Below are 72089 nucleotides of genomic sequence, written 5' to 3'. Positions count from 1 at the left end.
TCTTCAATTTGGCTAAATTTCAATGACAGTTGATTTAATATACAAAAATGTAAGATATACAAAAATGTCATCTTGACGAAGGCTGACACTATAAATCCTGTTTTATTTGTCTCATTTTAATGAAAGACTAATTCAGAAAAAAATTTTGCAAATATCAAAAGTTCCATAAGGGGGCAACATGGGGCTGTCACATATGTGAGATATCCTTTCAAAAAACCATAATTCCTATCTTTAACCTCCAAAATTTCCAGACACCTAGTAGTTCACTCCAAAAATAATATTCCAGGAATTGATTTTCAGTATTACTGCCAGGAATTTCAAGTTCTGTGAGACCTTGCCATGACAATCATAGCTAAATAGCAAAAGAATTGAGGAATGTGAGAACTGAAGTTGGACCTTGGGCAAATCCCTTGGCCTCTTTGTTTTGTTTGTTTTTTTGTTTGGTTTGGGGTTTTTTTGTTTGTTTGTCTATTTGTTTGTTTGAGACAGAGTCTCACTCTGTTGCCCAGGCTAGAGTGCTGTGGCATCAGCCTAGCTCACAGCAACTTTAGACTCCTGGGCTCAAGCAATTCTTCTGCCTCAGCCTCCCAAGTAGCTGGGACTATACAGGCATGTGCCAACATGCCCGGCTAGTTTTTTTCCATACATATTTTTAGTTTCCAGCTAATTTCTTTCTATTTTTAATAGAGATGGGGTCTCTCACTCTTGCTCAGGCTGGTCTCGAACTCTTGAGCTCAAAGGATCCACCTACCTCGGCCTCCCAGTGTGCTAGGATTACAAGCGTGAGCCACTGCGACCAGCCCCCCTCGGCCTCTTTCGGTCGCCACATTCACATCTGTAAAACTGGGCTAATCCCACCCACGATACTTGCTATGGAAGGTGGTTGTCAATTCCCAGTGTAATGCTATGTCTGCACAGGTAAGATTTTAAGATTTGATTAAACACACAGTTAATTCAAATAAATTGTTGTGTCCCTGCTTGGATCCACATACTCAAGAAAGCATACGCCTAGAAACAGAGCAGGAGGAGACCGACAGCCTGCAGACTGCATCCTTAAGATTCACATGTACCTGGTACAAGGAAATCAAGACCTCAGGTGCAGCTCAACACAGCTTCCTCCTGGCAGGGATTAGGGGCCACATACAGACATTGCTCAAAACCAGTGCGGTGTGGGTGGGCAAGTTCTTTCAGGGATGAAGAATTGTCCTGTTTTCTCAAGAAACTGGTAACCTGTATACACACCTAGTGCCAATAACTACAGGTACATGCTAGATTAAAATTATGTATTTAAAAATGTCTCATGATGTAATCAACTTTTTCAAAGATGATTTTATGGGCTTTTATAAAACTTATGCTGTGCCAAGTAAGTTACCTAATGATTTATCTATTCTGCACTTTAAAGGTGAAAACTTTAGGTGGTGCAAAATCATGGCACTCCCTGACAAGCAATACCTGTTGATGTAAATTATTCAACCACAAGTACCTTGCTTTGTACATCATATCCAATAACAACTAACTTTGAATACAGAGTGTGTGATTTTATGCAAGTATATTGCTTTACAGTTTAGGATTCTATGTACATTTTCTCCTCACTTGTTTTCTCCAGAACTAACTCTGAAAGCATTTTGAAATTCCACCATTCAAGGTTCTCTGCCCTCTGTGAAGGCTGTCTCTTTTACCAGTCCCCAAATAAAAAATACTGAAAACCAAATGAATAAAACAACTTGGAGAGTCCCATCAAATCTTCTAGTGACCTGTTATAAGCCATCAGCAGGGTCATTAAAGAGGATACAGCAATGGAAACAAGGTATTTAGCCTAAACCATAAAATGAACTTTCTCTTTTTTATTTCAGGATATTGGTTACATGTTATGACTTTACCACACAAAAACCATGATTTGAGGCATGCCCTTTCCCAAAGGGGGACTCAGGGCGATAAAAATCTGTTTAGCATTTTACACAGATGTTTTACATTCTGGAGACAAGGGTGAGAAACCATCCTTCCATTCTAGAAAATTCATCAGGGGAGGAAAAAATATGTAACCCTTAGTCAGAGTCACAACAGGGCCAACCCTTGAGAAAAAAAAAACATAGCACGTTCAACCTGGGTTCGTCTATCTACTGAGTCAATATTTGCACATTCAAAACTTGCAGGTATCAAATGTACATATTTGCTTTGAAAAGAATTTTTTGAGCTGGGAAATATTCTGTTCTTACTTAGTAACAATCACTTAACACCTCCTGACCTTTATTCTACCGTAAATGAAAATTTTTGAGAGAATTTGAATTCTTACAAATTTAAGGGTTCTTACTCTTGTGCTGAGAAACCCATAGCTTGAAACACGAGAATTCTTGTGCTTTGGGATCCCACACTTCTCCACAAAGCTTCACTTTTGATTCAATTCTGAGAGCTGATCGTCTGGCAAAGTGCAAAATAAAAAGTTCTTAGGAAGCAAAGGTTCCATTTGTAGTCAAAGACAATGCCATGGCAATGGGTATTGTGATAGAAAACAGCTGTGTTTTAGGCACCAGAAATAAAGACATAGATTACGTATGAATAAATATGAATGATATTTGGGGAAGAATCAACAGCATGTTTGAAAATCCAAGCTGTCCTGGACCCAGGTTGTGGCTCTGGAGTTAATGGCCCCTTCCATAAGCATTTTGGTGTGTGGCTGTAGGAAGCAGTAGCATTATCCACAGGCTTCTTCTCTTAGGCTCCAGCTAAACACACACACACACAGGAAAACAATGGCCAAATTTCCTCAGACACTGTGAAATATTAACTTAATGCAAAATTATAAGTCTAGGCTGCATATAGATGAGGCCTTACCCTCATGCAATCCCTGCCAAGCCAATCTTTGCTCTGAGTCTAAATACCTGAGACTAGGTAACAAATAAAGAACAGAAATTTGTTGTGTCACAGTTCTGGAGGCTGGGGAGTCCCAGATCAAGGCACCAGTAGACTTGGTGTCTGATGAGGGCTCGTTCCTCATAAATGGTGCTGTCCAGATGTCCTCAGATGGTGGAAAAAATGGAAGGGCAAAAAGGGGATGAACACCATGTCCTCACGTGACAGAAGAGCAGGCTTCAGCCTTTCATAGACACTAACCTTTTGGAGGGTGAAGCCCTCATGATTAATCACTTTCCAAAAGGCCCCGCCTCTTAATATCACCACAACAAGGAGTAAGCTTCAACACATGAATTTTGGGGCACATTCAGACCATAGCAACATCCTTGTTCCCAGCCCAATAAAGCTTGTCATCAGCTTGGTTTGTGCCTCCCAGTTCTCAACCTAGTGACCTGTGTGCTAGTTTTCACTGGGTTCCATTCACCTGAGCCATCTCCTTGATATTAGTCTGGACCCTGGTCAATGTTTCTTTCTGCAAATCTGCTATTTCACCAACCCAGCAAACATCAGGATTGTCCATGGTGAAACTTCCTGGTGAATTCCAGGAAGTTTAAAGGGATAGAATGTGCCATCAGCACCAGCTCTCCCAATCCAGCCCATCACTTTCAGTCCCTGCTCCTTTTTCACACCCCCTTACCCAGGCCACAGCATCAGGGACAGCCTTCTACCCCCAAGTCCTGCATGCCACATCCCTCCTCCGCAGGATCTCATGGAGGAGCTGAAATTGGCATCGCTGGTGGGCATCTCCACAGGGAGATTTGCTGTGTTGGGGAAAAAATTCAAGGATGTACAAGATACATTGCCCACCCTCCAGCTGATCACCATCAAGTGGGGAAAGTATCCTTACAATTTAACACATTTTTCTCATACCATTTCCTCAGGTATGAGGAAATGTTGTAAAACAACTAGATTTTCAAGAATGTCAGTGGCTTTGTAGATAAGCCCAGAATGGTAGGTTAGGTGAGAATAAGAAGATTTTCAACGCCAGGGTTTTAATTCACTCAGAGATGAAAGAGGTTCATCTTAGGTAAAAGAAGTTCATCAAAGGTGAAAGAAGTTTACGTGGATTCAACAGGTCACAGAACATCAACAAAGTTTTTTATGCAAGGGGTAGCACAAATGATGAGTGATTTAATAATACTGTTGCTATAGACAGCCCACCAGAATATTTGGAGAGGGAAGTATCTAAAAGCAGAAAGATAGCTGTGTCAAAGAACAAAATTTCAACAAATGGAGTTTAAAGATTTAATTGGTTTTTATTAGCAATTCATGACTTGGGTAGCATCCCATCTATGAAATAGGCACTCCAATGAACTGAGCAGAGGAAGTGGGTTTCACAGGCAGAAAAGATGAAGAAAGCAGAAATAAGGAAGAAAAATGGCATTGGTCATTTCAAAGTTACTTTCCTTTATATGGTTAAAGCAAAAGGGACATCCCTATCGTGTCAACCGGGCCCCTCTGGATTGATTGCTGTGTATCTCCTGTTTTTTAGAAAACTGGCCTGTTTCTAAGTTTGATTGTGTGTTACTTAGCACAGTGACTTCATTCTGGTTTGGTCTGATCTCTTGAGGCCTAGTACAGGAGCTCAGTCTAAAACAATGACAGCCTATAAATTCTATTTAACAGCTGGAAGGCTAGTATAATTCTCCAGAAAGGAAACCACCAGGGCTTGAACGAGAAGACCGGAGGGAATTCAGAAATATGAAATACCTAGCACATGAAGAAGCCATAGGACTAGGACACACAATGGATAAATGCAAAAAAAGTGAAGCTTCAAATCTTGGTTTCAGGTTCAGCAGTGGTACTATGAGCAGAAATTCTCTTTGCTTTAATGTAAATCTGTTCCAAAAGAACTGAGAACAAATGGTTCTCTCAAACTGCAATAATGTGGCCTAAAATGTGAATCCTACTTTGCCCAGTTGTTTATTAAACAAATATTTACTTAGTACTTCCAATGTGCTAGGCATTAGGAAGTCAGAAATAATTAGATGAGGTCCAGATCCTCTAGAAGTTCACCAACTAGTTCCATGACTTACAGGTAATTATTTTGGTTTCCTCTTCTCTAAAATATAAAACTGTCACTCCATTTTTGTTGATGATTTTCCCCATAATCAATTATTAAGCAATTGTCTTAGTCTGTGTTCTGTTGCTTATAACAGAATATCTGAAACTGGGTACTTTATAAAGAAAAAGAATTTGTTTCTCACAGTTATGGAAGCTGAGAAGTCCAAGGTCAAGGGGCTGCATCTGATGGGGAACTTCTTGCTGGTGGAGATTGTGCAGAGTCTTGAGGCAGTGCAGGGTGTCACATGGAGAGGGGGCTGAGTGTGCTAGCTCAGGTCTCTCTTCCTCTTCTTATAAAGCCACCAGTCCCACTCCCATGATAACTCATTAATCCACTAACATATTAATCCATTAATCTCTGAGTGGATTAATCTGTTCTCAGGGGCAGAGCCCTCATGACCCAATCACCTCTTAAAAGCCCTACCTCTCAATACTGCCACATTGAGGATTAAGTTTTAACATGAGCTTTAGAGGGGACAAACAATTCAAACCATAGCAGCAACTATGGTTTATGCCATTATACAAACATATGCTCTTTTTGAGCTATCACTAGCCACTGCTAAGGAGGGACTAATTTGTTATGCTCTCCTTTCCAGCTGTATTGTCAAGGAGAACACAGAGCTTAAAGAACATCATTTCAAATGGTAGGATTTCAGACATCACAGAGGACCAGAGGCAATGGTCCTTCATAGATCTGCTAAGACTATAATTCTCGGATAGAATTGTGCACACCACCAGGAGTATGAGGCAGTATGCTACACTGTACTCAGAGTCACAGATAATGGGGCATATAATTCTGGAGCATCCATTTTACTTGAAGAATTGGGGCAATTTATTAATTTGAAACTGTACCGATACATTATGCAGTAGAATATAAATAAATATAAATATTGCACGAATTTTTCGTGTTAAACAGGGGACTAAAAATAATTTAGTGCAGGGGAGTCTAGGGGCATGTGAAAGAGATTTGGGGAGAGAGGAGAAAGTAAATATATCTCACCCCATGCTAGGGAACACTGATGGCCCATCCAGCCAACCTAGTGCCTCATTTGCCTTAGGATGAAAAGAACAAGGCAGGACCACTCCATTAGATCCCAAACTCAGACTTCCTGGGCATCAATGCATTTCTATAATTCCTTTTCATTTTCCTTACATTTACTTTCAGTGGAATTTATATGAGCTCTATAATTCTGAGCCCATTGGCACACTGAAATCAAAGAAAGAGCCATGACTAGAATGAGTGCACAGTAGCTGACACTGGTGTGTCTGAGGCTAAAACAATTGTGAAGATGGACATCATCATATGCAGAACATAATCAACCCCCCATCGCTATCCATGAATCACTGATGCGTCTCAACCAAAGTGTCAGCAGCTTTTGGGCTTCCTCCACCTCTCAAGGCCTTTAAAGAACTCAGTAGCCCAAAATCTTTGCCCTTCTGGGATGACAATGTAAATCTGGACACAAAGTGAGCCATCTCCATAGTAACTACAGATAAATCTAGACATAAGAGTGGCTTTAGATCTTTTAAACTGAAATGAGAAAACCTGGCTCAAACTGTATGACTTTTTGATGATAAAGATGATGGATTCAATATAGTACACATAAAATTATTCAAATCAATAGTCATTTCACTTTTCTCTAATCTGAGATTTAGATTTGGAGCTTACATAATCTTCCTGAAAGCTCACTGTGTTGTCAAAGATTATTTCAGACAAAAACTTAAGAATGATTACAATGGCCCACAGGGTAGGGGCCAAGACATTTTTCAAGTACTGTTGATGTTTTCTTATCATTATACAGTGAGCCTCTACTTTCCCCATTCTCACTCCAATTTCTCAAATTCCACATTTATAAACGACTTGTTTAACCTTGAATGGAAAAAAATCTTTCTGATCTAAAGATATTTTATTCTCAAGATATTTTAGCATAGAAGCTGATTATAATAAAAACTTATACATCCACATGAAATCTTCTCCCAGGTGGGTGGTGATGACCCTGAGTGTGATACTTGAAGAGAATAGCTTTGTTATTCTTCAAAGAACTTAGAATATGAACAAAAAGTTCCATATTTTGGTTCCTTCCTTTATTGGTAAAGAAAGCAAGATCATAATGAATTTTAAAAATTAATCATATAAATCAATAGGAGCCAAGAAAAGAATCTAGAATTTTTATTTTCAAGATAAATGAGAAATAAAGAAAACATCCAGGGGAGGGGATGGGTGTATACATACATAATGAGTGCAATGCACACCGTCTAGGGGATGGACGCACTTGAAGCTCTGATTGGCCTGGGTGGGGGAGGGCAATATACGTAATCTAAACTTTCGTACCTCCATAATATGCTGAAATAAAATAAAAAAAGAAAACATCCATAAATCATACTAATTGTTAAGGTAACATACCTTATCCTTTCTCTCCCCTCCATTTTGACACCTTTTAAATGTTGAAACCTGCAAATAAAATAAAATATTATAATTACAGTCTTGAGACAGACTGGAAGAAATAATCTGGTGAACCACTGCTATTATAAATTACAGAAAAGGGGCACTTTTCATTAAACAATTCACCTTCTGACTAAATTTCTTATGCTACTTATTTCCTTCATTTGTGTTATTCTTCAACTTACTATGATTTAGTCCTTACCTCCTACAACTTTAGTAGCTCTGGAACTCCAATTTCAGAATGTGTGTTAAGGACAGACATTTCAGCCTCACCACCGGAAAGCGGCTCCATACCTAAGCGCTAAGTTAGACCCTGTACAAAACAAAGGATTTCTTAATTGTCAGTATCAATGTGAGCTTGCTTCCCATAATTTCTTTGCAATAAGAAATAATCTTATTCAGTACATATCATGCATCTAGATCACCAAAGAATTGTCAGGTTTGGCCACAATAGCAGGAAAGCATCAAAGCTAGGAACACACAGGAAAAGACATTTTCACATGAGATTGGGCAGGAAATGAAGAACTATCAGGAGATTGCTTCTAACAAATTACATTTTTGTGGGCCGGCTTTCATCCAGAAGAGATGAGTTAGGCAGTGCAAGATGTGATGATAAGGAAAGATTGAGAAATGGAGGGAACCCGAGATTTCCACATCTCATTCCGCTGCCTTGGCAACTGCTATCTTCGAAGACTTGAGGGAGTTGGCCCAGCTGCCTTACTTGAGTGATTGACTGGTACATTCTCTTTTATTCTCATGCTCCACTTCCATTCCCTTTCCCTGCTCACTGGGCAGTCATTCGAATGTATTTGATGTGTATCTATTGGTTTGTATATGTTCTTACAGATGGATATTTTTGTTTTGTGTGCATATATTTTTTATTTTAATTTACATAAACTAAATAGTATTTAGTTTTCTATTTCATTCTGTTTTGTATTTTTTTCACTACGCACTAAGATTTTAAGATTCATCCATGTTGCTATCTGTACACGCATCTGTGGCTTCTAATATTCCATGTGTGAATTTGCTGCCAATATTCCACTGTTCAGGGCGGGCACTGCTGGCTGTTGCTCTCTCCCTCTCTCCTTCCAGTCATCCCAGAGCGGCGCCTACGCTAGGAATGCGTTCAGATGGCGGATTGAGGCCTACTCTGTACTGAGCAGACTGGTTTCCCCACATAACTATGCTCACTTCCACCCCTCTATTCGGAGGCCTAATCTGGACAGGTGTTTAAACTGCCCGGAAATCGCAAGTTGGAAAAGCAAGATGCAGGGGAAAGGCAACCTGCCCCCCCAGCTCCTTGGGGAGCTTGACCTAGTTAGTCCCAACACAGGTTCCGGAGGATCCAGTCTCAGCCAGGAGTCGCAGGAGTCCCAGGCCCAGTCCCTGACATCACCCTGCCCCATCCCAGCAGAAAGTGGCAGCCACGAGGCGCATTACTTCTTCCCCAGGAGAGCTCGACCCCTTCAGCTGCAGGAGGAAAGGGACTGTGGGTGGGAATGTCTGTCTGTCTATCTGTCTGTGTACATCCTTCATAACTTTAAAATACTGAGATGTGTATTGTATAGTTCTGCTTTCATACCGCTGAATCTGCTCAAACACCAACAATCAATTTCCGAGAAACAGCAAGTCAAAGAAACACGTTAAAGCAAAAGCTCAGTTTCCACATCTTTGCAATTGTGAATTGTGCTGCTATAAACATTCTAGTGCAGATGTCCTTTTTATAGAATGTCTTTTTTCCTTTGGGTAGATGCCCAGTAATGGGATTGCTGGATCAAATGGTAGTTATTTTAGCTCTTTGACAAATGCCTATCAATCCACGAGTCGATTAATAAAATGTGGTATATGTATACCACAGAGTTCTACTCAGCCACAAAAAACACTGGTTATCTAGCACCTCTTGTATTATCCTGGATAGAGCTGGAGCCCATTCTACTAAGTGAAGTATCCCAAGAATGAAAAAACAAGCACCACATGTACTCACCATCAAATTGGTATTAACGGATCAACACTTACGTGCACATATAGTAGTAATATTCATTGGGTGTCAGGCAGGTGGGAGGGGGAGGAGGGGATGGGTATATTCACACCTAATGGGTGTGGTGTGCACCGTCAGGGGGATGGACATGTTTGAAGCTCTGACTCAGGTGGGGCAAAGGGAATATATATAACCTAAACATTTGTACCCCTGTAATATGCTGACAAAAATAAATAAATAAATAAAATTAAAAAACAAGTTTTAACAAAGAAAAAAAAGCAAAAGCTCAGTGATATAATGAGCAAAATCAGAAACTCTACAGGACAAATAACAAATAAATTGCAAGAGAGAGGAAAAAAGGAGGCTATAGAAACTATAGATTAAAAAAGACTTCAGAAATGAGTCCACCAGCTACACTGTGCAGCCCTTGCTTGGATCAGAGTAAGCTGATTATAAAAATCATTCATGAGATAGTTGAGGTGATTTGAATACTGACTGAGGAATTATTGTTAAATTTCTAACGTGGTAATGGCATTAAAGTTATATTTTTAAAAATAATCTTTAGCTTTTAGAAATATACACTGAAATATTAATGGATGACATGATACAGTCTCTGGGATTTGCTTCAGTATAATCTACTGGCAGGAGAGGAGGTGGGGATAGAGATGAAACAAGGTTGTCCAGGAATTGACAACCCATGGGACATGGGATATGAGGGCTCATGATACTATTCTCCCTGGTCTTACATATATTTAAAATTTTCCACAATTAAAAATTTAAAAGTAAATATTAACTGGCCACTCAGTATCTGCCAGGAGTGGTCAAGATATACTGTTTCTGTCCTCGTGGAATTTAGAGTTTTTAATAGACAATAGTTTGACACAAATGCCCAAGTACTTTCCATTGTCCTTGTTTTCAGGGAGGAGTCCTGGGGTCTGAGAGCACTCCCAGGGCAGCTCATCTGCTGTGAGTCAATGGAGGAGGCCCCGCAGCAAGGCCAGCCAAGCACAAGGGCGAATGCGGCTCCTGCTCCTGGTTTTCTAGTTGTGAAACGTTGGGCGGGTTCACTGAACAGCTCTGGGCTTCAGCTTCCTCTTCTGAAAACTGACGGTAAGATAGCATCTATCTCATGAATTTGTAGTGAGGATTAAACGAGGCAATATATGTAAAGTGCTTAGCCCAGACATAGTAATTGCTCAATGAAAGTTAACTACCGTAGTCATATTAGAGTGAGGAGAAACGTCAAGTTTCTAGTAGGACTTCTCTGAGGAAATGACATTTAAACTAAGACATTAAAAAAAAAAAAAGAGTAATTAGCTAAGAAAAGGTAGGAGGAAGGGGGACAGAGGGCATGTTATAAGAAGGCATAACCTTTCCGAGGAGGGGGGAAAAGACCTTTGTGAGAGTTGTGAGCGGGCAGAGGGCAAAGGGGCACAGGAGGAGAGGGAGGGGCTGTTCACGTCAACTCCAGGCCTTCCAAGGCCACAGCAAAGATTTGAGATGCCACCGTATTTCCTCAGTTCTAAGACACTGGCCCTCCCCCTTCCATTTTCACATCACATCTTTGCAATCAAAGGTGTGTCACAGCAGCATTTTCTTTCCTAGCGGTCCATAAAATAATGAGTGCCTTTCAAAAGGTGGAATGCTCAATTCTGTAAAATGTGGTATTCTAAGAACAATGGAAAGACAATGACTAATAGTTACAAGGGGGCATAGGTGAAAATGTATGTTCCCAAAAGGTTGTCTTGGTTTTATTGTAATGACAGACTGGAGGGGCTATGTCTGGTGAGGATCTCACTCGGAAGCAATATCAGAAGGACACTGGGTCGCTCACAGAATCATTAGAAGGGTTGGAGAAGCAGCCTCAAGGCTGAACTTCTAGGAAAAAGACCCAAAACTAAGCCACAGAACTGGTGATGAGGAAACTGCCCCCATGCCAGAGCCACCGCATCAAAGCCACTTCTGTGCCAGGAGCCTTACCTTGCAATAACTGCCATCCTTGAGAACAGGGAGCCTCGGTCACAGCCCTGGCCAGCACAGTGGATTCTACATGGATCCACCACTTGCCCAGTTCTGAATCTAGCTGTCACGTGAGCGAGTGTAAAGGAACCTGAAGAAAGTCTTCTGCATTCTGCCTTGGGGATGTGGGACACATAGGCTACTAGGACCCCAAATGTAGCCAGGAAGTTCAGTGGGTGCTGTGCAGCAGGAAACATGGTGGACAACCAGCAGGCAACAGGTGAGGAGGAGGAAGACTAGGCAGAAGGCTTCTGCAGGGACTGCTTGAGATGTGACTGAGCTCCCAGCTGCCAAGAGCAGCTGAGGGCTTGACCTTTCACAACCAAAGCAGTGGGATGGGAAGCGTTCAGGCCCTGAGGCATAGAAGGAGAAATTGGCTGAGCAAATGCCCATCTCATCAGTTCAGAGAAGAAAGGGAATATGTACGTTTTAACCACATCATTTTAAAATACAAAGATCCTACAAATGTTATGAAACCATAAAGACAAAAATTGCTTAAAAATCAAGTCAGAATCAAAATGGAAAATACATGGTAGCCCCTCGCATATATGATATTGGGTGAAAAGACATACCAGTAGTCACTGACTTTGCTAACCTTATAATCAGACAAATGGCATTGTCTTAGCCTTTCTCCCTTTTCCTTCCCACCCTCCTTCCTTCCTTCTAGCCATGTTTATACACTAGACTAGAGGAAAAATAGGAGTAGTCCATGCAAATAAATGCAATGTCTATAAATATTTGAGCAACTTAATTTTTTGAGCCAAAAGTTTTTCACATGTTAAATAGGGATGTTACTTACATCAAAAGATTTGTATATTAGGACAGTATATGAAGAAAAGCAACTCTGAATCCAAGATGATCTTTAATTTAAACCTCATCTTACCAGCTGGGTGACCTCGAGCAAATCATTAAACCTTGCCGAACCTCACTGGCAGTTTTTTCAATTGTCAAACTGTAATAAAACCACTTTGTTTGGTTGCAAAGATCAGCACAACTATTTGAAAAGTACCAGGAACATGGTGGTTTCTCAGTACACAGAAGTTACAGTTGATTATGGACACCATTATTCTTATTATTTCTATAAAGATTTAAATTCTTTGAACCAAAACAGAAGACATAATTCTTGATCTTAAAATTTTCACATTTTACCATTTTATTAAAGATCTTGCTGCACTAATTTTTATGACAAATTCCTTCTTTTAATCAACCATAGCAGTCATAGAAACAGCAAGCAGTTTAAAGTTCAACTTTAAATATTGGTCTGTCCATAGAATTGCCTTTGACTATTAAATTTTACTTCATTCTTACACTTGCTTCTGAATGAATATTTTCTGTGTGAGTATATATTTATCCAGAAGATTAAACCTATATCAGTTGGCAAACACAAAATCCCTCAGCTCTTGAAAGTTTAATAACATGAATGTAAGGAAGGGGTATTTTTCATCAGCACCACATATCCTGCCTTCTCTCCCAGACAGATGCAAGAAGTGTCCCTGCTCCCGTGGGACCCTCCCTCCCCCATTCAAGTTCTGCTCCCCTCCTCGCTTTGCCTCCTAAAAGACAGCACTCCATCAATTCTCCCCTCTCTTTCCTGCATCTTCAATTTCTCCCTCATTACTAGATTATTTCCTTGAGTATAAAATAGACCTTAATATTGTCTATTTAAAAAACAAAACATAACTCTCCCTTGACCCTATGTTCCCCTTCAGCTCCTGTCCCATTCCAGCGACACTCTAAAGGATTGACTCATCCTCACCTTCCATTCTCTCTCCAACCCACCCTAACCCTCTCTCATCCCCACGGATCAAATCCTATCAACTCCTATCAAGGACCTCAGCCACACCACACCTGGTGGCCAGTGCTTTGTCCTCATCCAGCCTGACCTCTCTCTCCATTTTGACCCAGTTGCCCACACTTACCTTCCCAAATCTCTTTTTTTCTCTTTCCACCTGTGATCCCTCACTTCTCATTGTCCATTTCCAACTCACTTTTTTCTTTTGTGCCCAGTTGCTAACGATAGAAGCCCAGGACTAAAATCTTCAGCCCTCTCCTCTTGTCCAGCGCCCCACCCCCAGCCTACCACAGGGCTCATCTAGATCGTGATTTTAAATGTTATCTAACTCTGATGACAGAGTTATTTTTATCTCCAGCCCAGATTTCTCCCCTGAACTCTGGCCTCACAAATACAATTATTGAACCAACACCCACATCTGGGTGTCAACGTTAACATGTCGAAAAACGACCTCTAAATTTTCCCTTAATAATCTCCACCTCTTGTTGATCTAAGTAGTTTTGCAAAAGTCCCTTTAAAAATGTTTAGGCTCTGTGGCTCATTCGATAAACAGTATATTACAGACACCAAGCTGAATGCTGAAGAGGTATGAGATGGAACCTCCACCATAAAGAAGGTCAATATAGTATAAAGCCAAAGCTTTGATATCTGCTATTTACCAGTTGTCTAAACTTGGCAACTTCTTGCCTTCAGTTTCCTTATCTGTAACACAGGGATAATAATAAAAATAGTTATCATACTTTCCTCATATATTTTTATGAGAATCAAATAATATATATCATATATGTATTATATCATCATGTATATTTTAGATATCATATATGTATTTTTATATATTGTATATTATGTATCATATATGTATTTTATATATATCATATATATTACATATATATATCAGTGATGATTCCAGTACCTGGTACATAAAACAAAATCAGTAAACGTTAACTTTCAAGCAAGTGTCTAAAACTGTATGCTCTATTGTCACCTGAAATTCAAAGTGTCTTTCCTTGTGCCTGGAAGGGGAGACAGACATATAGTATAAATAAATACAGAAATTATGCAATACACTTATGAGTTATATATAAAATAAGTTCTGAAAAACAATGTTCTCCAAGAAACAGTGCAAATCAAGCAATTGCCACATAAATGTCAACAGCATAAAACATTCTTTTCTTTATCCTATGCTTACTCCTTTTAACTTATTTCATCTTTGCCTATTGTCATTTCTTTCCTCTCAAGTATTCTTCGTTATGGGGGCACCCCACACTCAGAGGCACATTCATTCTTCCTTTCTCCTCCACACAAAGGGTCTGTTACATTAAAAAGCTGGGCCAGCGGAGTGACAGTGTTGAAATGGCAATTATGAACAACCATAAACGAAACACAGCATTTAGTTTCCTGCAAAAATGCTTCTTGAGCACTCTGATTTCCAGACTATTGGGATTTTTTTCTCTAAGTGCAAGCATTGAGGCTTTAGAAGTATGTTCTTTTCTTGGGAAATATTAAAGGCAAGTGATATGAAGCAAGGATGTTTTGCAAAGCAGCAAATTCTCCTTGAATCACTTGATATTGGCTTTTCTCTATCTTGGTTGGAAAAGCTCAGTGGTGTTATGAACTCTTCGAAATTTCCTTTAGAAGCTCTTACTAACCAAGCTAATTGTCCTGCCCCAGGTTCTTGTAAGACTCTTCCCAATTTTTGCTATGACCAGGGTTTAATATATTGTACTGTTAAGTCATTTACATATCAGTCTTCTCTCATAGATTATAAGGTTTTCTTGGACAGCATAGTTGTCAAATTACATAGTATACACATAAATACTACTCTTTTTAAAAACACAATTTTTGCAACTATATAAATTATTAGAAAACTGATCTCATCAAATTTCACATCAAACCCTGAGGTATGTGACAAAGAGTACTATTCAGGGGTCATAGATGGAGAGACTGAGACCCAAAGGCACTACCAAATTTATGACAGGGCAGGAATGGGGTGGTAGAAGCGTCATGGTAACATGTTTTCTCCTTTTGCTTTTCCTACAGACCTTATTTAACCATACAGCCTAATCAGCATCCTGAACAAGAGGTATCCTCCTGAATATGTTTGCATTTGCCTTGAGAAGGAAAAAAGTATCCTCAATGGACATATTTGTCTGTATTCATTTTCCCAATTGTCTTAAAGCAAACAAATCCCTCTGTGCCCCCTTGCTTTATTTTTATGAGAACTTTACTAAAAAAAATTAACTTTTTGTTTTTATTCCGATTCTATAAATAATGATTTATTATCTTCAAAAATAAAAGGGAAGATTAGTTCTTCCATACAATGGCAATCCCACTGCAAGGTCAACATCATATTGTAATGCTCCTCTAAGCCCAACTTTGACAGAGCACAGAAAGGACAGCTGCTGTGTCAGGAACTTCCTCACCAAGACCTGGGAGGGAAGCATTGTACTACCTGTCGTACAGATGGAGAAACAGACTCAGAGAGCCTGAGTTGCCCAAGCTCACACAGCTAATATGTGGCAGAGCTGGGATTTAACAGAGGCTTGTCCTATTCCATGTCCATCCTACTTCCCCTTTGCCACTATGAAAGAAAAAGCTGCTCTCCTAGAACATCTTCAGATATTCTGTAATCTAACCCAATGTCATCCAGACCCTCTGCTTGTTCAACCTTTGGATCAGCCTTAGAAATCCATCCACTCCACCTGAGAAACTATGGCTTAGCCAAGGGTTACCCCAGGGGGGGCTGAATTCCTGAATTTTGATGTTCTAGTTCTTTCCCCATCACAGACAAGCCAGGGTCAGATCAAATTCTGATGTTAGGGGAGAACTCCTGGTCAGGGCCAAAAGCAAACTGGCCTTAGAAAATGGGAAGTAAGGGAAGCAGAGGATGTGGACCCAGGAGACCAGGTCCTCCCCTCAAGTTCCTCGTTAGCAGCGGTGGGGCCTTGAGTTACGTCACTTCTCTGAGCTCCAGCTTCCCTTTCTGGAAAATGGAGACAGTAGAATCTTCTGACTATCCAACAGCATTACAACAATGATCAAGAGAAGTAATGGAAACAGCCAAGTGCCTCTCAATGGGAAAATGGATAAATAAACTGTGGTATATCCATACAATGGAATATTACTCAGCAACCACAAATTACTGGTACACACAACAACACAGATGAATCGACAATATTGTGCTAAGGAAAAAAGGACAGACATAAAAGACTGCAGGATTCCATTTATAAGAAGCTCTATGGCAAGAAAAGCTAGCCAATGGCAATAAAAATCAGGAGAGTGGTTGCATGGGACGAGAAAGGGAATTGTCTCAGAAGGGACACGAGGAAACTTTCTGGGGTGGTGGAAATATCCTATATCTTGACAGATGCATATGCATTTGTCAAGACTGAGGGAATACATGATTAAGACCCACACATCTCACCGTGTATAAATTGTACCTCAATAAAAAGATAATAAAAGTTTAAAACTTTTGTCAGTAAAGAGCTCTGTGCAAATGTAAATGCCACAGTTGCTCACTGGAATACTGTTAGTCCTCTTTACATTACTGCTTGGTCAGACAACCTCACATGAGTGACTTGTGGTGACTCAAAAAAATGCACTTAATTGAAATTGCTTTCTTTTATTATCCACAGTTCATGATTGGATCTGCCTATAGGGATTTCTGAGAAAAGCAAAAAGCATACAAATAAAGTGATACTAAGTTTAGAAATAATGACTCACATTCTAATAGCAAAGTGGCATATGGGCCATTCCACAGCATAGACACACTTCCTCCAAATTAGACTCCTTATATTTCCATAAAAAAGGGAAGTTTCTATTTAAAATTTAGTTAAAGAAAAGCAAGTAGCAATAAAAAGGATAATAGCCATTAAGCATACCAGCCTCATCCAAATGTTCCTGTTTCCACTCACAACAGCCCTGCAAAGCAGTTACCATTACCTCTATTTCAAAGATAAGGAAATGGAGGCTCAGGAGCAGCTAACTTACTTACCATAGACGCATACCAAGAATTCAAACCTGTGTATGTCTGACTCCACAGCTTTCTTTATTCTACCTTGACAGATTTTATACACACACACACACACACACACACACACACACACATATATATATTATAGAATAAATATATGTTTTCCAGTCTCACTGCTTTACTTGGTTATCTTCACAGTTACAGTAATAGTAATGACACAATAGTCATTAATAGTAATATCTAACATTCACTGAGCCCTTATCAAGGGTCAGGCACTTAACATGCATTAACTCACTGAATACTTAAAACAAGCTAAAAGATAGTCATCATCAGTAGCCTGATTTTACAAATGAAGAAACTGAGCAAGAGAAGTAAAGGAACTTTTCTAAGGTCACACACGTAGTGTAGCAGAGCCAGGATTTGGGCCTAGGCAGCCTGAATTCAAAGACCACAAGACCATTACAACCATTGCATTGTCTTTTCTTAATGCCAGCAGATGGGTGGCTTACCTCTGAGAAGCCCAAAATGCAAAGCATTATACAATAGGACTAAAAGTTTAATTTCAGAAAAGAGCAAAAACATTTCCAAATTTCCTAGAAAAGGTCCACAACCAGAGGCTAGTCCTAGATTGTAAAACAACATATGTCTACTCTTACTTCTATCTCATAAGAACAGTCAGGACTATCCATATACCAATAGCAGACAACAGAAATTTACAAACCTTTATTAACAAATACCCTAAAAAGGTCAAAAAGTCAGGACATGACTCCATGATGATCTACCATCTCTTAAAAATTTCATTCATCCAGTCCAGTGGTTCACTCCAATGCCTCCAAAAGATGTGTCAGATTCCCAGAGCAATGGCTAACTGTGCAATAAGGGGCGTATAGGAGGCACACAGAGGAAGGACACAAGACTGTGAGTTTCAGAAAAGAACAAACCCAGGTGTTTCTGAAACTTCCCATCCTCTCCTCCCTAGAGAATTGCTGATGTAAGGCACATATTCCTATCACAGGGGTCTCTAACTTTAGCATGCATCAAAGTCACCTGAGCAGGAGGATTTCTATCAAGTTCCCAGGTAAGGCTAGTGGCGCTGGCCTGGGGCCCACATGTTGGGAACTACTGCTCTGTAATATTAATCCCCACCAAACCTCTGCTTAAATCTCCAACCACGAGGGACACTGAAGTGAAATTAACACTGCCCACTCAAAAAAATAGGAAATTACTATTTCATTTATTGACAATGAGGAAATGCTTCCAAATGTCAAATTAAAAAACACTTTTTAATAGTAAATAGTAAAAATATTTACTTCTGAAATAAAAACAAAAGTAACTAATTTCATTAAAAAATAAAAAGGTAGGCTCTACTAACTACCAGAAAGCCCAGTTCAAAACTGTGTACAATGTTTATGCCTCATCAGAAGAAAACCCCTGCAGACCCAAAAGCTAATGTGCAGGTTCTACACAAACGTTGACAGCCTTAGTGTCAGTTGAGCTCATTTAGCTTAACAAGTCTCTAGCTCCAGTTCACAGTCAGAGCAGAGATCAATAAAAGCTCCATGATGTTTTTCCATTAGTCTCCCGACTTTCTTTGCACAAAATGATAAAGGATGAGCCAGGGTCAATAGTGTGGTAGACAGAACCCACACCCGCCTGCTCATTAGCGCTCACTGCAGTTACCAAGTCAAGTGGCACTTTTTAGGAGGTTTCTGTGTTTTTCTGGGGTTGTTTTAGAGAGATTTTTCTCCCTTGGTTTTTTACCAACTCACAAAATCCGAGATATGAAAGAGGCCTTTGAAATCTCTTGGTTTAACTTCCCACCAGCCTATATTGCAAGTTATACAAAGTTTATGGTTGGATCTGACTGTCAAGATTTTTCCTGCAACATCCTTAGGAAATGTAAATATGACAGTCTTCAAAACACAGATGAAGACAAAGATCTTCAAGACTTCTCTCTGTCAAAGGAACTTTACTTGGCTCTCTGAACTATTGCCCACATGACATGACTGTTGTTTCAAATTCTTCACAACTGTGGGATCTATTAATAAAATAGCCTTGGAAGAGAATCAAGACTGCTTAACTAATTAATTTACCACCACAAAAATAAAAGCTTCATGAAGGGAGGAAAGCAGCCTGTGTTTGTCACCACTGTATGCCAGAGCCAGCACAGCTAGACTAAATGCTCAGTAAATGCCCCTGCATAAATTAACCACTGAATGAGACCACCATATGCATTTGTAGCTGTAATAGCATTTTTGTAACTTTCCAGAACTGCCCTAAATGATGTGTTCTATTGCTGAGCATCCCATGAGACTGCAAAGACACAAGTTTTGGCTTCAGACCATAAGGAACTGTGTTTTGTACCTAAAATACTTGCTAGTGATACCAAAGGAACACTTCAAAATAGTCAGAGGAAACAAAGTATGTTAAGCCATAGATGTGAATATGAAACATTATTAGTGTTGTGAAATTCTGTGAATTTTTAATTTTAGTTGGATCTTAGCAAAGCTCTCTCTATATATGAACATGAAATCCACTCAGAAAGAAAATTGGAGCCTCAGTTAACCCATTTAATACTAGATTGTAATGTTGCCACTTAAAAAAAAAAAAAACCTTTCATAATCAACTTCACTATTAAGGAAGAAAGAAAACTAATAACGCCTGAGCCCGTGCTTCACACAAGGCAATAGGGAAGACTCTTTTACACACATCATCTTATTTATCATGTTCAACAGGTGCCATATCCAGGTAATTTAGGTATTCAGACATCTATTAAAACCACCAGTATGCCAATCCAGCAATTTTTGTGTCAAATTTGAATTAAATGATCCAACAGCTATAAAGTTAAAGAGTAAATTACTAACAACTAGTACGAGCCTTTATACACGCGTTAAACAACTAGAATTGAAGAAAATAAACACTGACTTTAGTAGTTAAGAGTAGGAAAGATATTTCCCAGTCTAGTCAGGAATACTGTTGGATGTAACTGGAAAGGAGAGACATTTCAAAGGACATTGAGTATTTCCTCCAGGACAAAAAAAATCAACCATAAGGACTGCAAGTGACTTTTTAGAAGGTAACAAGGAGGGTACAGATGGTTATCCCATCCCTCACAGGATGTCAGAAGGTCTAATATGCCCCCAAAGTATAGAAGGGCTCAAATAAAAGTGTAATGTTTACCAGAAGGGTTTCAAAGCAGAGTGTCACCTGAGCACATTTTCCACTAAATCCTCCCACCTCTCATTCTCTATCCTGTCTCTCTCGCTGGCTGGGCCATTTTTTATTTCTCCTTTCATTCTGGAGGAGAAATGTTTGTTTTTGTCTCTCTCAGTCTTTTCAGTGTTCCTCATCCTCATTTCTCCTTACTTTCCCTCCCTCCTTCTCTCCTCTACATAACATAGAATTGAAGTCCCCAATTTTATAGTCCTTGATTGGGAAATTTTATAGTTCTCCCTTAAGAATGCCTTGGCTTTTTTTATGTGCTTCAGTCTTATTTAAAAACGGTGAAGTTTTATAATTAATAAAATAGTCTTGAGCTGGACTAGGTTCAATTAATATTGTTTTAGGTCTCCATGAAAAATTGTTGTAAGAAGGACTCATGAAAAGCATGATTTTCACAGACCTAGTGAAGGAATACATAATGCAAGAGGGTAGGAATGCTTGGCTAGATTAGAAAGCCAATCATTGATTTTTTTTTTTTTTTTAAAGGCATTACAAAAGAAAAATCCCAGTGTAGAAAATTTAGGGCAAATAAAATGTACTATCATTAAGATATGAAGTGACTCATTCCCAGGACTATTATTACATTGTTCCAGTATAAAGAATGAAAACCTGAAGCAGAAAAAAACATTTTAAAAGAAAAAAAAACCAGTTGTCTTAATATAGGACGTTTGTCAAAGGTAAAGAGAAATTCCATCCCAAGCTCTCATTTTGTTTCAGCTATTGATTTACCACTTAATTACTCCTTCCTTTGTTGTTATTGATTTCAAAATCAGAAGGAAGGCTTACCATTTCTTCATTTGTTTATCCCTCAAATGCCTGCAGGGAGTAGGGGCCCATGGGGCGAGAGAAAGGATAGCGTTTTCTTGCCTCTGCATCTTCTAAACTTAGAGACAGCCTCAGAGCCAAATGCCTCAAAGGGAAGGGCATAAATGTGGATTTATTGCTGACTGAAACTACTTGCCCTGCTTAAAAACATCCAAGAACAGAAGTTGTGTTCCAAGATTCCTCACAGGTTCAGGGCCACTATCAGGTCCTACCATGGGTCCAAATTCACAGTTTTATTATTTGGTCCTCAGAATCGGGTCCTTTAATGCTAAATCCAGTGCGGCTGGCTCTGGTTCTGTTCTCCTGAAACTTGAAATATTCTTAGTCCTCAGAAGACTGAAGTTTGGTTTTTCACTCTTCCTGCCTCCAAAGAAAGACCTCCCAAAGAGACTTCTGAGTATGCCCGCCACGAAATTGTGTTGCATCCAATAGCTAATGTAGAAAAAATAACTTTTGCCCTTGAAAACTGAAAGCTATAATTTGGAATTGATCAGATATTATTCACCAACAGTTTGAAGAAAATGCCTAGGCAACCTATTCCTCAAAATTATATCTCAACTTTCCTAAGCAACAACAATAATCTGATTTCTTTCTTTTTAAGAAGCGATGAGCCTACTTGAAACTAAGATGAAAAATTAAACCCTTCCGATTTTTATCTAATTTTCTCCTGAATTAAATTTGGAGACCTACTATGGAAATGCAGCTTCATGACAAAAGCATCCCTTCCTGCCATTAGCCACCTCTAAGAAACTTCTAAATAGAAACACAGATCCACTCTATCTCCTCCAAATAAACTGAGTTATCAGTGTTAATGGGAGGCAGGGATAAAGTGAAATAAAACTCAAGTAATTCAAATATTTTACTGTAAGTATTCGTGTTACCTCCTAGCTAATTTTACCAGAGTTGCTGGCAAATTAAAAACAAAAACAAAACAAATGAAAAATTTGTGTAAGATTACCTCTCACTTACTAGCTAGGTGACTTCCTAACTAAGCAACTTGCTCATTCCAACCTCAAATTCAGAATTCAAGTTTGTGTATCAGCAAAATTGCAAATTTCTTGGGCCTCTAGAATGCTTTGAATATAGTGGAACCACGAATGTTACATCCACGTGTGCCAAAGATCTATTTCAAGGCCTTCGTCATTTAGTGTTGAAATCATTGGTTTGACTCTCAAATGATTGACGAGATAATAAATACGTGGTTAACAGCAATGCAACTCACAACTTCATTGGTAGGTTCTTTTGTTTCATTCCCATTTTATTTTTATTTATTTTTATTTTTATTTTTCTGAGACAGAGTCTCACTTTGTTGCCTGGGCTAAGTGAGTGCCGTGGCGTCAGCCTAGCTCACAGCAACCTCAAACTCCTGGGCTTAAGCGATCCTCCTGCCTCAGCCTCCCGAGTAGCTGGGACTACAGGCATATGTGACCATGCCCGGCTAATTTTTTCTATATATATTTTTAGTTGTCCAGATAATTTTTATTTCTATTTTTAGTAGAGACGGGGGTCTCACTCAGGCTGGTCTCGAACTCCTGACCTCAAGCCATCCACCCGCCTCGGCCTCCCAGAGGGCTAGGATTACAGGTGTGAGCCACCGTGCCTGGCCTGTTTCACTCCCATTTTAGAAGTCATCTGGCCCTCTACAGTTTTCCTATAGACAAGAATTTGCAACCAGGATTAACTTGGCTTCCTTGGGGAATACTTCCTAGAGTTTGGGTTATTTCTTTTTTAACCATTTATAATTAAAAATTTCTGTTCCTTGGGTCCAGGCAGCCATCATCATTCACCCAGTTCAGACCTGAAAGGAATCAGTCAACCACAGGGTTTCCTCTTAGCCATAATTTCTGATACCCTTGATACAAGAATCTGTCTTGTTATACTTTCTGTTTTTGTCAAGAAATTCTGGGTAGGCTTCCTTTCCCCTTGTTAATGAGAATTGTGTAATCAATTACGTCTAGTCAATATAGCATTCTCCTCTTCTCAAGGTCTATGTGGCAGCCTCACCTTGACAATGCCTTTCTGGTTAGCAAGTTTTCTCAGTAAATGTCAGACACCCATACCCTACTCTCCTTTCAACTGTGGTAATTTAACACCTATTTTATCATTTCAGGAGTGTCTCTATTAAATACTTCAGATGCTTAACTGGATGCTCAATTCTAAATCCTGAAGCAAAGACAACATTTTAGGAGAGGTTAACTATTAATAGTTAAAAGGTCCCTACCACTGAAACACAAGTGAAAAAGAGAGTCTAGAAAAGTTTGCTACATCTTTAGCTTCTTCTCGAGGAGTCAAATCTTAACCTTCATTAAGTGTAGAGTTTTTTGTTTTTTTTTTTTTGTTTAGAAACCAGGTCTCACTCTGTTGTTCTGTTGCCCAGGCTGGAGTACAGTGGGGTGATCATAGCTTACTATAACTTCGAACTCCTAAGCTCAAGGGATCCTCCCACCTTGGCCTCCCAAAGTGCTGGGATTACAGGCATGAGCCGCCACGCCTGGTAAGTGGAGATTCTTGTATCTTCACATCAATGTCATTGAAATGTGGCATGGAGATAATTCTAAGCCTCCTTTCCAAACACTTAGCTAATTTAGAAGTTCAAGAAAGAAATAGATCTCCTGAGTGAAACCCTTTTTTAGCCCTAAAGGAGACAGATGACATAACAATATACATTTTCTGTGTAATCCAATGAAAATCACTTAGTGCCATCCCCTTTTTTCATCTGATTTTTTTCCATGTCCTTCTGGCTTAAAAGCTTTTAGAATGAATACATCAGTAGGGTAAAATGTTGAATTGTGCTCTAATTTTATATTTGACATTGACTGAGAATCATTGGCTTTGTTAGTTAAGCTTCTTGGCCTTAATATATTATCCATCAGTTAACTTTCTTATGAAATGGTGTCAATATATGTTCTGTTTTCTTAATAGGATACTATAATAAAGAGGAAATGATACTGTGAACTTTCTATAGATAGGAAAGCTATTTTTTCAATTCACTTCAACAGAGATTGCCAACCACAATTCAAGACACTAACCCAGACACTAAGTCAGGTAAGAGGGATGCAGAGTTGACCAAGGCGTAGTTCCTGGATGTTGCTAAGCTTCATTCACATTTAGAGTTTTGAAAAAGCATTTAGTCAAAGAAGTGCAAGACTTGTACACTGAAAACTACAAAATGCTGCTCAAAAAAATAGTAAAGAAGATCTAAATAAATGGAAAGACCTCCCATGTTCATGGATCAGAACACCTAATATTAAGATGACATATTCCCCAAATTAATCTACAGATTCAAACTGTATTAAAGATAGCAATACCTATCAAAATTCCAGCTGCCTTTTTCATAGAAATTGACAAGCTGGTTCAAAAATTTATATGAAAATGTAAGGAATCAAGAATAGCCAAAACAAAGCCAGGCATGGTGACACATGACCACAGTTCCAGCTACTTGGGAGGCTGAGGCAGGAGGATCACTTGAGCCCAGGAGTTTGAATCCAGCCAAGGCAGCGTAGTGAGACCTCTCATCTCTAAATAAATAAATAAATAAGAATAGTCAAAACATTCTTAGAAGAACAAAATTGGAGGACCAATACTTCCCAATTTCAAAACTTATTACAATAAAGCTACAGCAATCAAAATAGTGTGGTCCTGGCAGATATAAATCAATGGAATAGAATTGAATGTCAAGAAATATTCCCTGACATTTAAGGGCAATTGATTTGGGTAAGGGTATTAAGACGATTCAATGGGGAAAGAAGTCTTTTCAACAAATGGTGCTGGGACAATTTGATATCCACGCGCAAAAGAATGAATCTGGATTCCTACCTCACACATTGCACAGAAAAATAACTCAACATAGATCATACACCTAAATGCAAGAGCTAAAACTCTAAAATTCCTAGAAGGAAACATAGAGATAAACCTTTATGACTTTGGGTTAGGCAATGGTTCCTTACATACAACAATGCCAAATTCACAAGAGACCAAAGGAAAAATTAGACTTCATCAAAATTCACAACTTCTATGTTTCAAAGGACACCATCCAGAAGGTGAAAAGATAGCCCACAAGATGGGAGAAAATCTTTGCAAATCATATATCTGACAAAGGACTTGTATCCAGATACATAAAGAACTCTTACACTCAACATAAAAAGGCAAATAACTCAATTTAAAAATGGGCAAATAATTTGAATAGACAGTTCTCCAAATGTGTACAAATGACCAATAAACATATGAAAAATGCTCAATATTGTTATTCATTAGGGAAATGCAAATTAAAACCGCAATGAGATACCACTTCACACACACTAGAATCATTATAATCACAAAGACAACAATAATAAGTGTTAGTCAGAATGTGAAAAAATTAGAACCCTCATACATTACTGGTGGAAATGTAAAATGGTGCAATCATCTTGGAAAATAGTTTGGCAGTACCTCAAAAGGGTAAACACAGAGTTAGTTATCTTATGATACAGCCATTCCACTACCATTAGTTACAGACCTAAGAGAAATGGAAAAATATGTCCATACAAAAACTTATACACAAATGTTCATAGCAGCATTATTCATAATAGCCCAAAAGCGGAGACAACACAAATGCCTACCAACTGGTAAAACGAATAAACAAGATGACAAGATGTAGTATAGCCACACAGTAGAATACTACTCAGCAATAAAAAGGCATGAAGTACTGATACGCACTACAACATGAAGGAACTTTGAAAATGTTACGCTAAGTAAACAAAACAGTCACCAAAAGCCACATGTTATATGATTCCATTTATATGAAATGTCCAGAATAGACAAATCTAGAGAGACAGAAAGTACATTAATGGTTGCCTAAGGTTGGCAGTGGGGTGGAGAATGCTAATGAGTATGGGGTTTCTTTTTGGGGTCATGAAAATGTTCTGGAATTAGGTAGTGATGATGGTTACACAACTCTGTGAATGTACTAAAAACCTTAAAAATGAGCGAATTGTATATTCATCATTTTAAATTGGATGAGAGCTACACCTGACTGGCTGGGACCTTATACACCATTAAAGATGCAGTGAAATTATGAAATAAGTAGCTTGTTCTAATTTCTACCACTGAGCTCTGAGTGGTCCATACTATTACTCTCCTTCTAAGGAACAAATAGTATGTGAATCATGTGTCAACAATGCTGTTTTAGAAAAACATTATAAGTAGAAGATTATGACAGCCATTGACAAAATAAAAAATTGGAGATTAGTATAAACGTGGGGTTGCTAGTTGTAAGATTCTGTTTTATTTCACACAGGTGATGACATGTTGTGACCTGCCTGGTTTTTAAAAATCTAGTCTTGCTGGAGAAAACTTCTTAGGTGGTTATTATGTGGCTTGTGAGATGCTTCACAAAATTCTGCAATGCCTCCCAGCAAGCTATCATATAAATTTAAAGTACTAGTCATTAAATCAGATATTGAAGCCTGGGACAGAACTGCCCAAGAAAGATCATGGTTTTATTTCCAGTTGCCACTGTGTTTCCGTGAGCTTCTTTTACTGTTGTTTAACCTTGACATCTGAATTGTCTTGTTGCCTTATTTTCTTATTTCTTATTTTTAGTCTATGTTTGCTCTTTTCATCCCTAACAGCAACCCTGACCTGAAAGTTTAATTTGACAGGAATTAAAATAATACCTTTACAGCGAATGCCAAATTCTCCATAGAAAAAATGTCATGACACTGGAGAAGCTATGGATTTTCACAGCACATAAAAGTCAGAGATGGATGTTTTGCTGAAATGAGTGATCGCTCAAACTCATTCCATGGGAACAGAAATGGTAAGGCTGGACTCCTCCCATTCTCATTACACAGCGGTTCATTATACCTGATGAGCCTTACTCCACCTGATTAAAGATAAGAAAACTAGCAGGGAAGACGGTTGCTAAATCAAAAGCCTGCTAAGAAGCAATAAATTTGTCAGCAAAGAACAGACAAATAATAAGTTTGTTCTGGGCAGAGATCTGTTTACACATCAAAACCTGAAGTAAAGTGATCGGATCATTAAAATTTTGGCCACTTTAGCCTCAATCTTTATTTCAGATATTGAAAGTTTTGTCACTATCATCTCTCCTTCTCTCTCTCTCTCTCTCTCTCTCACACACACACACACACACACACTGGGAATTTTTTCTCTCTTTAAGCTAATTTATATTTTTAAAACCTGAAGTTTTTTACTTTTTTTTTTTATCAACTACTGTTTTAGTAAAAAGTCTTTGATGGAAAAACGCAGTGTTAAAGATGTTTTCTGTTGGTCTGGAACATGAGGATAAACAGTTTCCCTTAAAAAATACTTTATTGAAAACACAATTTAGTAAATCATAGTTACTTAGCACAAAAAGGGAGGTAGGGGGCTGGGTGTGGTGGCCCATGCCTGTAAACCCAGCACTTTGGGAGGCCAAGGCAGGAGGATCACCTGAGGCCAGGAGTTCAAGACCAGCCAGGGCAATATAGCAAGATCCTTTTCCTACAAAAAAATTTTTTAAAAAAATTAGCCACACATGCTGGTGCACACCTGTATTCCTAGCTACTTGGGAAGCTCAGGCAGGAGGATCGCTTGAGCCCAGGAGTTTGAGGCTGCAGTGAGCTATGATCATGCCACAGCACTTCAGCCTGGGTGACAGAATGAGATCCCGTCTTTAAAAAACAACAACAACAACAACAAAAGGAAGTAGGGGTAGAGAGGAAGAAAGTGAGAGGAAATGACACTAATCATATTCCTGAAAAGCTAGTTTAAAACTGTATATTTCATAAAAATAAAACATTTAAATGTAAAATAGATGTATTAAGCATTTTCTAAGGGTCAGATACTGCCCTAACTGCTTTACATGCATTATTATCTCCAACTCTCAAAACAATAGTAGTGAACACTTATGGGACATTTACTCAATGCCAGGTACTCCTCTATATGCCTCATGCACGTTAACTTAAACAAGCCAATGTGTTTTTTATCCTTTGTGGCAGATGAGGAAATTGAGTCTGTAGAGAGTTTAATAAGTTTTCTTCGTTCACATAGTTAAGTGGTCAAGTTGGGATTTCAGTCTGGGTAGTCTGACCCCAACATCTGTTTTCTTAACCAGCGTTGCACAGCCACCCTCTCTGAGATAGGTATCAGGAGAAATGATATATGAGCAGTCACAGAGAAATCACTTAAAGTGAGTCAACAGAGTGTGGGGTTAAAAAAAAAGGCTTTAATATCCAACTCTTAAAGTTATGTCACCTTAGAAGAGTTATGACCTCTCTGATTATTAGTTTCCTGTCTTTAAAAATGAGAGAAAAGCTCCTAACTTACAAACTTGTGAGAAAAAGAGATGATTCCTGAAAATCTTGGTCGTAGTAGTTCAATAACTGAGTCATCATCATCACTATTGTCTACATCATTATTATTCTTTTGAGCTTGACAGACAGTTCAAAGGCCCAAGCCACTATTGCTTTCCTGCTTTGTTTTTCTTAACAGTACTGATTAATGAAGAAAATAAAATTCTATATTGATAGAGGGAAACTAAAGCAAAAAAATTGATAGTAATGTGGGATGTCAGATGCATCTTTGTAACATCTTTATAACAACATAGCAGTGAGGGGAAAAATGTTTTCCATTTTATAGAGAAACAGAATTACCCACTTATTCTGAGAAAACAAGTATAAATATATGATTACTAAGGGGATTTATATTGGCCAAAAGGAAACTGAGATTGGTTCCTTTACTGACAAATGTAGTCCCAGTAATAAACTCAAGACCCTTGGTTTAACCATGATATGGTCCAGTTATGTAGCTACCTGGAAGAACATCTAACCCCAGGTAGCCCGCTCATTTATTGACACATCACTGAGCATAAAAGTGCAACATCATGTCCATCAACAGAATGGATAAGAAGAATGTGGTACAGACATACAATGGAGTATTATCCAGCCTTAAGAAAGAAGGAAATTCTGACACCAGCTACAATGTGGATGAATGTTGAGGACATTTGCTAAGTGGAAAAGGCCAGCCACAAAGAGACAAACACTATATAATCACACTTAAAAGAAATAGTTAGTCAAAATCATAAAGACAGAAAGTAGAATGGTGGTTGCCAGGGGCTGTGGGGAGGGAGGAATGGGGAGTTTAATGGATTCATAATTTCAGTTTTAAAAGATGAAGAGAATTTTGAAGGTAAATGGTGGTGATAGTTGTACCACATTATGAATGTATTTAATGCCACTGAACTGCACATCTTAAAAATGGTTAAGATGAAAAATATTATGTTGCATGTATTTTACCACAATAAAAAAATGACATCACATAAAAAAGTGCAACATGAGAATGTGAAAAATTTGAAATAAGTATCTCCCTTAAAGATAAAACAGTTCAATAACAATTTATTACAGCATAATTTATAATAGAGAAAAAAGTAAATACATCTCTAACATCTACAACTACATGGGAATGATTAAGTCAATTATGGTAACACTTTGATAGGATATTATGTAACCATTAAATGATACTGAAGCAAAATGTGAGATATAAAATTTTATGTAGAATATGTTCTAAATTATATAAAAATAGTATATTTGATCATTAATAGTGACTCTCTCTGGATAGTAAAGTTATAAGTGATTTTTATTTTCTTTTTTATATATTTGTATTGTTCTCAAATCTGTTATATTACTTTAATAATTAGAAATAATCAGAAATAAATACTTAGTTAATTCCTCTTAAATCCCATTGACAATGAATTGATGGTGTTATCTGTACCAATAAAGAAAAAATACAATTTAGAAGGAAAACATGGTTTTAACAGTTTTATTGCCAAGATGGGTGTTTTACTAGGCCACCGTTCAGTGTGTCAAACCTGAATATGAAATTCCAAATTATTAAATAGTGAGAAAAATTTCTATGGCATATTTCCAAGTTTGAACAGTTCAATGACAGATCCTTTCAAGTTGCCTTTCGGGCAGATCACCACATTTTTAACACCTCAGTCTGTCTTGGTTGACTCGGTACTAATTCCAGTTACTATCACCAATAGAACCTTTTTGCAGTGACTGGGAATGATGGATATTATTAGGCAAGCACTGAGGCACAGTGCCATCCAAACTATGGACTATCCAATGAGGTAAACACACAGCATATTGCACAGCCTGTTCTCTACTCTCTTCTACGCAGATACGAGTCTTCCCTACAGGCAAATTGTGAGTCGTGTGACTGCACTGCAGGAATGAGGGATGAATAAGACAAAGTGGAAACTAGATACAGCTTAAAACTGGCCACAAGGTAAAACATACTCAGAACATACATTTAATTGAGAATCCGTGCTGCAATAGGAAAATAAATATTCTTTCACTCTACAGCCATCCTTCCTGCCTTTGACATTTTCGTTGAATTAACAAAATGTTTCACCAGGATACTCAGGCAGCCTTCTCAGGTTCAAAATGTTTTTCTAGGAGTTTCCAGATCACTGAAAACATGGAGGTTCATGGAGGGTGGTGCACCTAGGAAGGGTATGCAAGCTCCACACCCCTTCCCTATACCTCACCCTATGCATCTCTTCATTTGTATACTTTGTAAAATCCTTTGTAATAAACTGGTAAACCTCCTTGCCTCCCATTTTCTTAGCTGCATCTGGCTCCACTAGATTTGAAAGGAGAGAATGAAAGAGAAGGAATGGGTAGAGCAGAACTTCCTGGACTGTCACAGGCTGACAGCAGCAAGTTTGATAAGACTTTGAAGTTCACAGTCCTTCTCAGCTCTAACATTTCTCATAATGATATTAATAAGTAGGTGAGCATGATGATTCAGCTGATTTGTAAATTAGCTGGAAAGCAAGAGAGAGGGAACAGACTACGCCTTCATTTATTCAACACCCATTTTGGAGGTGCCTACTATGTTGACATGTGTTGTGCTAGATAACGAAATGCAGCAGAGGACGACACAGACATGTACCCTACCAGTGACTGTGGGAACTACAGTCTTGGCAACATTAAAAAGAAGAATGCAAAATAATTGCAATGAAGAGAAAAAGACAGGAAACCAGAGGGAGACACCATTAGATAGAAAACCAGGAAATGGATGCAGAGACTGCCCCACTGAGTGAAATGGATGTCTGGACAGGTCGACATTAGCTTTCTCTTCCCTGTACTGTTTTCTCTAGGAGATGTTGCACAGTGAGTGGTAGGTCTGTTTGTGTGGTTTCCCACTGCACTCATTTATCAAACCTCTGTCTTTGGCCATAGCCCCGAATGAGTCACAGGGCTTGCCTCCTGCCTGCTTCAGGCTGCCTTTGCCCTTAACTAGTTGACTCTGCTTTTTCTAGAGTTCTCTCCCTGAGAGCACCACCTCCGGCAGAGCAGGAATCAGACAGCTTCTCCATAACACTCCTGCAATTCATTGTCCCTTGGTTTCCTCAACTCTCCTTATAGAAAGAAAATTTCTGTTACCTGAGGAAAAAAGTTTTTGTATTCTAATTTTTAATCATAAAAATTATGATAATTTTTATACTCTACAAAAGTACCTATCAACATGGCCTGGTGCACAAGAGGTGCATAAATAATGGATCTAGAATAAATTAATAAATTTTCCCTTAATAGCACTACCATTGTTCAATATAAACAATGTTTTACATCATTCAAATATGAAATAATTTGGTTTTTGGCCTCCCAATCACTTAGCAAGATTGAGACTCCAACAAGATTTGTCATATTTATTTGATAATTTTGTATCCTACTTCATAGCACATGTGTGCTGGAGGTGATTTGAGATTTACCAGCAGGACTGTGAGCACAACTACCTACAGTACAAAGAATTTAAGTGGGTATGGTCACATAGGGGGAATTTCAGAAGGTTAGAAATGATTCAATCTAATTACCATAAAGCAAAAACTTGACAAAGTTAGCTGGTGACTCAGTGGAGATTAGGACATGTAAACTTCCTTAACATATGACAATCTCTTCAAATACCTTTAGAATTCTGAGTGTTATGAAGAGTTCTACTCTGGGAGAGTAGTAGTCTTCATACTAGCATGAAAATAAATAGTGCTAATACAACAAGGTTTTAAAAAAATAAGGAAGGGTTAATCTGCACATTGTGAAAGCAAACCAGAAAGAAGTAAAGAAAATTTGCCTGAAATTTCTGGTATTGCTTTTAAATATCCACATCTATTACTAGTTTTCTTTCTTTCTTTTTTTCTCTCCTGATAATAAGATCAATACAAGAAGATAAGAGTTGGTAAGTAAAGGTGCATGGTGCTGATATGGTTCAGGGGAGCCTCATTCTTTTGTCTTGACTGTGTTGACTTTCTATTGTCTTCTTTGTCTTGTCCAAAAGATAGAGGCCACACCAAAATGGACATTGTATGTAAAAATAGTGTTAGAGCCTGCTTTAGAATAGATGCTGCAGAAAATCTTTTGTTAAACTGGTCTTATTGCTACTCCTGCAGTCTCTTTATTGTTAAGATGGGGGTAGCCTTTTAAGGGCAAAAATGCTGAATGTTGAATCCCTTTTGTTAATGATCAGTGAGGACATTCACATAAGTCCCCTAATGGATGCTGCTTTTCCAATTTTTAGAACAAATTACTGACTCTCATGAATGATTATTATCAATATCATCTTTATTCTAATATTAAATTCTAGAATGCTTGAGGGTCAGGATCTTTCCCCAATGAAAGACTTCAGCCTAAGCATATACACCTCTATTAAATTGGAATTGGTGAGTGGGAGCAATGTCACTCATGCATAACTTCACAGGAACTCAAAAAAATGTGTTGAGTAAAAAAGGCAAGCAGGAAGGCAGGAAGGAAGGAAGGAACGAAGGAAGAGGCAGACCTGATTTTGCCACATTTACCACCTTACAAAAGAGAAGCTGAGTTACTTTTAGATTTAAGGGGGTCTTTCCAAACCATCCCAAGAGTATTCAGTAATGATGCTTGGATTTCTCTGATTGCTTAAGAATCACGGGGTAGGTGAGTGGGTCACTGGAAGGAAGGGAAGGAAGATAGAATTCCACTGACAAAATAGGAGAAATATGAATGGACAGAGGAGAAGTTTCTGAAAGGTAGTATTTAGAGAAGGCAGAATGGGGCGGGGAGAGGGGCAAGGAGCTATATGGGAAGTACTTTGTAAATGGTAGTTCATTTAATCTTCAAAAGAACCCTATGAAGTCAGTATTATTTTTACTTAATAATTGAGAAAACTGAGTATAGAGATAATAGGTAATTTGTCTCAGACTATAGAATTGGCTAGTAGAAAGAGCTGGGACTTGAACCCAGAGCTGTTTTGCTTCAAAGTCCATATCCTTTCCACCATGTCACCATGGTCAGGTTTGGAAGCTTGAGAAAAACTCATATATCATACTTAAATTTTGATCCTCTAGGAGTAAGATTATCCTCAGCAGATGCATGCAAGATTGTGACCTGACCCTGGATCATTTTAAGTGGATTTTCATTTCACTCCTTTCTCCTTCCTGGTATTCCAGACTCCAGAGACATTCCAAACAACATTTCTAGGCCATAAACACAGCTTTACGAAGTGGTCCCTTTCCTTTCCCTATAATATCTGTCCCCAAAGGTCCCAGATAATCTGAGGGAATATACTCCTAAGTGATTACTACTTTTAAAAGTTTTCTACTGCAGTAATATACGTTCTTTAGTTATGCAACAGCCACTTTATAATAATGATGGTAAAAGGCCTAGATCAAAATGTTCAGTTGATAAAATTATTGTTTTGTATTCTTATAGTATTATATTCTAAATAATTCTACCTGGTTCTTCAAATCTCATTCCCCTCTGCATAAGCTGTGGTGTTAACCAATTGTCACCTCACAAGTCGTGGTAATTAGTACAAACGGAAAATCCTCTTCATGGGCAAAAAACATCAATTGAGGTGTTTGGGTTTTTTTTAAAAAAATCCTCCTTCTTTGTGGTTATATATCATCTTTCTTCCCTAATATTATGTGTGTCTTCTCTGTTTCTTAATTTTTTTCATGATTAGTTACTTGATCTTTCCAGAGAATATAAGTTTTTTCTTTTATTGATCAAGTCTCCTGGCTTGGTTTGGTTTTACTTTTCTACTTCATTCATTTCTGCTGTTATCTTTATTAGTCAATGTAAGTCTTTTGCAATTTTTTCTAAATCTCTTGGTTTGTTGTTTTGCAATACATTTAATGTATGCTGTTATGGGTTGCTTGGCTTTTCTATCCTCTCTTAATTTTGTTACATATGGCTTTTGATTTTCTTTGGTGACTAGAGAGTTTGTAGTTTTCTCATTTGTGCTTCTTTTTAATCCTGATTTAAAGCATCTTTAAATTTCTAATTTATGTCAATCAGGGGAGATTTGTGTTGTTAATTTTATTCTTATTGTATTTTGATGGGTGATGTGGTCTGTATGATTTCTGCCTTTTCAACTGTGTTGACCTATATTTTGTGACCCAGTTAAGTTTTGAGAATGTTCTGTGTTTGTATGGAAAACATAGAACATTTGGTCCCCATTTGGGGGTGCAAAGATATACATAAAGTTGTGCCTGTGCGGTTATATTACATATACGTCATTTAAGATCATTTTTAATGGTCTGAATGCTTCTGCCAGCCATATCACTATCTCCCAACCTTCAGCTGAAAGAGTTGCAAGCTCTCATATCCATTCCACAAACCTTTGGGAGGAAGGTCTGTTTCCGTATTTCCACAAATGTGCAATCACAATGTGTGTGTGTGGGGGGGTGTCATGATTTAGTAGGGAAACTGAATAGTGGATAATAAGATCTAGAAACTGGTATAAATAGTATTGGCCTTTCCACAAATGGGTTGGTGATCGGGCCAAGTCGTTTCTTAGGGTTTCTATTTCCTCATCTGCCTGCTCTGGGTGGTCATGTCTGCCCTGCCAACACGGCAAGGTGTGTCAGGAGAAGTCAAGAGATAAGGATTCTGACCAACATAAAATGATAAAGAAATAAAAAATACTAGCAGTGGTTGCTAATATTTAGACACAGGAGTACAAGGGAAAGATAACTATGTAAAATGGCTAACACGGGCTCCAAGCAGGTACTCAGTTTCTATTGGTTTCCTTCCCTGCCCCCAACCACCTTGGCTCGGTTTGGGGACACCCACCCTCCTGCCCGGAGACACCACCGCCCAATAACGTGGATCTCCCTCCGCATAGCCTCGGCAGCTCGGAACCTGCTGACGGGGTGTTGTGGGAACAAGCAGGGACCTGCCGGCAGCTAAAATTCGCGCTTCAGCACAATCAGCCCAGGCCGAGCATGTGCAGTGCCTCCTCCTTTGGCATTGGGGTCTGACTGGCAGATGCTGCCCAAATGCTCATTAATCAAGGCAAGAGGCTTTCGCCCCCGTGCTCCCCTGGGCCTCGGGCAGAAAGAGCCTTGGCCACGGAGACAGAAAGCGGGAGCCTTCAAGGTCCCCTGCGCCCTCAGCAAGCAGCCGCGGCGTCAAATCCCAGCCCTGCCCTCGGTACAGAAGAGATCGCTGGTGGTATGGATGCGGCTTTCAGGGAAGACGCCGTCCGGCCCCGCGCCTCCTCGGGAAGACAGCTGAGCGCCGAGCTTTCGCAGGCCGCCTGCCCCGGGAGCCGCGGGAACCGTGGCCGCGCGTCCCTGCACCGCCTGGCCGCCTCCCGGAGGTCGTCTTTCCCCAGTTTACCCTCCTGCCGCAGTCGGGGCCCGTGTTAATTCTCTGCACTTGTGAGTGAGCACACATAAGTTCCCCAGGCACGATCCTTTCGTCTGTTTCCCCGGGGGAGTCCGGCTTTTTAACGATTAACCTTCCAGCCACCGGGGCAAGGTGGCAGGATGGAGGGAGTGGGGCGGGGAGAAGGGTTTTGCACGTTCAAAGGCACCAAAATCAGCTGCCAATGCTAAAAAGGGTTCGCTTTCCTCGTTTTTTGACAAACAAAAGCAGTGGGATGCCTGCTCGGCCAACTCCTGGCCGCCCCGGCCGCCCGAGCCCCGGGCTCGCTTCGCAGCCCGATGCGGAGTTTCAGACGCAGTAGGTGTACCCGGCTCCTTCGCCCCCTCGCCGGAGCCTGCAGACCGATGGATGCTGGGTGCAGCCTTTCCCCGGGCGCTTTAACAGCGGCTTAGGCTAAAGCTCCAGAGCTTCCTCCTTTACACCTCCTTTTTATAGGGCCACCCCTCCGCCGCCACCAAAAGACGTGCCCCTTTCGTAGTGCCGGGGATCCCAGCCGGAGCGCAGGGGAGGGCGCATCCCTATTCCCTCCTCCCCATCCCCGCCTCAGCTCGGGGTTTTACTGCAGCAGCCGGAGGTGACAGCGACGCCTTAGCCGCCTCTGTTGCTCAGAGCCCAGGCTTCCCCTGCATCCCCAAAGCGCCCCCTCCTGAGAGGCTGGTCCTCGGAGAAGTGCGAACGAGCTGCAAGAAACCAAATTGTAAGATGTGGAAGTCTCTGAGCTGCGTTCCTCCGAGGACTAGCCTGATCGCCCAGGACTGAGAGTGGCAGCGTATGGGAAGTTGGGACCACAGAGCAAGGGGGGAGGGGAGTGGTGCAGCCGGCATTCTCTTCTGGAAGGAGTCACTCGGAGCAGTGCGGTTGGACACAAGTTTGCGTAGGAGTGTTTTCCTTTTGTCAATAATTAATCACCGGAATCAGTCTGCCAGAACTGTAGTTTTAGCAATAGTCCAGAGGGCGGGGCCGAACACCCAACTCCTGGAGGCTCGGAGGTGCCCGGCGCAGTGGGAAGCTGGTGGCAGCCAGGGAGGAGCCAAAGCGCTGGTGCTCACCTAAGCCACAGGGAGAGATACCCAACCGGGAGGTAAGCATCTTCCAGAACATCTACTTGAACGGTAAAGTAGCTTTAGTAGGATAGAATCCCTGTCTTTAGAGGGGAAAAAATGAATACCGACCTTTAATGCAGTTTGTCATTTAACTGCATTACAATTTTAATTTGTAATTACCTTTACCTTTTACTATGTTGGAAAGTAAGGTGTTTCACCCATCAGAAGCCAAACTTTAACACTGAAACTTTCCAAGCCAAAAGAAGAGAAAATTACTTTGCTAATTATTTTCACTATTTATCTTTGTGTAGTTTACTAATGACTATTCAGGGAAATGCCATTGGGAGGTGCTTGGTTTCCTTCTTAAATATTCATCTTTATCTAGTGTCATGGTCTTACAGAATACTTTTTTCCCACAAGCTACTTTAGGCAAGTGTACACACACAAGTCAATTGCCAAAAAAGTGAAGAATTTCCAACAACTAATAAATGTTAACATTTTCTCCTGATTATTAAGCATATACATTTTCTTAAAGATGCTTAGGTAATCATTTATAACTAGCCAACCTTCTACACCCAAAGAGAAATATATAGTTAACTTTGCCGTGGGTTTTAGATAGGAAGTGAAATTCTACATTTGTTTCAACTAAAGTGACATTCAACTGGTTGGCAATTCATGTATAAGCCCAGCTCATGATCAAATAAAGGATTTGAAGAATTGTTAAATTAAGTCATCTTAGCCCCCAAAGTCCAAATAAATGCATTTAGGGAAGCTGGGAAAAATTGTTTTTCTAAAAGACTTTGTGGTGCAGAAGTTATTTTGAATTAAATAAAAATTAAGAAATGCATGGTCATTTTGCTAGTGAACTTCTAAAATTTATGCATAAAACTGTTAATATTTTAATAACTTAATTTTCACATCTGAATTATTGCTATGCTTTTTAAAACATCATTTTAATGATTGTTTCAATGGCTATGATGGCTTTATAATTACTAGACCAACAACAACAAACTCTAGTATGAAATGTACTATCACCCTCATTATTCAAATATTTCTGTACAACTATTTAATGAAAATAAATTAAGAATGGTTTGTCAAAACAAATGCATGGACATTCTAAAGAATTTGACTGAATATGAAGGTGAATGTAAACCAGTCCTCAACCCCCATTGGTTTTCTTAATTCACTGTTTGTAAATTTGCAAAAACTTTTATAAAAATTCTATAGTCAATTTTATATCTAGTATATCAGCATAAGCTATTTTATCACTAAGTATACAAGAAACAAAGTATTCCTTAAAAGTTATCCAAATGATATTCAACTTCCAGAATGGTGGTTTGAAGAGCTTTGTGAACCCACCCACTCCTTATAAAACAACAATAACTGGTAAAAGTTATAGGTGAACAATCATTTAAAGCCCCTGGAAATTGTCCTGAGGAAATACGGCAAATGAAGAAATATTTATTCAACACAATCTACTATATATCAGTAAGAACTGCAAGAGTTTGTGGCATTTGAGCCACAACACATTTCCCTGCCCCCTCCAACTGAATGTGATGGTGCTTCACTCTGGCTGGACGGTGCTCTACTCTGGGTGGATGCAGCCAAGAACACAAAGCTCCCTTTCAACCTAGATCCCAGTCTAGGGCTACAGTGCATCCTTGGAAGAAGTAGGCCACCAGCATTTCTCATCCTCCCCAGCTTTGTGTTGCAGAAGCTCTATTTCAGGCAAGAGCAACTGAGAGATGAGGCTCTCATCTTCAAACCATTCCCCTTACTCTTAAGGCAAAAGATGAAGAACTCAACAACAAAAATTCAAATAACTCACTTTAAAATGGGCAAAGATAGACATTTCTCCAAAGAGGGTGTACAAATGCCAATTCACACATGAAAATGTGCTTAGTGGCATTAGAGAAATGAAAATCAAAACTATACAATAAGATACCCACTTCACACTAACTAACCAGAATGGCTATAATCATAAAAACAGATAATAGTAAGTATTAGAGAACACAGAGAGAAATTGGGACCAACATATATTGCTAGCGGGAATGTAAAATGGTATAGTTGCTGTGGAATAGAGTTTGGTAGTTCCTCAAAAGTTAACATAGAGTTGCCAAATAACCGAGCAGTTTCGCCCCTAGGCATATATATTCAAGAGAATTGGAAAGTTATCTTCATACAAGAACTTGTACACAAATGTTCATAGCAGTATTACTCATAATAGCCAAAAAGTGGAAACAACTCAAGTGCCTACTGAGTGATGAATGGATAAATCAAATGTGGTGGGAAATAGAATATGAAATATCCAGCAATAAAAAGGATGTAGTTGATGCATGCTACAACGTAGATGACCATCAAAAAGATTGTGCTAAGTGAAAGAAGACCACATATTATATGATTTCACTTACGTAACATATCCACAATAGGCAAATCTATATAAACAGAAGGTAGATTAGTTGTTGCCTAGGGCTTGAGTAAAAGGTGAGGTTGGAGAGAAATGGGGAGTGACTGCTAAAGGGCACACAGTATATTTTGGGGGTGATGCAAATGGTCTAAAATTGACAATAATAATGGTTGCACATGTATGAATGTACTAAAAACCATTGAATTGTATACTTCAAGTAGGTGAATTGTATGTGTGAATTACATCTCAATAAAGCTGGTTTTTAAAAATTATCCAAGATATTAAAAGCACAAATAGGTTTAGAACTTGGAGTCCATAAATCCCTATGTACCATGTGACTAGACCAATAGTTTATATGAGGCTTTTTTCCCAAGGGCCACATTGAAATATATGAAATAATTAAGAGTGGCACAAGTATCATACAGCTATGTGATTCACATATGTTTACACACCTGCCCAAGCTTTTTCCATTTGGAAATAAGCCAAATGTCATTAGTATAGTCCTATAGAGATTTTCTTGCAATACCATACCTTTTTCGCTCCATCCACTCAGTATACTAATCCTAGGACCTGCAAGGCCAGTTGTTCTTTCTTCTTCTATGTAAGTCTAGTCCTTTATCATTTCTTCAGGCCACTTGTTATGGCCTAGAGAGGGCTAGAGAGGGAGGTACCTGAATCTCAGCGAAAAGCATCTTTGTCATCTGCTCAGATTAGCCCAATTTAGCTAACACTAGATTGGCCCTAAAAGTCTTGGCTTTTAGGGAAAGGAAGAGCCAGAGCAGCCACTGAGGTCCTCACCCCACACTGATGTGTCCTTGTTGGAATGCATCTGTTGTGATTATGACAACCTCAAATGCAGGAGACACTCCCAAATAATTAATACATTCCTCGATCCATCTTTTATGTTTTGAGTTCCCACGAGCCTTCTGATCCTGTACTAAGAACCATGGAAGTGGATAATAGTACTTTGTCCAGACATGGGAACATAAAATTAGTGAGTCTCAGAGTTTCACAGGTATGGTTAGCAGCATTTGACCTTGTTGTCAGGTGGTTCTGCATACAACGAACCAAACCATACCCTTAGCCCGAGGGGTTCATGGCTACCTGCATCAGGAAACCTCAAGGATTTTCTATTCTCACCAGCACAGGCTTATCCTTCATCTTCCCATAGATATTTTTTGAAGAGCATACCTTGCTGACTGAAGTGGGTTCCATGTGGGTTTTGACCGTCAAAGCTTTTGTAAAGTTCCTACTGTCACATTTTGTCCAATTAGAAGATTTCTATAAAATAATTTTTAATGTCCAACCATTTATCTATATATTCAATACATGCAGGAAAAACTTGATCATAGTTACTATTTTTTAATATTGCTTTCATCAGGATTAATAACTCATTTATTCAATAGATATTTATTGTACATCTACTGTGTATCAGGATACTTCTGACACTTCTAGGCCCTGGATGAATAATAAACAAAACAGACAAAAATTCTAGGTATATCAGACATTAATAATAATAATAAGTGAATTATATAGTATATGAGAACAAGATAAGGGTGCTGAAGAAAAATAAAATGGAGAAAAGGATGAGGTACAATTTTAAATTGTGAGGTGAGGGTAGGAAGTAAGATCATGTAATAAGATGATGTAAATATCACGTACAAATCTGGCCACTGTGACTCTGGGAGAGGCTACAAGGATCACTTCAAACTCGAAGTTAACTTCTCTCCTCCCCTTGGGAGCTTTGGTTTCCTCTTCCCATTAGTTTCCCACTAGTATTATTCTGCTGCCTGGATTTGCTGTTGTTTCATTAGGAAAAATATTATATTAGCCCCGACACATTCCAAGCAGGCATGAGGAAGACGTAACCCAACACCCACTCTAAAGAATAACAACCTAATAAAACACTGCTTTATAATAACAAAAATTATCACTCAGGGAAGTCATTAGCCTAGGCTTTCAGTTTACTTTTGGCATTTTTCTCTAGTTGCCCTGGATTCTTATAGTCTTCCAGAGGATTGTGTGGTAAATAATTAAGAACTGGAGGCCCGGTATGGTGGCTCATGCCTGTAATCCTAGCAATCTGGGAGGCCGAGGCAGGTGGATCACTCAAGGTTAAGAGTTTGAGACCAGCCTGAGCAAGAGCGAGACTATGTCTCTATTAAAAATAGAAAGAAATTAGCTGGACAACTAAAATATATATGGAAAAAAATTAGCCAGGCATGGTGGCGCATGCCTGTAGTCCCAGCTACTCGGGAGGCTGAGGCAGAAGGATTGCTTGAGCCTAGGAGTTTGAGGTTGCTGTGAGCTAGGGTGATGCCACAGCACTCTAGCCAGGGCAACAGAGAGAGACATTAGCTCCAAAAAAAAAAAAAGAAGAACTGCTTCCCCAAAGTTAACACCTTTTGAAGAGTAAAAAGGTAGGGGAGAAGTCGAGGGAAGGAAATTTCTAAGCCATCCGAGACAGGTGAAAGAAGAAGAGCAAATCTTTCACAACTACAGAGAGGGAGCAGAGCATCAAATCCCACTGCAAAAAAAAGAGGGAAAAAGCAACCAAAGAGTCTCCACCACTTTATCAGATTGTCCCAGAATCTCTACTTGGAGACCTGGGGAGGCCTTCTTCTAGTAAAATATAATGAATGTGGCAGCTTTCTGGGACTAGAGCTTTTAGATTATAACTTAAAAGGGAGCAAGGACTTGATTTTGCAAGTCGAAAGGGAACATTTATTTCAGGCTTAGAGGAGAAGTGTTAAAGAATGTTCAGAGTAAAGATAGAAATAATCAAAAGACACCCCTGTTACAATGGAATTATTATGGAGCATTAGAATTCTCATTCATTTATTCAACACATTTTAATGGAACACCCACTATGTGCCAGGCACTGGGGGAACAAGACAAAGGAGGACTTTACTTCAAAGACCTTTCTTTCTAGAGGTTACATTCTATACCTCTTGATACAAAGTAGCTGAAGAACACAGGAATAAGGCCAACAACTTTCTGACCTGCCATCCTGACACCACCTCTAGACAGGGTTAGAGCCTCCTTCTCTGTCCCTGAGTACTCTGCACTTCCCTGTCATAGCACTGGCCACAGTGTGTGTGGATGCTTGCTTAATTATCCCTCCTCCTCTCTAGAAAGCGGCCTGAGAACTGTGACCATGTCTATCTTACTGACAGTTTATATCCCTCTTATATGCTTGCTAAATACTTGATCGAGTGGCTGGCTGGCTGGAAGGATGGATAAATGGATGACTTGAGTTATGATCAGAACTCTTTGCACAGAGAGGCAGCCTGGGAGAGTGATTAAGAGTGTGTGCTCTGCATTTGCTGTGTGATGTTGGGCCAGTTTTTAAAATTCCCAATGTCCCAGTTTCCTCATTTGTAAAATGGGTATAGAAATAGTGCCTCTATTACAGTGTTGTTAAGTGAATTGCATAAGGTAATGCATATAAAGTGCTTAGCAAAGTTCTAAAACAAATCACTCAATAAATATCTACTATTATCATCAGTATAGAATGGCAGCTTCTAGGTGACAATTTGCTATTCGGTATTGTATTCCTGCTCTTTTGGCTTCATTATAAGATTAAAGAATGTCAATTGGTAGCTTCAAGCTAAAGTTATCACTTTGAGTTCAAGATCTGTGAAAAGATATGAAAGACAATTTGGGAATAAATATGAGTAGCACATTGAACAAGAAAATTAAAAGGATTAGAAAAAGGAAGAAGGAAAAAAGTTCAAAATGGCATGTCCAAAGCAACATTTCTGGGGGAAATATACCTCTGTTCTCACACTTACATCCCCCATAGACAGTTTTTGAGTTGAATATATTGCTTACCAACCACAATGAAAATAAAATTTAGAAATAAATAAGTAAAAAGACTTCTAATCTAGTATTTAGCAACCATAAACTCTAAAGAACATAATTGACTCTCTGTTTAAAAGTTATAAAATAAATTAATTTTGTACTTTTAAATTTAAATATATATACACATATATATTTTTATGAGTGCATATATATATTTGTAAATAATGCAGAGAGGTATACATTTATGAATATTACTATTAGTATCATATCGTGCAAAGCTGCAATAGAAAAATTCAACAACTTCTTATAAGTATGGCCCAAGCTCTACATTTGTAATCAAACATAATATCATTACTACTCACTAATTTAGATGCTATGGAAAGTGCTTACTCAATTTTCATGGCCTTTGTGAATAATACATGTTAAATAGCCCTAGTTTCTTTTATAATGCTTTAAATAAGTTATTTCACAGTCTGGTCATGCAACCTATTAATCTAGTTATCTGTAATCATAAACAAGGCAACTCTTTACAAGATAACAAGCTATGGGTAGGGGAAGTATATTTGCTCTCTTACTTAGTTCTGTGCAGTTAAGTTGGAAGAATTCCACCTAATATTTGGCAGTATGTTTGAGACAATAAAATCTCATGTGTTTGATCTTCTAAGAATAGTGAACAGCTTCTCCTTTATTAACTCATACATTGAAGAGTAATTTTTAAGTAAAAATGACTTAGGGTCCCTTTATTGGTAGAAAAATTAGGCATAGAAGGAATATATAACTGAGCTCGATATTCCAGTTACCAACCATCCTTATTCCTTAAGGCTGCAAATGCTATGTCTACTTTACAATGGAGAGCTTGGGTCTTAAAATTTTAATAGTGTATTTTATTGCCTAAAACTTTAAACAAAGAAAAAAATCAATCAGGTTGGCCTAGTTCTGGTTTTGATGGGCAGGAAAATCAGCTTATAATTTAGAACAAAAGAAAAAGTTGTTCCACAGGTTTCCTCCATTTAGGAGGAAACAAACATCAATGCATACACAAAATAGGTGATACAGTTCCACTGTGACCTACTAACTTCCTTCCAGGCGAATTCTTTCTCCCAGACTCATAGATGTCACCCTTTCACCCACTTATATGTCTCTGAAGGGTTCCGTAGAGTCACCTAGAAGAAATCTCTTAGAAAAGACGAAATAAAAAGCATTTAAAAATAGGAGAAACAAATAATAGTTGTGATAAAAGTTACTTTTTTTTGGAACCATTACTAAGACCAGGTACCACTAAGGATCCTTTACCAATGCTATGTTGTTTAATCTCCATAACAATGCAGAAATAATTAATAATCTCCATGTTACTGATGACATAGTGATGTTCAGAGAAGTTAAACAACATTCTATCACTCAATAGCAAACTGCAGTTTGCCATTTTCAAAGTCCACACTTTTTTACTATGGCAAGAAAAGTTTTTAACAAAGCAAATCATTCTCCAGTGGGATATTTAATTCTTCTGTAGAAATCAATGTATATAACCTGAGCTTTTGTACCCCCAAGAAGAGCTGAAATAAAAAATAAAACAAAATAATAAAAAAATAAAAATAAAAATCTAATCCTACATTAAAAAAAAAGAAATATTACTTTAGAATTGATGAAATTTTAGTAATCTCTTCTTAAATGAGTAATCTCCTCATTCATAGCAACCCTCAGAAGGGGTTGTATAGTCTCTGCTTGAATAATTTTCCTAACAGAGCTTTCACTGCCTCACTAGGCAACCCATTCCTCTTAAGATACCTTTCATTGTTAAAGTTTTTCCTAAGATCCACCTCTGAAAGCAATAAAACAGTTCCAAATCTTTTCCTCTGTGACAGTCTATAACACCGTTTAAGACCTTTTAGATCTTTTAAGACCTCCACGACATGTTCTTCTCCCAAAATCTTCTTTCAGTGTTTCCCATAGGAAGCCTTATAAACCTTCCCCATCTAGTTTTCTATGGACGTGCTCAGCTAGCTGGAGTAACCGTTTTTAACAGCTAGAAGGATGCCAATCCAAAGCCAAGAGCCATAGACCCTGTGGCTCATCTGTGGTACAATACTTCTATAAATATAAGATAATATTGGATCATTTATTTGTCAACTATATTACGACTCTCTTGGTGCATAATGAACTTGAAATCAGGAAAAATTCCTTAAGTTTTTGTTGTTGTTGTTGTTGTTGTTGTTTTGAGACAAGGTCTTGCTCTGTCTCCTGGTCTAGAGCACAGTGGCATCACGATAGCTCACTGCAACCTCAAAATCCTGGGTTTAAGCGATCCTCCTGCCTCAGCCTCCCAAGTAGCTGGGACAACAGGCAGGCACACACCACCATGCCAGGCTAATTTTTCTAATTTTGTAGCAAAAGAGTCTCACTCTTTCTCAGGCCCGTCTCAAACTCCTAGCCTCAAATGATCCTCCCACCTCAGCCTCCCAAAGTGCTGGGATTATTGGCGTGAGCCACCACACCCGGCCACCTTAGTCTTTTTTACTTAAACTGCTCATAAGCCAAATTTCACCCATCTTACACTTGAGCAATTGATTTTTTTTAATGGAAGAACATGACCTTTTTATTTACCCCTAAGTTTTACCCTCAGACATTCTTGAGCTCTGCAGTCTGCTAAAACCCTTATACCTCCACCCTATAACTTGGGGTCATCCGCCAATTTGGCCATCCGTATCTTCCATAACTAAATTCATATGGACAAACATGCTCCAATGGTCAGGGAAAAATGCAAAGCCCTGTAGCTCATTACTGAAGACCCACTAGCCGTCTTTATGATGATTTATTAATTATTATACAAAACACTTTCACAAATATAATTGTATTTAATTCCCAATGCATAAGACACTGCCATTATTCTCTATGTGGGGAAAAAGACTGAAAAAGAACACAGGACTTGCCTGACTTGACAGAACTAATAAATGACAAAACAGGAACAAGCCTTTGGGCTTCTGACTGCATTCGATGTGTTTTTAAAGACAGATTTTTAAACATAATGACTAACCTAATCTCCTTTTCCTCCCCACCCCATGGATATTAACAGAGACTAATTAAAGTCGAGAAACATTTTCTACAAACAAAATCTCACCCAGAAACCCAATGTGCAAAGCAGATCCAAAGCGAGCTGCTCCAAAAGAAGCGAGATGGGGGCTCCCAGACCCTCTCTTTGTCCCACTTGGGCCTCCCCCAGCCTGGCACCTGCAGCATCCTGCAGTCCTCAGAGTACAATTGGGAATCACTAGCAGTGAGGACAGTGGTGTGTCCTCAAACCATGACCTTTTCTAAAAATAATTTTTAAAATAAGGCTACCTTGTCATGCCTTGTTTTGATAATATATTCTAGACTTTTGTGGGAGATAATCAGTCTAAGTGGTTTAATGACCTTTTTACATCGGACAGAATTGTTTTAACGTTTGAAGACATCTTTGGGTTTATGGAATTCAAATCTTTATTTCACAGATGAAGAAACAGCCACTAAGAGAGGAGAAGTAACCTATACAGGATCATTTTGTGAAGGAGCAAGGCCTAGGACCCAGAGCTGGAGCATCCTGGGCAGGTAAATTCTTCTCATGATATCCTGGACTCTTGCGTTTAGAAATCTGACCCCTTTGATTGCAAGATGACATCTTTAATAAGCTGTCTAGTTCTCTTTTAAGCCAATGCCAAACATTTATTATATACTGGATATTATGTTGACTACTTAAGATGATACTAAGAAGTAAAATGTGGCAATTAGCTTTAGTAATTAGGCCTTTAAAAAGTGGTCTTAGCTTACAGACATTACAGCTTCCTTTGAAATGTATGCAGAAAAATGTTTATGCAAAATTTGCCTACATTGCAAGGGGTTTGTAGCTGCCACCGTCCCCGCAAGTCCTTGACCTCCAGATTAAGAACCACTGGCCTGGAAGAAGCCGATCCCAGTACAAGTGCCAACGTTAGACTTGCGTCGCCGCAGCTACTACCTTATTTATGGGGCTGCTGGTTAAAGGGTGCTTCTGTTTCGACATCCTTCATCTTTTATTTAAATGGAGCAGCATCTTATCCTGGAAGACCTTTGGTACAAGAGAAGAATATATGTTTTAATAAGCATTTCATTAACTAGGTTGGACAAATTAAAAGAAAATATGGTAAAATGAAAACATTGTTTTCTAAAAATGTTAACAATGGAAGTGAGGATGATCACTATTCAAAACAGGATATTTAAGACTGTGCTTTCAGGGATCATTTCTATAGTTCGTTAAAAGAGGATAATCATTTTCTTTCTGGTTCCTTTATTTTTAAGAAAGAAAGAAAAGGAAACAAATGTTAAAAAAGCCCTAGATGCCACCTGCTCCCTTTTGTTCAATCTACAGTTAGAGTGCTCTATCAGCCAATGGAGAAAGGGAGAGGGAGTGTGAGCAAAGAAGTAGATTTATCGTATGAATGGTTGTTTCCTAATCCTTCCCCTTTTTTGCCACAATGTTTTAGATTTATGGCTTCAAAATGGTTGGCAACAGTTCTTCATTTCAAAATATTTTGGGAAGCTCGATATTTCCTTAAAATTATTGATAATAAGGCTTGATTTCACTAATTCAAAAAATACTTATTGGAAGCCTAGCATTTTAAAACACTATTTAGAAAATAAGCTGTATGGTGTAATGGGAAGAACACATTGGAATTATAGGATTCCAAGATTGAATTCAAGTGTTGATTTCTCCTGGGCTTCTGAAAATATGCAAAGTATAAAACTTAGCCTCAGTTTCCTCATCTTTAAATGAGGTAATGTATTTAAGGGGCTTAGTATAGTTATTTTTCTTTCATTTCTTTTTTTTTTTTTTTTTTTTTTTTTGAGACAAGTTCTCACTCTGTTGCTCAGGGTGGAGTGTAGTGGCATCATTATACCTCACTGCAGCCTCAAACACCTGGGCTCAAATGATCCTCCCACCTTGGCCTCCTAGGGTGCTGGGATTACAGCACACCCCACCAAACAGTTCTTAACATGTGTAAGGCACTCAGCAAAGAGCTGAGGTCTTTTTGTCTCCTTTGTAACAGCCACATCAGAATTGAATAAACATTCCAAAGAATAATCTCTCTAAAACTAGTCCTAAGTTAGTAACATGCTTTACCTTAAAAACGATCCCATTCTCTTTCATTCTTTGTCAGGTATTCATAATCTATCAATAGTATATTAGTATAGTGTGGTAGTAATTATAATAGCTAACATTCATTTAGCCCTTCCTACATATTATTCTAAATATTTTATAGTTTTTAATCTTCCCAATTGTATGAATGAAGCTCTGTTATCATTCCTATTTTCTAGTTTGGGAAATTGAGGGTCAGATTGGTTAAGTAACTTAGCCAGGGTCACAAGATGAGTAAGGGCAGACCCAGACAGGACCCAGAGCCCAATCCTGGAACTGCTGCACCACACTGCCCCTTATCAGGATTCTCACCCAGCTCCCCACATGGTCATCATGTGACCTTCGGCCTCAGTTTCTTCATCTTTAAAATAGGAATAATTTAAGTTAAGCATCTAGCTATTACAAACCACACTAATGCTCAAAAATGCTATTTCTATTCCTTGAAGAGAGTTCCACATTATAAAATTCTAGTGTCTTCATGGAAGATATCTGTATTTGCTTCCTAGGGCTGCTGTAACAAATTGCCATGGATTTGGTGGCTTAAAACAACAGAGATTTATTTTCTAATAGTTCTGAAGGCTAGAAGTCTGCAATTGAGGTGTGGGCAGGACTGTGCTCCCTCCAAAGGCTCTAGGGAGAATTCTTCCTCATTTCTTCCAGCTTCTGGTGGCTCTGGGCACTTCTTGGCTTGTGGCTACATAAGTCCAATCTCTGCCTCTGTCTTCACATGCCTTTCTCCTCTGTGTGTCTCTTCTAAGGACAGTTGTCACTGGATTTAAGGCTGACCTGGATAATCTAGAATGCTGTCTTGTTAAGATCCTTAACTTAATTTCATCTGCAAAGAACTGTATTCCAAACAGGATCACATTCACCAGTTCCAGGAAATGGACTTATCTTTTGGAGAGCTACCATCCAACCTACTACAATATCTTAATCCACATATTTTTATGTCCTGGGAGATTCCCTCTGGCAGTCTTCCTGACAACAATCCTACATTTATTCAAAAGAGGGAGTAGAACATTTTATCTCACCCTGTTTAGGTCTATAGTTAAGTGGTTACAAAATCTGTTGGTTGAAAATATTTTTTTAGATATGCTCAGTTGCCATTAGCCTTTTCCACATTCACCTGAGAACCAACAAAGTTCTTGGGAAACTAGCAGTTGTTACCTATCTAAAAGAAGAACAAGCTTGTAGCTGAGCACTCCACTTTGCACTAGAAGCATGTGGGTAGCCATGCATCTGGGAGCAGGTGAAGCAGACTGAAACCAGCAGTAATATGTCTGCACTGTTCTCCCCAGGAGAATCAGAAACCCACTTGGCTAAACTGTCAGTGAGACTTTTTCTTTCTTTTAGTGTATTATTTTGGCAACTCATTTCTAAGTGAAAAATTATAAAATCTAATTAGAGTAATTTAGTTGCCTAAAAGCAACATGCATTGACTGAATTCTGTGACCTCCTGCTTTCCCTTTTGATGTGCCCCTAACCCCATTCCATCCCTGAAACCACCTGACCTGGACCACAGCAGTGTGACCAATGAAGCAGCAAAATGTCCCTTGATCTGGGGATTGGCAGAGAGAGCACCTTAGTACTGCTGTTTGTCCCCAAAATCCTTGGAGTCAGGCTACCTCTCCACTCATATTTTTCAAAGCAGTACTAACTGGAATGCAGGAACAGGTCAGCTAAGGGCAGCGAAAGCGCAGGCGGCTAGATTACTGTTGTCACAAAATCACATCTATGAAAGTTCAATGTTGCTGGTCAGCAAAATAAGAAAAACACTGAACTCACCATCAGAAGCTTTCCAGACAGTGTAATAAGAAATAAAAATAAGCAGAAGAAGAAGGGGACAGGAAAATAAATAAGTAAAAACAAAAAAGTTTTATAAGCACATCTGTCCAATGTTCCCCCAAAAAGTGCAAAGAAAACAAGACAATTAGGATTAGAAAATACCAGAAAGGTCTTGGTTGACCAGCTGCCTGTACAACCAAATTTCCTGTGGCAGAACTCTGGGAACAAGTGCTCAGCAGATGTGTTTGCAACAAATCAATATTGCAGTAACTCATCTTCTTCACCCTCAAATTGTTCCTTGGATAAATGTCTTCAGTTTCTGAAGACTCATCAAATATAATGATAGGTAGGAATGAGATAAAGGCTTAATTTTTCACATCAGACTTCTAGCTCTTTAGAAAAACAGAGTCCTTTGAAACAAACAGCAGCAAGTAGTTTTTTTGTTTGTTTGTTTTACCAAACTGTGGATTTGATGGCTGGGGAAGATCTGAGGAAAAGAAGAAAAAGGCAGAACCGTCATGATGAGCAGAGAACATAGTCACCAGGAAAGGGGTTTATAATGACTACAGAAAAGTAGTTTTAGTCAAATGACTTAGCTGCTTTTCCACTCTGAGTCCCTGTTAAGTACTCTTGTTATTAAGGTCTTATGAGACCCTTATTTCACAGTATTTTTAAAAGCAGGTAAGCATATCATAGAATTTAGAATTCCCACAAATGCTAGAGGAGATTAAGCTACTAGAATTTCACCAATGCCAAGAATAAACCTATACATGTCAACTCTCCTCTCAGAGGTTCTTTGGAGTTTGCCAGTTCCAAGTTTTCCTCTTATATGCTGAAAGCCAAGAAGAAGGGAACGCCAGCTAGGACCTCACAATTATTATTCCAAGATTTTTGGAGTTGTTTGCTCAGCTTTGGATGGTACACCCATGCAATTTTGCTGCATTAATAATGCCCCACTCCAACTTGAGACTCTCAATGACTTTTAATAACTTTAAAAAAAATATTGTTCAGATTATTTCAAAGGTCATTTTTTAATTTCAGTCCTTAGTAATGTTTAGAGTTATTCATTGAATTTTTTTAAAGTTCTTAATCCTAGTAAAATATGTATAACATAAAATTTAAAATCTTAATCATTTTTAAGTGTAAAGTTGAGTAGTGTTAAATATATTTACATCGTTGTGCAACCAATCTCTAGAACTTTCTCATCTTGCAAAGTGAAACTCTATACCCATTAAACAACTCTGCATTCCCTCCCCGATTCTTAGCCCCTGGTAACTACCTTTCTACTTTCTATTTCTGTGGGTTTGACCCATGTAAGTGAAATCATATAGTATTTATCTTTTTGTGACGGGCTTATTCCACTTTAACAATAAGGTTCATCTATGTTGTAGTGTGTGCCAGAATCTTCTCCTTTTCAAAGGCTGAATAATATTCCACTAAAGGTACATACCACATTTTCTCTATCCATTCATTTGTCAATAGACATTTGGATTGCTTCCACCTTTTGACTTGTGAATAATGCTACTATAAATGTACAATGAGGGTATATTTAATGACTTTTAAAAATAACTTTTAATGACTTTAAGGCCATTGTTAAATTTTTAGCTCTGTTCACTATTTGCTTCCAAAAACAACTTGGCAGCCCTTGGCAACATATATTCAGTAGGAAATAACCACCTAGAAGCTATACTTTCCTCTTTCCTTCTTTATAGGATAATAAGGTTTGTTTCTTTTCTTTTCTTTTTTAATAAAATAGTAAAGAAGCTCATCCAAAAAAATGACATTGTAGCTAAACCTTGGCCCAGAAGCCCTACTCTTCCTTCCAGTATTGCCAGGAATAAACAGGGCTACTTGGCCTGTTTCCATGTTAGGAAATGAAAGGACATCAGGAAGAAGACAAGATATATTATCCCCTTAGTACAAATCTCTCTTCCTATTCATAACATCTACTCAACATTAATGTACTTGACACTCTTTTTAGTTTCAAAATTTATATCTTCCTTTTGGTAGCCATACAATATTGAGATTGATCTAATCTGAATTTAGTATTCCCTCTATTATGAAATTTTTTTGTTAAAGTCAAATTCCAAATTTTCTTTTCCAGCCAGAAGTTCTTCATTCAGAAATTCCTCTGCAGTCTGTCAGATTATGCCAAAAACAAGGACTGCTTTGAAATTGTAGTTACTCAACACATGCCATGTTGCACAATGTTGTCAGTTAATGGTTGGACTGGAAATACATGTTTCCTATTGTTCTGCTTTTGTTAATGTTAATAAAAATGGAAGCAATAAGACTGGTTTAGATAGCCACAAAACATTCTGCTCTTGTATGTAACATAAAACAGCACTGTACCAACAAGAACTTGGCTGAGTTGTTGGCAAGACTTTTCCCTTTAGTATATTATTTTAGTAATTCACTCCTAAGTACAATATTATAAGATTTAATTAGAGTAATTTAGTTGCCTAAAAGCAATTCTATGCTTGGATTTACAATTGCTTGTTTCTTACTATCTTGGGAGTCTGTAGAATTATCCAACTAATTCATAGATGTGTGGAGAAAGTTCCTTATTTGTTGTATGATTTTTTTCTTCCCTGGCTTTGATTCATCACAAACTTTTAAGTTGGTTTTTTAACTCCCACTAAAGACTTGGACTCCAAATCCTCACTTCTAGTCTGAAATCTAGTATTTACTTTGCTGTCAACATGAGGAACTGGTTGCCAAAGGAAGGCTGAGGAGTATTCTAAGATAGAAAGGAAATTGTACAAAAGGTGTTAAACAAGGATGGAATTTTCTGTGGGGCACAGAAAACATTGGGGTGACCCATAGAAAACCTAAAACAAAATATCTGAGAAGTGGGAAACCAATAAACCCTTGTGCCTAATTTCTTACACAGACACAGTATGATGTTATGTCATTAACCCTACCAACATAAATCACATTCAGGTCTCTGATGCAATAAGAAATCATGTGTCTTTGAATCTCTGTGAATCAAGTTGTGCTCACATGAATCAAGTTGTGCTCACATGTGACTAGGCCTCCAAGATAAGAACCATCTCGTAAGATTGTGCAGTGCACAGCCCACACAATGGTATGTGGTGGCCCTGCCCAAGACACATTTGAAAATTTGTTTAGAGATTGCAATTCCTTTCGAGTAGTGTTTTGCAGTAGTGACTACATAAATGCATTAATGTATTTATTTATTCATTTTTATGCACTAGACACTTCAGTTAGCAAACATAAAAGGACTGGGCTTTTTTCCTATTAAATATACAAACCATTCTATTGTTGATATTTTACAAAGACTCTTTGAGTCTATAATTTAATAAAATCTTGTACATGGCTTAAAGTTGTAACAATCCACAAGTAAAACAACAGATACTATAATTCCTATGACTATTACTTAAGAGCCAAAACCCATCCTGTTTCTTATTATATCACTGAGATGGTCTTAGAGACAATTATCAATTATCTTCATTTTACATGTGGAGAAACTGTGACAGAAAGATTTTGGAACTTGCCCAAGGACACAAAGTAAACTAAATAAATAAAATAAAGAGAGGAGCTGGGCGCAGTGGCTCACGCCTGTAATCCTGGCACTCTGGGAATCTGAGGCGGGAGGATCGCTTGAGGTCAGGAGTTTGAGACCAGCTTGAGCAATAGCGAGACCCCATTTCTATTAAAAATAGAAAAATTAGCCGGGCATGATGGTGTGTGCTTGTAGCCCCAGCTACTTGGGAAACTGAGGCAGGAGATATGCTTGAGCCCAGGACTTTGAGGTTGCTGTGAGCGAGGCTGATGCCAGGGTGCTCTAACCCAGGTGACAGAGTGAGACTCCATCTCAAACAAACAAAAAAAAAAAAGAAATGAAAGAAAGAAAGCAAAGGAGCTTCAACAGAATTCAAGTCTTCAAGTGTCTAGATGTTCCCAGCCTTGGATTTTTTCTATTAGAACCACTTTCTTACCTACCAATCTTAAATTATTACTCACCTAGTGTGAGCACTTGTAAAAGCCATTTTAATGGGATTTAAAATCACTTCACAAGTGTTTCCTATTCCCCACAGAGTACATGAACTTTTAACATTATGAGAAAGTAAAAAAGCATTTGTTATTTTTTTTTTAAATTTAGCACCATCTTCCTTCTGTCCTTCAAAAAGACAGATTGTACTGAATTTGTAGAAAACAGTCTGTCTAAAACTCAGTGCCTGAAAGCAGACAATGAGAATTCATAAGCACCTTTTATGGGCCCCACATGTGCTATGGAAAAATTAAATAAATCCAAGTGTGGTTCCTGCCCTCAATAACCTTACAATTCAGTCAGTCAGTCAGTCAGCCAACTGACCAGATCACCAGCCCAGCCCTGGTGATAAAAAGATGGATGCCATACATTCCCAGTATTCAAAGACCTTATAGTTTTGTGGGGAAACAGATTGTGCATGGCTAAAAATGTTGTTACAATGATCAAACATAAAAGAAAGCAATATATTTTCCTTTGCAGGGGTAGGAGGGATCTTCTGATAATGTTTCCTAGAAGGGAGGATGTAGGAGCTAGGTCTTAAAGGTAAACAGGATTTTGCCTGACAGAGAAGGGGCACAAGAAAAGTTCTAGAAAAGAAGAGATCATGAACTAAAACATGGAAGCTTTAGAACTAATGGCATTCAGTGGGAGAGTTGAGAGATGAAGCTACAGAGGTGGAGAAATCAAACCTTGCAGGTCCATAAATGGAAGGTATCATTTCATAGGAAATGGAGAGCCTTTGAAGGTTTTCGAGCAGAGAAATGAATCTGTAAGTTTAGACAATTAATTCTAGAAGCAGCATGGAAGATTGTAAGGTAAAAAGGAGAGAAGTTGTCGGCTATTTCATTAGTTCAAGCAAGAAATGGAGAGAGTCCACAGTACTGTCCAATAAAATTTTCTGTAATGATGAAAATATTCTGTATCTATGCTGTCCAAAATGGTAGCCACTAGCCACACGTGGCTATTGAACATTAGATGTTTGAATTGCCATGTATGGCTGCCATATCGACAATGCAGAGACATCTTAGAGAAGCTAGCACTTGAGTTAAACTTCAAAGTAGGGGTTTTCCAGCTGCAGTTTGCAATGATGGATTAAGAAATCAATGTAGCATTAATAGTTCACAATTGCAATGTTTTTTGCTGAAAGAAGAGAATAACATAGAATAGGGTATATAATTGACTAGAATAGCCTAGAATAAATATAATAAAACTGAATAGAATAGAAAACTATCTGTCTGCACTGCAAAGTATTATTTTGAAAGATGGTTGTTTCAGTTATATGACTATGTGTATATGTGTGTACATCGGACCACAATGTAAAATATATCTTTTCCTCTCTATTGCGTTTAGAAATGTTTAAAAGCCAGTCTGTTATACAAGGGGATTATTTATCTGTGTACAGAGTTATTGGGAAAAGTTTTCCAGAAGGAAAGAATAGCATAAGCAAAGTTCACTGTAGTTTAGAATAAAGATAACTCTGGACCTTTCAAGAGCTTCCTAATTATTCTTTTTCTTTTGAAACTTTTAAATAGACGTTATTTTTGAGAACAGCTTTAGAGTTACAGAAAAATCAAGAAGATAGTGCAGAGAGTTCCCATATACCCTGCACCATTTCCTCTTTTAAAAGCTTACATTAGTGTCACATATTTGTTAAGATTAATGGGCCTATGTGGATATACTATTATTAACTAAAGTCCTTGCTCAGATTTCCTTAGTTTTTACCTAATGTCCTCTTTCTGTTTCAGGATTCCAGCTGGGATACCACATTACAGTTAGTCATCATGTCTCCTTAGGCTCCTCTTGGCTGTGGCCATTTTTTTCACACTTTGCTTGTTTTTGACGACCTTCAGAGTTTTGGGGGAGTACTGCTCAGGTATCTTGTAGGATGTCCCACTATTGGAATTTGTCTGATGTTTTTCATGATTAGACTGAGAATATTGGTTATTGAGAGGAAAACCACAGAAGTAAAGTGCCATTTTCATGACATTGTATCATGGCTACATACTATCAACAAGATCAATCCCCATCGGCATTGACCTTGATCGACTGGCTGAGGTAGTGCCAATAAGTCTTCTTCACTGCAAAGTCAGTCCTTTTCATCCCCCTTTCCATACTTTATTCCATACTGTATCACTATGTTCTTAATATTTTAAAAAATGAATTAATTAAAGAAAGGCCTGCACTTGAGTAAGTCATATTGAGCTCTTTCCAAAGAAAGCCACTCTGAGTACAGAAACAGGCTCTTTTTGGCATCTCTTTCTGCACATGCAGGGAACTTTCATCACTCCTCAGATTTTCAGGTTCCAAATATGAAGCACAAAAAAAAAAAGCTGAGTGATTGATGTAGAATTCCAAAATGAGTTGAGAAGGAGTTAACCCAAAATCAATTGCAGGTCCTTCTGACTTTTGAGCCCCTGATCCTGATGTTCTGGAAGTAAATTTAAACCAAAATTTGTTAAATTTTTTTTTCCCCAGGAGGCTAGCTACTTTTCAGAAAGGGAAACTCCCTACTGAGAAAATCCAATAATTTGGAGTACCTTTTTTTCAGGCAGGGGAGAACTGCAGGATCACATCTACCATATTCCCAAGGTAAATGCCATTGTACCAAATCACCTGCTTCTCATCTTTTTTTTTTTTTTTTGAGACAGAGTCTCACTTTGTTGCCAGGGCGAGCATGAGTGCCGTGGTGTCAGCCTAGCTCACAGCAACCTCAAACTCCTGGGCTTAAGCGATCCTACTGCCTCAGCCTCCAAAGTAGCTGGGACTCCAGGCATGCGCCACCATGCCCAGCTAATTTTTTCTATATATATTTTTAGTTGTCCAGATAATTTTTTTTTATTTCTATTTTTAGTAGAGACGGGGTCTCGCTCAGGCTGGTCTCGAACTCCTGACCTTGAGTGATACACCGGCTTCGGCCTCCCAGAGGGCTAGGATTACAGGCGTGAGCCACCACGCCCGGCCTCCTTCTCATCTTTCATTGCAATTGCCTAACTTCCTACCACTCCTGTTCCCAAGGACGAAAAACAACAAAAAGCTCCTTCAGCAGGCCCAGTCACTATCTTCCTGCAAGCTCCCCTCAACAGTGTTCTCATTTTGTGACACATACACATGGGTTCATGTTAACACATGTATTTTTTTAATTGCAACATTTATTCACTGTTTTCTCCATACAGGCCAGAACAAAGTTCTGCCCCTGAATCACATGAGTCATAAATCCCAGCTCTTCTGCCTCTCAGTCTGGGAGAGCAGATGAAACTTTATCTCCTTCTCCACTGCACAAAAACCTAGTGAGAGAAAAATCAACACCCATTGATAAAGGGCAGTAACATTGAGAAACAAGAAATAGTCACTTACTCTCCATTCAGTTATAAAACAACCTCTTAGGGGACATCCAAGTCCCTAAGATATTCCACTGTTTCAGTGTCCCTATTCATTCAGTAGATTCCCTTTAGGATTCAGTCTCGCCCTCTGGTTCCCAGGACTCTAATAATCCTCCTCCTCCTTCCTCCCCACAACTCAGCAAAGCCCTGCTTTGGGCCTTTCATTCATGCTAAGATGTACATCCTAATAAGGACGTTAGGTTTTGCCAGTTCCCAGTAATATTTGTAATACATAAGCATTCAGAACTTCAGTTGCTGGATGAGAATCTGAACTACAGAATTATAGGAAAAAGTCTTAAATAAGGAAGTAACAGGGCCTGGGGAAACTAAGCAAGGGTAGGGCTGAGACCTCCCCACTAGCCTTCACACCCAGCCCCATGTCCTCACTCGGCTCTGAGGTGATCACTACCTTAGTCTTCAAAGACCACAGAAAACCTCTATTGAAATTTCCACTTCTTCATCCAGTGTCAATTTACAGGATATTCCTCACCTGGATCAGTCACGTCAACTTGGCATGACAAACCAATTTAACAGCAATTCAATGTTACCCCTTAAAGAAAAGGCTTGGTCCTGATTTGACTTAGGAAATCTCTGTGGTCCATCCAGCCACTAGTATTCTAGGATTCCACTTCAGCTACTTAAAACAGGTGGTACATATTGCTTAAAATATACATTGGTGGAATGTACTTAGCTGAATTATAATCCTTGAGGGCAATGGCCATGACTGTCATGGTCACCATGGAATATCCAATTTCGAGTACAATTTCCAGCATGCTAATAATTATTTTTAATAAATAAATGGGAGCAAGGGAGAGAGGAAAGCCTTTCTCCAGTCAGATTCTATCTTCTTGTCTAAGTACCTGCTCCACATGCAAGTCTCTGGAATTTGTGCTTTACTTGCATTCCTGCTATTTCTCAGAGCAACCCAAAGCAGTAGGGATTCTTATCTCCATTTTACAGGTGAGGAGACTGAGGCCAAGGGTAATTCAGTTAACTGTCCCAAAGTTACACAGCCAGTAAGTGGAGGAGTCAGGGTTTGCACAAAGGTCTTATTCCAAAATCCATACTCTGCATTATGTAAGTGCAATAAAAGCACTTTCTAAACTACAGATAACCTTATAAAACTATAAATTGTTTAATTGCTAGAGAAACTCTGATAAACCAAATATATTAGGCACATTTGAAGGTGCTACTATACTGGTGCTTCCTGAAGGAGACTTTAACACGTTTTTAAAACAATAGCTCAGAGAAAGGCTTTCCTCAGGCTTGATAATCCATTCCTGAAGGTAACAATGCTGACCTTTGCCATACCCCCCACTTCTTACAAGGAATTTCTACTGCTCTGTCTTCTACCAGGACTTCCTGAAAAGCACAATCACCAGAATGATGGACTCCTTTAAAAGCTCCTAGTTTTCTCCATGCACCCAAGGGTATTGTCTTAGTTCAGGCTGCTATAACAGGACAGGGTGACTTATAAACAATAGAAATTTGTTTTCTCCCATATCTGGAGACTGAGATGTCCAAGACCAAGGTATTAGCAGGTTCAGTGTCTGATCAGGGCCCAATTCCTGGTTCATAGACAGCCGTCTTCTTGCTGTAACCTCACATGTCAGAAGGGGCAAGGGAGCTCTCGAGGGTCTCTTTTATAATGGTTCTGATCCCAAATCGCTGGACACCTCCTGGAGGCCCAACCCCCTAATGCCATCACCTTAAGGGTTAGGATTTCAAGATGTGAACTGAAGGGGGACATAAACGTTCAGTCTATAGCAAGTCGCATCACACAGTTTCAGCATGTTAAAGTCAAACTGCATCCAGGCCACTGTACCCCTGAAGACATACCACAGTCTGCTTAGGCAGTGCTACCTTTGAATACACAACCTCATTAAAGATCTAAGAGCGCTTTTTTAAAAGTCATCAAGTTGAAAGGAAAAATTAAAAAAAAAACTACTCTCTCTCCCTCTTTTTCATATATGGGAAATCATCTTTTAAAAAACACATAACTGAAAACAGGAGATTCGTGGTGTGCTTGAGTAAAGTAAACATTTGAAGTTCTTTGTTTAGCTTTGCTGAGACATAATTCCATCTTTTTAAGGTAGTGGGTAAATTAATTTCACCTTTCATTGTGAAAATTTAAGACTTTAAGATGTTTGCTGTCATCTAGTTCTAGGATACTGTGGATAATTAATTTAGTGGCATTTCTACCATCTTATTTCACCAAATTCAACCTCTTTTTCTAACTTCCCCCCATTTAGTGCTCATTCTTGGCCCCTCAATCACTGCACGTTTGTTTTGTGGTCCAGTCTGCTGTTGCCTAGAAGAGCACCCTGTGCCTGCATTGCTTTGGGAGGACAGAGTCCTTCTCGAGCCACTACTATTCAGAAGGAGCCACGTAGCAGGACTCCAGATGTATTTGTTCAGTGAATGAATGAATTCTCCTACCCACATTTCTCACCAAATTGCCTAAAGTGTTTTTTTTAAATCTTGCATGTAGTCTCATAGGAGATAAGAAAATGGACTCACAAGGAAATATATCACCTAAGCAAATCCAGAACCTAAAAATAGTTCATATTCTAACAATAGATTGTAGCAGATGGTTTACCAACTCTCTCTCTCTCTCACCTTTCATAATAAGAAATGACAAATAAACCATCTTTAAAATTCTTTCTCATCAATAAGGGAAAAATGCATCCAAGAGGGCCAACCACTACTGAGTCTCATGACTCAGACTTCATGAGACTGAAGTGAGATATGACAATAAAAGCACTTTTTACATGTCAGAGCTGGCTATTTAGAGGGCTGGGATTATAGAAACTGGCAAGAAAAATTTTTTTAGAAACCTCAACTGCCTATGTTGTTGGCAGTGTGAAAGTATATTTAAAATGGCCAGCTTTCAAGTCATTGCAGATTTGGAGTATTTGTGACCAAGATCTTACTGTGTACCCACCTTTGGTGTAATGCACGTTTATATGCTTGTTATCTGTTATTTCCTTGATTGAATGGTTGATTGATTGCTTGACTTTTAGCAGTTTAAAACAATGAACATTGATTATCTTGAAGTTTCTATGGCTCAGGAATCTGGACATAGCTTAACTGGATGCCTTCGGATCAGGATCTCTCACAAGGCTGTAATCAAGGTGTCAGGCTAAGGCTGCACAAGCAAGAAATTTAATTTTAAAAGAGAAAGCACTGGCCAGGAGATTAATTAGTGCATTTCTTTTTTAGATATGGCATCTCACTATGTTGGCTAGGCTGGACTTGAAATCCAGGGCTCAAGGGATCTGTCCACTTCAGCCTCCCAAGTAGCTGGGATTACAGATGTGTCACCACAACTAGCTTAAATAGGGCATTTTTAAAAGCTACAATGTATGGAGAAAAAGTCAATGATATTTCTAAATGAGCAATATTATTTCATTTGTAAAAGTGAAAAGGGTTTTAAGAATATTTTAAACAGGTTCCCAGTATACTGATGATTCTGAAAGAATAACACTCATGGGAAGAGTAGAGGCATAGATTTTCTGAAGCAATTGGTGTCCAAAATCATCTTAATTTGGTTCCAGAATGTAGTATGACCATGTGAACTTAAAGCCTCCTCCTCTGGAACCCACCATAACATTCCTCTGTTAATACTCTCTGGAGTGCCCCTGACTCATAGGTTGAAGACAAGATAGCCTATCCAACTCAGCCCTAGAGCTCCTGGCCTCACGCTGGCCATCCACACCTCTGCAGTTTGGTCACATTCCCTGCTCCCTGTGCTCCAATCCCTGGCCCCCTTGACTGCCTACCCTGCTTCTTCTCACCTCCAACCTTGCACAAGCTCTCCCCTCTGTCTTGGCCATTCTCCCCACCTCACCACCCATTTTCTCTGTTTGACTCATAATCATCCCTTGGCCCTTATCTCTCATATCTCTTCCTGAGAGCCATGTTCAGGCCGGACCAGATTTCCCACAGCCCCTTAAATACTGCACTTGTCCTTGAGAGGACTTAAGGCCCCTCTAAAAGAGGCTACATACAGTGTCCGCCTATTTGCCCTTTCATCCCTTCTGCTACGTGAGGACACAGCATTCAAGGTGCCACCTTAGAAGCAGAGACAGGGCCCTCATTAGACAGTGAACTTGCCAGCACCTTGATCTTGAACTTCCCAGCCTCCAGAACTGTGAAATAAATTTCTATTATTTATAAATTACCCAGGCTCAGGTATTTTGTTATAACAGTACAAACAGACGAAGATACACTCCTCTGTCACTCATATCCTCCAAGGCCTAATCCGCTTCATCTTTGTTCTTTCGCTGCAACCAGAGTTGGGAGAGAAAAAGAACATTGGAGATAACTTCTCACTGAAGCCCACCTACCAGGACCAGGCATTTAAATCCACTTATTTAGTTCTTAGTCTGGCTTCTAGGAAACGTGGGAGTCTGACTTTTCTTTTCATAAGAAAGTAAAAATGCTTCTGTTTTGTATTTATCTGTTTGTCTGGATTATCCTGCTCATTATTACAGATAATTATGACCTGGTCACACATGGACTTTTCATTTTAAGTTTTTGTGCAAATGAGTCTAGGTGACATAGTAAGATCCCATCTCTACAAAAAAAAAAAAGAAAGGAAAGAAAAAATAGGTGGTGGCTATGCATGTACAGTCCCAGCCACTCAGGAAGGTGAGACAGGAGGATCACTTGGGCCCAGGAGTTTGAGGCCAGCAGTGAGCTATGATTGCACCTCTGCACTCCAGCCTGGGCAGCAGAGCAAGACCCTGTTTCAAAAAAAAAAACGTTTGTGGAAATTATCTTTGTCAAAATAGATTACTTTTTATCAAGGCCAAGCTGTATGAAAAATCAATAATCGCTAACTGTATCCTACTTACATTGGGACCATGATTACTCTATAATTATTTTTTAAGTTGATTACTTATCATTCATTCATTTACTCATTCATTCAACAAATATTTACTGATGACCATCTTTGTGCCAAGCATTGTACAAGGATCAATGAGGGTCTTCCTGTAGCCTAAGCAGTCCACAGCCTTATAGAACAAAAGCATCTTACTTTTACTGAAAAGAGGATTAAAGGAAAAAAGAAACATTTTCAGGTTAGAAGATAGAAGTGACCTGCAAAAAATTTTAACTGTGATTGGAGTAGTAAAATTTATCAAAGCAGACTTACATCATGTGGCACCATCATATTCTTAGGAGTAAGAAGAGTCACAAAAGTGAGCCTGTATGTCCATAGACACCCACCGCCATGCCCGTGAAAGACTGCAAGGTCCTCCCAGGAATCTTTCTAAGATCACGAATCTTTCTAAGAAATGATAGGTACTCTTCTTTCTGGGAAGTTTTACATGTGGTTATGACTGTGATCCTATCTGAAGCACAAAAAAACACTTCCATGGTTTCCATGAGTTCTGTACCACAAAACCCAATGATCACCCAAAAGTACACTGTGAGCTTCCCATTTGTTTTGGGAGCCCCCAAGACCCACATGTTCAGTGATTCACTAGAAAGACTCACAGGACTCAATATATATTTATCCTCACAGCTAAGGTATATTATAGTAAAAAAAAAATACACAACGGGATCAACAAGGAAAAGAAGACATAGGCAGAATCCAGAGAAATCCATGTCCAGGCTTCTGCTGCTCCCATGAGTAGAGACACTGAGTGTTTGTCTCTCTCTATCAGCAAAAAGTGCAGTACTGTATGTGCAACGTTTCTGCCCAGGGAGACACACTGGAGACTCAGCAACCAACGTTTATGTTGGGGCTGGTCATGTGGGCACCCTTTGACCAGCAATTGATTACCAAAGTTCCAGACTACCAGAATAAAATAAGGGTTCACTATAAATTACATTGTTTGTACAGTCTAAGCACAGTGAGTCATCCTTATCTGTTAGAGAATGGAGAGAACATTCCAAAAGCCAAGTCTCAGATGCCAGCCAAGGACCAAACTTGCAAGCAGGTCCTTCTGAAAAGGGCTTGCTATATTATCCTTTTTCTGCACACTACTTTTTAATTCTTCTGTGAGAATATGTGCTGTAGGAAATAGAAAAATTCACATTTATCTCTCTTTGTATACATGGCTAAGGAAAATGTTAGCTAGCCTCAATTTCTAGGTACTGTTATCACTAGAGTTATTTCTACCAATTATCATTTTTAAATAGATATTATCATTATTAATATTATTATTGTCAATTTTAGTAATAATTATTAGTAGTGACAATATTATTATTATCAGTTTCTATAATTATTAATGTATATAATCAACATATTGTATATTATTTCTATATAATATTCATATTAATAATCCATTCAATGATCTTTAACATTCTTTGAAAGATTTTTAACATGCTGAGATCATGAAACTTTAAAGAGATTCTGTGTTTGGTTCCTTATTTTATTTTTCCTCTAATCTGTTACGTTCTTTAACAGGGCAAACTTTCTGCAGCTTAAAGGAGCCAACCATGGATTTCAGGCGTGTGAAGGAATATTTCTCCTGGCTCTACTATCAATACCAAATCATTAGTTGCTGTGCTGTCTTGGAGCCCTGGGAGCGATCTATGTTCAACACCATCTTACTAACTATTTTTGCTATGGTTGTATACACTGCCTATGTCTTTATCCCAATCCACATTCGCCTGGCTTGGGAATTTTTCTCAAAAATATGCGGATATCACAGTACAATTTCTAACTGATCTTGTTTGCATTTTGTGAAATGGCATTGTGTATTTATATGTTGCTTACAAACTTATGGATTTAGGTGACTACTATGTCTTCTTTCACTATTTGACCTGAAAAGCCCTCTCTTCTCTATGCACTCTTATATCTTGCCTGGAGTTTGAAATAGAAGCCTCTTTAGTTTCTTTTATACGTGCTTCATTGCACATCAGACCATAGAAAACACCATGACTTTACCTCACATACCATGTTCATTCAACGCAAATTTATGACTTTAGATTTTTTTTTAGTCAGGACAATTTCATATAAATTTTTTTTGGAAAATAGGCTCTTAAGAGACCTACCAGAATCATATTTAAAGCGTTCCCTTGACACCTATTCTATACTGAAGAATATATTTTAAAAAAATTCTTCAAAAGCTACTGTCAGAAGTATCCTATCTTTGTTTACAATGTATACAATATGTGAATATATGGACCCCCTAAAGTCTTATTTTCTAGTAAACTGCAAATAACTAAAATTCTTTTACTTCAAATGCAAAAGAATAGGCTGGAGGCAATTATTTGCTTTCATACATGGTTCATGAATTGTTTTAAATGCCTCTTAAAGTCTGACTTTGTAATGGTTTAAAATTGACAATGTTGATTTTAGATAAACAAGTAAGTATTATAATACAAAATAAGTTTAAGTGTAAGAAACAAAAATATAATCAAAGTAAATTCAGATGTTGTGGCTTGTGATGTTGCTTTTGCCTTGCATGATGGGGGTAAAAGAGAAAAGAAATTTTTTCTTTCTGTGCTTTCATTCAGTGGAGGGAAAAAAAAAAAAAACCCATGCATGTATTGGGCTGCAGGAAGAAAAGCTAATAAATAGGCTGGAAGTAATATTCTACCAGCAGGAACTCAACAGCTCTAGTTAAATGCTTTGATATAGTGGCTCCTTTGCAAAGCAGAAACAAGATTTATTAAATTTCCTTCAAGTGTTTATCATAAAAACAAATGTAAGTTTTCAGTTATACTGCTGAATCAAATGTGAATGCCAAAGACCAACCCTTGCAGTTTTGCTTTCCTCCCAATAAATATTAATGTTAGTAATTCAGGAGGGTAAAAATGTAAATAGGTTTTGGACAAGATTTGCACCCTTGTTTGTGTTATGAAAAAAAAAATTTCCAGGGCAATCTGGAGAGAAAGATGTTTGGCATGCCAAATTAACTTGCATGTTTGTTAAAAAACAAAAAACAAACATACGTTTTAAAGAGAAACCAGATCTGAAGATGTATTTGTTGATTTTTGTCAAATAAAATTAAGTTTAATTTTATAAGTAAAATACCTACTTCTAGATTTACTTTTTCCTCATATTGCATGAAATATCTAGGTGGTTATGCCATATTTCTTCCCAAACTTATCATTTCTTGCCAATCCAATGTGGCGACTAATCTAAAAATGGTAGGGTAAAATTAACATCTATCAAGGGTCTTCTCCATGCTAGACACATTTTACGTGTGGAAGTGGGTATTAAAGTCTCCCACTTACAGGTAAGGAGCCTGGAACTTGGAAAACTTAAATTTCTTGCTCAAGGTCAGTTAGCTACTAGCAGCATAGCAAGGATGTAAATTCAGGTCAGGACAACACTGGGCCTTGCAAATATTTGGCACATGAAAGCCCAGGGGAGGACGACAAGAACACAAGAAAGTTGATGGAATGGGGGTCATCAACATGCCAGAAAGCAGAACCCCATCAAAAAAAAGAGGTAAAGGCATAAGGAGTCAGTCAAGGTTGGAGGAACAATAAGCCCAGGTCCCAGCTGCTACCTTTGCTGCGGGACCTGAAACGCTGTGGTCACCCATTTCTATGCTTCCCTGGCCCACATGCCTACTTTGAAAGATTGCTTTCACTTTTAAATATTTAACAGAGGATTCTCCGTTAAGCATGAACTTGGATGCATTCCCAGTTCACAATGATTCAACACCCTTATACACATGGACCCCTGCTAAGCACTCTTGGAATTCAATCACAAAGACACTGCATTGACCTTCTCAAAATCCTCCTTCTAAAAATAAGAGAGTTAAAATAAACATGAATAGACACAGCAAAGCTTAATAAAGGATTATTGCACAGCACTGCCCCAGGATGTCACTTCGAAGGTGTTGCCTCTGAGCAATTGAAATAATAAATACAGGGTCCAAAATCATAATCAAATATAGTTTGGGGGGAAAAACCCTATCTGCAGGCACTAGGGAAGAAGGGTAAGCTCTGTCTGCCCCGCCTGCTCTGTAGATTTTCTAGACTTGGCAGAGATGTCTTCATCTTGACCACAGTTAGCCTAGCTTAGAAACACTTTTTGTGCATTTTTCTTTTGCTTCTATTACTTGGATACTTCAATGGTGTATAGCTGAGGTCCCCACCCCACAGGATGTGGACTGGTACCGGTCCGTGGCCTGTTAGGGATTGGGCCGCAGAGCTCTGCTGCCTGCCCCTCCCCTCTCCTGTCCGTGGAAAAATTGTTTTCCATGAAACGTAGGAACCGGGGCCCCACAGTAGGAGGAGTGAGTGAAGCTTCATCTACATTTACAGCTGCTCCCCATAGCCTGAGTTCCGCCTCCCCTCATCCTCTTAGTCTGTGGAGAAATTGTCTTCCATGAAACCAGTCCCTGGTGCCAAAAACGTTGGGGACTGCTGCTGTATACGAACTTTAAAAACAAGGAAAGCCAAAGGTTCCATGGTTCCAGTGGGCTTGCATCTGTCACTTGCTGAACTAGGAATCACAAAATGTTCTTTCCCTGGTGTTGGCCAAGTCAACAATTGCATTTATCTGCTTGTACAACAAAAACAGAAAATGCCAAGAAGTCAGTTTTAACATCAAGATAACACTACCCAGTATCTACTGGAGATAAAGAAGATTTGTCTTTATTTCTAAATCCCCAATATCTAGTCCAGTGCCTGGTACAGGGCTTGGCAGATAGACACCTGGGAGAATATTACGTAGTTCCCAGACCCTGTGCCCACACAAAAACAAGGGAGGTCAGTGCCTGTGTTGGGCCAACCTGAGAACAGACTGCTCCTGGCTATGGAATAAAGGAGTGGAACACCTTCATTCATTCAACAAATTTAATAGAAGTTACCTATGTATCGATGGACAGATAGAAGAATGGAGTGATGATTAAATATGGGCTGAAGAAAATAGAATACAAACTAGGGTGGTAGATATTCAGGTGTTCATTATAAAATTCTTTTCACTATATATTTGAAAATTTTATTTAAAAAGTGGTAAGGGATAAAAGCCTGCTATGTACTAGTCATTGGGCTTGGTACTAGAAAATAAAGATACAGAAACAACCCTGAATGTTGACCATACGATCTGCTAGTCAAGATGACTGGGAAAAAAAAAAAAAAAACACAAGCAAAATATTTATGATTTGTGAGAACATTTTTTAAAAAAAACAGCGGAGTACTGGAGAGACAGTGCTGGGTGGTTAAGGATGGTGGAGTACTGGGGGTGAAGGGAACACATTTCTTCTAGCTGCAGCAGAGTAGGATCAAAACTTCTCTCATTGCAGGACTCTAAATGGGGAGTGAGGTGGGAGGGATGTGGTGTCATTTACACTGTAAGAAAATGGCACTGGCTGTGGTTTGGGAGCAGACGGGACAGGGGCATGAGTCAGGGCAGGGAGACCCAACACAGCTTTTGCAGAGGAGAGGGGGACTAAGGTGGTGGCCTCAGAGTCCGAAGAGGTGGGTGGTCTGATTTGACAGAGATTTTGGAGCCAGAAAGTCTTGCTGATGGCTTGGCTCAAGGGGATAATTCCATTAACTATCCAATTTTTTGTTTTTAAACATCTAACCCATTCAAGGGAAATTTCCTCCTTATTCTGGAAAAGTTATTTCCAGAGCTAATTCGGCTGCCTTTAAGAGAAAATAAAAACCTTCTTGAAAGGTTGAAGAAAACAAATTTTTTACATTTTTACTATTTTTCCAGTTTCTAAAACTTCACTGTACCTCATCAAGAGTCCTTATACATTTGATTAGAAGAAAGGACTTTGATTTTCCACCGTGAAACAGAATGTAATTCTCTAGGTACTTTGCATCATCAACGCTGACTAACCAAAATATCAATGGCATGGTTGTTCCAAGGCATTAAATTATTCTAGCATTCATTCTAGAGCTTGAACAGGCTGAGAGCAAACATAAGAGTGTAGATTCCCTTTGATTCATCCCTGAATTATTATGACGGCAATAGCAAAAGTAATAACATTGGGAAGACAGTAATGGTGGGGCTGGGAGGGCAAAGCTAGCCAATTCTTAATTTTAGTTATTTGCTTAGAAATTATAAGGAAATGAGAGGCAGAGGGAGTTCCAAAATAAAATTACAGTTGCCTTTACTATAATAACAAAGCTTATTTCTGTAGCTTTTTTGTGAGCTTTTGTAAGCAATTACTGTGTGTTCCATTGACACTATTCACACTTATAATCACTTCCCTATGAAACTTAAAATTCGAATTGCTCATTTTTATTATTGTACTTTTGTTCCACTCTGAGGGAGGGGAAAGTGCTGATGGAGGTAGCATTTTACCCGGATGTGTGACTGGGGGGAAGGGAGGAATGTCCCTAGACTGCAAAACAGAGAGGAGAGTGCCACTGTCTGTCCCCTCCATCCGCCTCTGCCTGAAACAACCACACCCACAATATGGCAGAGAAATTTCCTGGATTTCGTGGTCCTGAGGGTTAGGTGCTATAGTCTGGATATTTAACCCTCCAGACCTTGTGTTGAAATTTGGTCCCCAGTGTTGGAGGTGGGGCCTAATGGGAGGTGTTTGGGTCATGGGGGTAGATCCCTCACGAACAGCTTGGTGCCATCCTCCCCGTAATAAGGATGGCATCAAGCTGTTCCCATGAGATATGGCTGTTAAAAAGACCCCAGAACCTCCACCCCATTCCTCCAGCTCTGCTTCCTTTCTTGCTGTGTGATCCTCTTTGCCTTCCACCATGAGTAGAAGCAGCATGGAGCCCTCACCAGAAGCAGATGCTGACACCATGCTTCTTGTACAGCCTGCAGAAATAAATAAACCAAATAAACCTCTTTTACTTATAAGTTACCCAGCCTCGGGTATTCCTTTATAACAACAAAAACAGACTTGAGACGTTAGGGATGCCACAGTTGAGAAGAGCCCCATGTCACTGAGCTCCAGTGATGTTTCAGTGATTGAATTTCCAAGAGACCCAGAGAAAGGGACAAAAGGGGGTGGAGAGGGAAGAGAGAGACAGAGGAAGGGAAGGAAGGAGACTGGAGGAGGGGAGGGAAGAGAAAAAAGGAAAGAAGAGTGAAGGAAAAAGGAAGAAACACTTTCCTTTTGTCTTCTAAGTTTAAACCATAAAGGTCTCATTTACAAGTGTCAAAAAACAAAATTACAACAAATTTAGTTTATAGATTGAATTGACTTTTATTAGCAATTCTAGAATCAGGCAACATCTCATTTTATAAAATAGAATTGTTCCGATGAGCTGAGCAGAGGAGATGGGCTTTATAGGCAGAGAAGGCCTGAAGAAAGCAGAAATAAGGACAAAAAATGAATTGGTCATTTCAAAGTTACTTTCTTTTAGAGTTAAGACAGAGAGGACTTCTTATCATTCCAGCCCAGGTAAACCAGTCCCCTTCTGATTGGTTGTTGTGAATCTCCTTTTTGGGGGAAAAGTGGCCCATTTCCAGTTCCCTTTGATTACGTGGCACCAAGCACCATAACTCCATTCCGATTTGGTCTTGTCTGTTGGAGTCTAGTGCAGGAGCTCAGTCCAAAACAGTGGCCTCCCATGAATTTAACACAAGTGAATTGCAATTCTTCTCTGTCCTCATTCCTCAACCTCTTTGATCTCACACACTTCTTCCTAATGTGAGCCATATCTAAATGTTTTACACCCTTATTCATATTAATATTTCAGTTTCTTTTGTTAAAATAATTCACTTTTGCCCAACGTTAAAATAAATCTTCTGACTGACCAGGCAGCTGATCTCTCCATCCTCCAGTGGGTCTTATGTCTCCCCTCCTTTTATGGCCTGGCTTTTAGGTTTCTCTCTGCCTCATCCCAACCCAAACCCCACTCCCTCACTACTTCTGGAGACTCAATACCTCATCTAGAAAAATTTGGGATGAAGTTAAATCTCTCCAGAAGTTCTTCCAATTTAAAAAAAAAAAAAATTTGTATTCTATGAAATTCTACTGACTTCCAGCACTTTAGCTTCCGGCAGCTTTTCCTGGTTATTGATAGGAGCCTGACCCTTCTACGAAATTCTATGGAATTTGTAACTATAGCATTATCGTCACTGGGGGGAAAAGGTAAAATATTCATAAATGAAACAAATAGATAAATACACAAAATCCCAAAGAGCAATCATCAGTCCTTATTTTGGGATTCAGGTAAGAAAATCTAGTAAATTCCAAGGCTGGTGGATTTATGGGAGAGGCCTCCTGGAGGGATTCGGCATGCAGGTCAGCAGACCCCACCCTGCACGCCCCTCCTCCCATTCCTGTTCCTCACAGTCCCTTAGTCCTTTGACCCTCTTCATGGCTCTCATCCTGCCTACTCCTACATTCAGCCCGAAGGGGGTTTACTATCTTTCTCTGTGAAGAAAACCAGAATATTTCACCCCAAAATACCTCTTCAGCATGTTGTGAGATGGCTGTTTGGAGGGCCTGCAAACAGAAGGAGCCCTGCCAAGCTGTCTCCTGTGGGAGAGATTTGCATCTGCAGAGAATCTGCATTGGTGCCGTCAGGCTTTTTCTGAGGCCCTGTCTTGTCTAGATCGAGGAAAAATTAACTGAGAGTCTGACACCATCAAAGGTCTGAAACAAACTTTTACCATCCATTCTCTCTGGGGGCTGCTACCTGTGAGATTTCATTGACATAAGAAGACGGTTTTTGCTACCCAGGCCTCCTCTTCTCCACCTCCCTAAACCTGTCTTGCCGCTATATCCTGATTTACCACCATAACCTGTTTTGGGCCGTGTTCCCAGCCCACATTCTTTCGGTTACCTCAAGATGGTATATAAGCTTCTGTATCTCTTTGGGGTGGGGTGTTGGGGGTCATCACTCTGTAGTTCTTCCCTATGCACATGTTAATAAATTGGTATGCCATTTCTCCTATTAATCTCCCTTTTGTCAGTTGGTTTTTCAAAGAACATTCAGAGGGCAAAGGGGAAGTTTTCCCTTGGCCCCTACATTGTCAAAATATAACCATCTGGTAGTTTATCTCTCATACCTTATTATGCAAAAGAAATACCTTCCTTCCAGTCCAGAGTTATTTATCTTAACCAGTGCAAGTACCTGGCTCCAAAGAGGGAGAGGGAAAAAGAGAAGTCCATCGCCCACATATGCATATTCTGTACCTCTCATATGTTGCTTACCACACAGTTATGCAGGTGTTGCTTCCAAAGAGCCCAGAGAGCACAGACCATGTTTTATTGCACCATGTATTCTTGTAAAAGCTCATTAAATGGATGGACTGAAAAATTAAGTAAGTCCTTTCACAATTCCAGATTAGAGGCAATATTACAGTCATGTTCCAGACATGATTTGTCACTAGAATTTATATCGAGCAACTCACCTATAAAGTGAGTTTTTAAACATCTGGCAAAGGTTTTGAGAAACTGCTGTCCTACCTTGTATTCTACTGTTTGCTCCATCTCTCTTGTTCCTACATTTACTCTCACAGCAATCCCCACAGAAGCATTTTTTAAAAGGAGGGGAATCAAAAAAAGGGCTAACTGATGCATTTGTGAAGATCTGCAACTGTTTTCCTCCTCGAGTACTGGACCATTGGTTCTCAGCTCTGGCTGTACATTAGAATCATCTGGGAGCTTTAAAAACTGCCAATGCCTGACTCTGTCCGGAAAAATTACATTGAAACCCCTGGAAGTGGGTGCCCAACATGGCATTT

General features: G+C 39.0%; 1 protein-coding gene and 2 long non-coding RNA genes across 5 annotated transcripts; 2 read left to right on the top strand and 1 right to left on the bottom strand.

The window, feature by feature from the left end:
* The first annotated feature begins 4913 nt into the window (after nt 1–4913).
* LOC123641619 lies at nt 4914–15298 on the top strand. The gene is made up of 3 exons (XR_006736321.1): nt 4914–4948; nt 10315–10505; nt 15247–15298. It is a non-coding gene; the product is annotated as an uncharacterized LOC123641619 (long non-coding RNA).
* Nucleotides 7240–13423, bottom strand: LOC123641608. 2 transcript variants are annotated; one of them, XR_006736320.1, is made up of 4 exons: nt 13334–13423; nt 7620–7730; nt 7379–7426; nt 7240–7264 (listed from the first exon to the last, which is right to left on the bottom strand). It is a non-coding gene; the product is annotated as an uncharacterized LOC123641608 (long non-coding RNA). The 2 variants fall into 2 exon arrangements; XR_006736319.1 differs by lacking the exon at nt 13334–13423 and having other exon boundaries at nt 7620–7885.
* A 31361-nt stretch (nt 15299–46659) lies between the features above and the next one.
* On the top strand, nt 46660–65486 carry SPTSSB (serine palmitoyltransferase small subunit B). 2 transcript variants are annotated; one of them, XM_045556475.1, is made up of 2 exons: nt 46660–46752; nt 63915–65486. In XM_045556475.1, the coding sequence occupies exon 2, from the start codon at nt 63947–63949 to the stop codon at nt 64175–64177; it is 231 nt and encodes a 76-aa protein (XP_045412431.1). In that variant the 5' UTR covers nt 46660–46752; nt 63915–63946; the 3' UTR covers nt 64178–65486. The 2 variants fall into 2 exon arrangements, with proteins under 2 accessions (XP_045412431.1, XP_045412439.1); XM_045556483.1 differs by lacking the exon at nt 46660–46752 and adding an exon at nt 56607–56705.
* Nucleotides 65487–72089: the final 6603 nt, after the last annotated feature.

The sequence above is a fragment of the Lemur catta genome, chromosome 1 (assembly GCF_020740605.2).
Source record: "Lemur catta isolate mLemCat1 chromosome 1, mLemCat1.pri, whole genome shotgun sequence".
Taxonomy (NCBI): Eukaryota; Metazoa; Chordata; class Mammalia; order Primates; family Lemuridae; genus Lemur; species Lemur catta.
The sequence above is the reverse complement of the archived record's forward strand: the minus strand, read 5'-3'. Positions and strand labels throughout refer to the sequence as shown.

Excerpts from the sequence above, each read along its gene's own strand:
- SPTSSB (XM_045556475.1), top strand. The coding sequence starts at position 63,947 with ATGGATTTCAGGCGTGTGAAGGAATATTTCTCCTGGCTCTACTATCAA.